This window comes from Balaenoptera borealis (assembly GCF_965194805.1).
Source record: "Balaenoptera borealis genome assembly, chromosome: 3".
NCBI lineage: Eukaryota > Metazoa > Chordata > Mammalia > Artiodactyla > Balaenopteridae > Balaenoptera > Balaenoptera borealis.
In genome coordinates this window covers 182,842,963-182,903,910 of record NC_138866.1, presented here as the reverse complement: position 1 = coordinate 182,903,910, position 60,948 = coordinate 182,842,963, and the positions used below count along the sequence as shown (strand labels likewise).

At 48.5% G+C, this 60,948-nt stretch overlaps 1 protein-coding gene and 2 long non-coding RNA genes across 9 annotated transcripts; 1 reads left to right on the top strand and 2 right to left on the bottom strand.

Moving 5' to 3' along the window:
- Positions 1-2,956: 2,956 nt before the first annotated feature.
- Positions 2,957-13,169, bottom strand: LOC309625888 (uncharacterized protein; the record flags this gene model as incomplete). Its single annotated transcript, XM_082385933.1, has 4 exons — positions 2,957-5,010; positions 6,650-7,465; positions 8,398-8,419; positions 13,075-13,169. The coding sequence occupies 4 exons, from the start codon at positions 13,167-13,169 to the stop codon at positions 4,840-4,842; spliced, it is 1,104 nt and encodes a 367-aa protein (XP_082242059.1). The 3' UTR covers positions 2,957-4,839.
- A 2,549-nt stretch (positions 13,170-15,718) lies between these two features.
- On the bottom strand, positions 15,719-41,485 carry LOC309626748. 3 transcript variants are annotated; one of them, XR_014243388.1, is made up of 8 exons: positions 37,929-38,021; positions 34,176-37,389; positions 34,001-34,072; positions 32,226-33,652; positions 28,665-31,230; positions 26,136-27,907; positions 24,621-25,789; positions 15,719-24,526 (listed from the first exon to the last, which is right to left on the bottom strand). It is a non-coding gene; the product is annotated as an uncharacterized lncRNA (long non-coding RNA). The 3 variants fall into 3 exon arrangements; XR_014243389.1 differs by having other exon boundaries at positions 15,719-25,789; positions 30,946-31,230; XR_014243387.1 differs by lacking the exons at positions 28,665-31,230; positions 32,226-33,652 and having other exon boundaries at positions 15,719-25,789; positions 37,929-41,485.
- LOC309626749 lies at positions 38,512-47,883 on the top strand. Of its 5 annotated transcripts, none has more exons than XR_014243390.1 (3): positions 38,512-38,621; positions 43,364-43,641; positions 45,331-47,883. It is a non-coding gene; the product is annotated as an uncharacterized lncRNA (long non-coding RNA). The 5 variants fall into 5 exon arrangements; XR_014243391.1 differs by having other exon boundaries at positions 43,364-45,457; positions 46,052-47,883; XR_014243392.1 differs by having other exon boundaries at positions 43,364-45,809; positions 46,052-47,883.
- The last annotated feature ends 13,065 nt before the right edge of the window (positions 47,884-60,948 follow it).

Here is a 60,948-nt window from a genome sequence, read left to right as displayed (position 1 = left end):
AACCCCACCACAGCCCTCCCCTCTCCTCGAGTCCCCAAGCCCCACTGCCTGCCCCCTCTCTGGGATCTGCCCACTGCCTTGTGGCATCTTTGATGTTGTTTGGTCGGTATTGTAATTAAACTTTCCACCAGTGCCTTGTTTTCTTGTCTAATTAGTACAGAGCAGGGAAGGAGCAATCTGATTAGATCCACCCCTTGGAATTCCTATCCCAGGATGTCTGCCCAGGACGGCCACCCACTCCAAGTCATCCAGTGCCCCACTGGGCTCGGTTTCTCTGCCATATGGCAGACCAGACACATCCTGGAAGAGTTTCCCACCCCTAGGAGGCAAGAATATGTTCCAGAACCCTCCCTCCCATACCCTGTCGGGGAGATCGTCTCTACTCATAGCAAAATAAACGAAAGCACTCAAAGGTCTTTGATCTCTCGCAAGAGCAAGGAGTTCCTGGCTCTCACAAGGGTGTCCCCTCCTGCCTCACCCCCCTCACGTGCAATGTGGGCAGAAAGCTAGAGCCCTTACTTCAGGATGTGGGCATTTGTGGACTCCATTTGAGCTGTGGCATCTCCCAGTGCCAGAGAGCATCAGAAACTTCCTTCCCCAGAACCAAAGGAGCGCTGTCTTACTGATGATTTCCGGAAAGTGCCCATCTCACTCTGGGCACAGCTTTACCTTCAATATGGCCCAGATTATTCAGCCCACAGGTGGATTCTCCCCAGGCCTGTGGCTGTCTGGGTAGCCTGCTGCAGACTGTATTTGAAGCTGTAAAACCGCCAGCATTGCCTCCTCTGTCGATCTTCCTGGGATCTCTCTGCTTCTTTCCTGTGCCCAAGCTTGCAGAGTCTGGATGCTTTTTTCTCAGGGCAAATTCAGCTCCGTGCAGCTGACTTTGCTGGTAGTTTTGAACACAGGACGGGAAATCTGTGACAGCCCCAGGTCCAGCCAATGGCAACATGCATATTACAATGACCAGAGATGGTCTTTATCTCCCTTCTCCTCCCATGGTGCCTAAGAGAAGGCTTTGCATATAGCAGGTGCTTAATAAACATTTGTGAATGTCTTTATTGGGTCCAGGATAACCAGCACTCTTTCCTTTGCCCCCCCCATGTCACTCCCCACGTTTTCAGTGTGCTCGCTACACTAAAGCTGTGTCCAAATTTGCAGCTCATTTTACACCGATGACATCTGGGGAGAAAACGTCCCTTGGAACAAGCCCCGGGACCCTTCTCTGAGGGGGTCGCTTCTGAGAAGCGTCCCCAGGGTGCTTCCAGCAAGGACTCTAGAGCCCTCCAGACAGACGGTGTGCACTGCTCACAGTCAGAGCGTTCATTCTTCTGCTGAGCTTTCCCACTTTCAAAGGCTTCCCTTACTTAGACTGTTCACCTCCTGTAAGATCTATTGCTGAGAGGCAGGAAAGAGTCCGGCAAGCACAAGGTGAGAGGTGTGTGTTTTGCACAAGCTGAGAGAGGATGGTCCTTTTTGCAAGAATGAAGACAAGAGGCATCCCCCCAGGACCAGAGGTGGGCCCCCGACGGGCTGCCCACAGGCCACTCTCTTGCAGCCCCGGCCTGCCTGGAGGGTGCAGTGACCCCAGCCTTCCCTCACAGCCCTGGGGTACGAGGTTGGGGCAAAGAACGGATTCAGGAGGCGGGGCTTAGTACCAGGGATATGGGCACAGGGGCCACGCTGTGGGGCAGATGAAGAGAGATAAAGCCACGGGATGTAAGTGATGGGATCATGCCAGAAGTCCCAAGGCACTCAAAAGACACGTTTCCAGTTGGAACCAGAGTTTTCCTCCTTCTCCCTGGCCGTGCCCAGGGATCATGCCTAAGCACCTGCTCGTTTCCAGTCTTAGCAGCAGCTGGAAAGGATAGCAGGCAGGGGCCCGAGGTTGCAGCCTCCCCGGCTTTGTGCCTGGAGATTTCTCAGGGAGCCCATCCCCTTCCCGGAAGCTTGAGAAAGGGAGGGGTGAGGGGAGGGGAGGAAGGGACCTTAATGAAAGGAGACTGGATGAAAGAGGAGGGGGAGTTCTTCTGCCCCAGACGCCTCTGCTGCTAGTACACAGCCTGCTTTCCACGCGCGGGGGTGGGCGTGGGAGTGGGGCGGGGGCCACGGGGCGGTCCAGCGGCGGAGCCCGGATCAAGGGCCTCTCAGTGTCTGAGCACCTTCTAAGGCCAGGCCTGTGGGAGACGCTGGGAGGGGGACCGAAAGTGCAAAATGGGACAGTTCACGCCTCTTCAAAGGGACATCAAAATGCTAACTAACAACGATTATATTTGAGTAGAATTTTAGATGATTCTTTCTTCTTTTTATTTTTTGCGGGACAGTGGCACATCCTCATTTTCTCAACTTTTTATAATGAACATAAATTACTTATACGATGAAAAGCTACTTAAACTATTATTTTATAACTATTTTTAATTTTAATTTGTTTGTTTTTTCGTTCAAGACATGATCCCTGCTCCAACGGAGCTTAGTTGGATGACGAAACTAGAGTGAAGCACGTAAGCCCACGTGTGGCCCAGCTCTGAGGGTGCGCTGCACAGCCTGTGCTTCGGGTGTCACAGGGTGGGGCACGGGGTGCCGTCACCGAGGGGTCTTCTCAGGGGACTCCCCGCCCCTCTGACTCCTGGGTCAGTATTCTGTACAGGCAGGTGATGGATAGGTCCCCGCCCAATCGGAATTTGAGTGTGACTAGCTGAAGAGGAGGAGGGCGGACTCCAGCAGGCAGAGGCAGGGTGGGAGCAGTGCTGGGCTGAGGGTTGCAGTGGTACCCGCAGCCCCCCACCCGCCCTGCCCCGCCCCTCGCCCCGCCCCTTGCCCCTTGCCCCGCCCCCGCCCCCGCAGCACCACCCTCGCTCTGCCCCGCCCACCCTCGCCCCGCCCACCCACCCACCCACCCCCTCGCCCCGCCCCGCCATTGCGCCTGGCCGCTTCTTCCCACGTGGGAGGAGGAATCTCAGGGCTGGATTCAGAATGGCTCAAGGGATGCAGCCTTCTTTAAGCCGGGCAAACTACCAACCTCGGGATTCAGAGACTTCCCAAGGGCTGTGCGGGCTCCAGATGGAAGGGAATCAATTTCCAGATTCTCACGTAGGGGAACAAAATTTGCTACTTCAAAATGTCCCTTTGGCATATAGATTACTCTGAGCTGAAAACAACCAAGGCCCAAAAGACTCAGGAAGAACTTCCACCCACTCCCTTAGCCTCCTAAAGAGTGTACACAAGGGGCCTGATCCAGCAAGGGAGCATCGCCAGAGGTAACTACAGTAGAAACCAGGTGTGTAGACAGGGGAGGAACCCAGCGAAGTCTGTTTGTTAAATTCCTCTCTGCGCCCCCTTGTCTCTGCTGGCCCAGGAAACATTTACTTACCAAACATTTGCTTTTCTGTCTCCCTGTCAATTGTCCCCTCCCCTGTGAAATCCCAAACTACTAGCCCAACATCCTCTTTCATCTTTAAGTGAAGATGGTATTTAAGGCGAGGGCTTCAGTCATTTGACGAGTTACTCGGTTTTCCTGGGTCTCTCCCATATACGCATGTTATTAAACTTTTCTTTGATTCTCTCCTGTTGATCTGTCACATGTCCGTTTAATTCTTAGACAAGCAGGAAGAACCTAGAAGGGTAGAGGAACATTTCTTCCTCCCCAACATCAGCCTCCAAATGTATTCCTTTCTAAAATATTTGCAGAACACGCTCCTGGGGGAAACATCAAGCCAGTTCTAATTTTTACCTCCTTTTCACACTCTTTATAAGAGCGGGTCACGTCCTTCCCCATCCCAACTCTTACTACAGGGCTAGTCTGGGGTATATTTGTCATTACTTGTCGCATAAAGTATTACCCCAGACTTAGTGGCTTAACACACACGTATATGATCTCATGCTGTCTGTGGGTCAGGAGTCCCCGTGTGGCTTAGCTAGGTCCTCTGCTCAGGGCTGCACTCAGGTGTCTTCTGGAGCTGGGGTCTCATCGGAGGCTCAGCTGGGGAAGGATCCACTTCCAAGCTCCTGAGGGTTTTGGCAGGTTCGGTTCCTTGCGGGTTGTTGGATTGGGGGCCTCAGAGCCCGGCTGGCTGTCGCCAGCCACGTGTGTTCCCTGCCACGTGGGCTTCATTAAAGCCAGTGAGGGAGGGAGTCTGCTGGGAAGATGGAAGTTGCAAGCTTATGTAACAAAACTGACACCCCAAAACCCTTCCCATATTTCACGGGTTAGGAGCAAGTCGCAGGTCCCACCCACTTTCAGGGAGGGGATTACTCACTGTGTGGACACCAGGAAGTGGGGTAAGTGGAGGCCACCCTAGGGTCTCTCTGCCGTACTGGGTACCAAAGGAAGGGACAGTTAGGAATAGTGGCATCAGCAAGATGTCTTTTAATGAAGGCACTGCGACACCCCTAACCATCTCATCAAAGATACTTTTCCAAAAAGGTTTACTTCTTATATTTAATAATTATTTTAATCGAAGCTTATTACAATGTTATTTGTTTTGATCACATGTAGATTAATGTTAAAATGATAACTAAATCCGGAAGAAATAATTTTTTAATTTCCACTTTTGTTCGTATTTCTGTAACAAAGAAGTATAGTGGGCAATCAATGAAAGATTTTCTTTCTTTTTTAAAATAAATTTATTTATTTATTTATTTTTGGCTGCGTTGGGTCTTCGTTGCTGCGCGCGGTCTTTCTCTAATTGCGGCGAGCGGGGGCTACTCTTCGTTGCGATGCGTGGGTTTCTCAATGCGGTGGCTTCTCTTGTTGTGGAGCACGGGCTCTAGGCGCACGGGCTTCAGTAGTTGTGGCACATGGGCTCAGTAGTTGTGGCTCGTGGGCTCTAGGGCACAGGCTCAGTAGTTGTGGTGCACGGGCTTAGTTGCTCCGTGGCATGTGGGATCTCCCCGGACCAGGGCTCGAACCCGTGTCCCCTGCATTGGCAGGCGGATTCTTAACCACTGTGCCACCAGGGAAATCCCTGAAAGATTTTCAATCATAAAAATATTTTCTCTTGGAATAAGATCCTGTATGGAAGAGGAATGGAAATACAATTTAAAGATAATACATTTCCAACACCTAGAGAAGAGAATTTGATATGTTTTTTAAATGCATGATAGTAGACATCAAATCACTATAGCTTTTCCCTTTCATTAGATATATTTTAAAGAGTGATGAACTGTTTTATTTTAAAATAAATGCCAACATTTGCATTCTGCTGGAAATTCTACGTTTTGCAGCTATTTAAACTTATGAAGAGAGAAATTCAGCTGCCAACTTTAAAATGTGCATAAAGGAACATAGTTTTTTTGAAAAATTTTAGGGTGTAGGTGAGCAAAAAGATAGGAAGACAAGAGAATTTAGGGTTACTGGGGCCAATGTGCTAAAGGATGAAAATCCATCACTGCCATGGTATTGTATTAAGAAAAATCCCAGGATTTTAATATCGAATTAACATCTGTTGCTGCACATTGCACGTGCTTTCCTAAAACAAGATGAACTCCTCGGTTCTGCTCGCTCCCCCCAACTTTTTTTTTTTTCGGAAACCAGTTGAAGTTGTATTGACACCAACTACATTACTCTTCTTAGTAGCCTTATGGGAATGGATAAAGTGGCTTGACCCAAGATAACACTGATTAGACTTAGCAATGTTACTTTTAAATAAAACCAACCCTATTTTCCCCAAGGTGGCTTAGATTTCATAATGGTCACAAACTAATACTACAAATAAAACATTTAAAATTTTGATCCAAGCCTTTTCTATCTTCCCACACTTGAAAGGGACCTGATGAACACCAATTTCCCAATCCTAGCCTCACTAGCTTACAAACCTTAGGGTTAAAAACTCCCTTCTCATTTACCTAATGTTCAATTTCCATCAGCTTCAATATACACTAGTGTAAATACCATGACTATTTTGCATGAAGTTAAGTATTCTACAGATCACAGAGCCATGGGATTGAACCAGGAGCTCACACCTTTTATGTGAACTTCAGTGGTACCATCGAGGACAAGGCAATTTAATTTAGGTTAACCAGGATTTGTTTCAGTTGGTAAGAGAAACATCTTGCAACAGGTTTATTCAATTCTCTTAAAAAATTGTGGCATTCCTTTACTTTTTGCCTTTTGGAAGCAGCAGTTGCATATATGAAATAGCAGATTAAGTCTAAAAATGTGGGCCCTAGTCAACTTTATTTTTCTGCATATGATCATGATAAAGGATCACGACACCCTTCACATTTCCAAGGAAAACCCAACTGAAAGTTTGTCCTTGCCAAACTCCATAAAACAGCCACTTTACAGTAAACCAGCAGAGCATTGCATCACCCTAATAAAGCTGTAGGTTTCATCACATGCACCAACAAATCTACACGGCTAGTTTCTGCACTCCTCTTTTCCAGAATTTTACACCTATTGTACCAAACAGCATTTTAAACACGGACATATCAACTCCCTAATAAAGCAAAAACAAAGGCATTTCCCTTATTAGAAACAAGATACCCCATCACTTAAAGTCTTCAAACATTATTGCACTTTCAGAACTTGACAATGCATTCAATGAAACAATCCGCAGACAGCTAGTTTTAACAGACAGATTAGAAAACACTTTGAAGCAGACACGGATGTCCTAAACTGTTTATTAGGTAAGAATTTTACAGACATTACTTGTGTTAGCGGTAGCGGTGGAGCTGGAGAGTACCGCGCCTTCTCCAGGCTGCGCGGCGAGAACCACCGGTCGTGCGGAGGACCCTGTGGCCCTGGCCGAGGCCGTGGTCCTTCCTGCCTGCAGGCGCCAGCCCTGTGCTTGTGGACTGCTGTGGCGATCCACTGGGTGTCAGGGTTTCTTCTCTTAGCTTTATGGGATGGATCAATGAGGACAACCTCCAAAGATCCGTACGGAGAATCTTCACCAACCCAGTAAGGCTTCAGGACCCTCCGGGCCCCAGAGCGGCGCCCAGCTGGCTCCTTGGCGGCAGAGGGGAGGCTTCGAGCGAACCCGAGCCGGTTGATGCCACGGTGGACAGGCGGGCCGCAGGTGGCGCCACGGTGGACAGGCGGGCCGCAGGTGACGCCACGGTGGACAGGCGGGCCGCAGGTGGCGCCACGGTGGACAGGCGGGCCGCAGGTGACGCCACGGGGGACAGGCGCGCCGCAGGTGGCAGGCACGCTTAGGGACCGGGCGTTTGCGGCCACCGCGGCGCACGCGAGCCGATGCCTGACGTAGCCTTGCTTGGCCTCGCAGCCCAGCCGCGCCTTGTCGGGCCGGCGGGGCGCGGGGCGGCGCAGCGCCGAGAGCTGGGGTGCTGCCCGTGGCGCCCCCTGAGCAGAAGCGCATCGCGTCCGACGGCTGCTTCGGCCCCAGCTCCCGGGTGTACGCGCAGGCGCCCATCGCGGCTCACCGGACGGCCGCCGCCGGACGGAAAGGGAGCCCCCAGCTTTCTGATCTCCTTCTAATGTTTGGGGTGCAGGCCGAAGTGGGCGCTGATAAATTCAACAACAACTGAATATAAATATATGTATATATTTACATATACACACCATACCCCACTGAATATAACATACGCCTATCTATTAAAATATACATGTCTACGTTTATATTTAGAAATTATTTATATTATTTGTATTCTAATTTATTATGATTATAAGTATATAATTAGTATATGTTTTATTACTATAATTTAATTTATTATAAGTCTATAATTATATATTTTATCATTATGCTTTATTATGATTATGACATATTTTATTATTTATTGTTACAATTGTAAATTTATAAATATATTAAAAATAATTATTATATTAAAGACAAGTGTTTGGCTGTCCCCTCTAGAAATATTTATTATAATCTTGGTGACCCTGAAAGGAATCGTGGCAGAGTTTCTACAGTTACCTGGTTTTTCAGGAATTTGGTGGGCTGCTGACACTTAGCGGTGTGTGGTGTAACGTGAGACCAGGGCTGGATGGCCTGCCCATGCCCTGCTTGTGTTCTAAATAAAGTGGGCAAAGGTTTGTAAAAAAAGGAATCTGGAGGCTCTGGTTTCTCCTTGGCCACCACGCCTCGTTCCCAGGATCCCAGTAAAGCAAAGAGACAAGGAGGCCCGAGGGACAGAGCCCAGGCCCTAGGCTGCCCGCTGGCCCTCCAGCTGCACCCTGTTTGCCACCTGAGAGAGGCCACAGCTGCTGGTCCAGGACTTGTCCACACGCACCAAGGGCAGGGGACGCAGCCTTGGTCTGCACTGGGCTCTGATCTGCTCCCAGCACACGGAGTCACAGCCTGATTAATACCCTGTGTACACCAAGGACAATGGAAGGCAAGGCTTTGTCCCTGCGTGGCAAACTGCAACTTCGGGGATCAGAAAATCCCACCCAGTTCTAATCCTTCCGCATCTCACATGCTCATCCTTTTACTATACCGAGTGGCTGGCGGTCAAGTTCCTTGGTACTCATCACCTTTCAATATATTCATCTGCTAGTAGTCCTCAGTAAAGGATGGTGTCAGGCCCACGTTTCTAAGAGAAAGAAGGAAAAGAAAAGGAAATCACGTTATATACCAACCAGGACAAATGCTGGCAAAAATTTCAGTGTATAAACCTAAGAGAATAGAGGTCTCTTCTCCAGAAGACAAACCAACAAAATCCACAGAACCTTGGTTTACTTATCTCTACAATGGGAAGATAATCCCTAACCCCTCAGAGATGAAATCTGTAACAATTTCATAGCTCGGGGATGAATTAGACAGAAATTTGGAAGGTGCAGAGGGTTTAGATGTAGTATTAAGATGTAGTGAAATGGTACCATTAAAATCAATCTTGCACAGAGCTTTCAAAAATCTTGTGCTATGGTGACTCTATTTCGCCTTAAAAGTGGGTAACAGCTTCTCTCAAATTCTCAAATTCTTCTTCCACTCCCAACTACTCTAATGCCCCTCATCATTGCTCCATATCTGGGAGAATAATTCTGGGAACTTATCCACCAAAAACGTGTTTAAATTCTTTCTTTGCCTCCACTCAGCCTCCCAAGAAAGTATGTGTGTAGTACTACCTCCTACCCCAGTGAATCTAATTTTTGGTTCTTCTGTCAACTAAAAAGAAAACAAAACAAAATGCACAACCTAAGAGCTGAGAATTATGTTTTGTTTGGGGACCTTACTGAGAACTATAGCCCAGGAAGGCAGCCTCTCAGATCACTCCGAGGGACTGTTCCAAAGAGGTCAGGGAGGAATCAGGTTGTATAGGAGTTTTTGCTGGGGAAAAAAATGTAGTTGAACATCAAAAGATCACTGCTAATCATAAAAAAGTAGACATCTTAAGTTAAGGATTTTAGTGCTTTTCTGTTTATGGGAAGATGCAAGAGTCTGGGCTCATTGAAATCATTCCTTTGATAAGCATCTTAGCTATCTAAGGCCAGTATCTTGTTTTTCTCCATCCTGAGTTCCCCTCAGGGCGTACCATCAGGGGGGCTGCCATGGCTGATGGCTTGATGGCCTGAAAATCCTTTGTTTACTGAAATGGCAGGTGACATTCTTTGTCCACACTTCCTAAAAGGGTCCTGGTCTCTGTAAAACTGGGGGAGAACATTGCTGGCCGCCACCACTGGCCAGGATTTCTGTGTGTTACATGACGCCTCTCTTCCTGGCCTTTCTTTCACGGGGTTAAGGTGACCTCCTAGGCACTCTCTCCTTTCCCTGACGAAGTCACAGAGCCCCATGGACCTCCATTGGACGAAGGCTTGGACTGTATTTGGACTGAGTAGTTTTCATCTAAGGGGCATTGGCAGGGTTATAAGAGTTTGTCCCATTGTGTTACAGGCAGGTCCTAACCACGAGGAGAGTGGAACACCAAACCCCAAAAGGGATTTTGGTTTGGCTCAGTTGCTCTGCTTAATTGGGAAGGTCTGGTCACCGAAATTTCACAAGAAAAGGAAACCACGTATCATGTTGAATGTATCGTCTTGGGCACATTTATCTTAAACTGGATATAAACCTGATACCTCAGCCAAGTTTTTCTGTACAACCACACTGTTTCATGGGAAGAAAACAAAAGTACATTTTTTGAGTGGGGCACAGGCCTAATAGTATGGTTTCTAATAAAGGTCAAAGGTCTGGGGGAGATTTTGGTGAAATCAGCTAAAGTGCTTTGCTCGGCTTGAACCCAGAGCTAACTGAGGTTTCAGGTTTCATGAAGAAATTTGCCCAGCAACAAGGTTTATAACGTGTCATTTAGTAGCTGGTCTTCATAGCTCGAGGCCTCTTCAGTATGGCTGTGGCTTGAAAATGCTCTAAAAACCACAGGAAACATTTTCCCAATGAATCATAATCCTTCTGGGAAGTCAGAGGAATCAGTCAAATGTGCCTCCATTTTTCCTTGGGCCACTTGGACAATTCAGATAACAGAGCACGGAGACCACAGCCCACGTTTTTTCAGATCTAAAGATGAACTTGTTATTTGAATGGGATTGAGGCAGGGAGTGAATTTCTGTGAAGGTACATGAAAAGGGGGCTGATTGCAGCTAACAGACCTAGGACTCATTTTCTAAGTGATTTTTCCTAAATTTGCTGATCCCATATCCAAATCCTACTCAGTTAAGAAACATCCAAATTCCTTTGCCCCACGGTGCCTGGATTCGTTCTACAAGTGCCAAAGGAAGAGTTTATTAGCCCCAGAGTACCTCTCAGGCTGACAATCTGAACAGCCAGGGGCGAAGAATTGTAACACTGCGAGCGGAAGGCCCATTCTTGAAGCCACATTGTGGCCGGTGGAATTATGTTCCTCACACCTCAACAAAGCCAGACCAACCCTAGCGGCCATTCAGACACAGCCCGGTGTTCACAGAGCCTAACTGGGCTGGTTTCCTTTGGCCCAACCCAAGAAACCGAAACAGTACTTCTGTACTTAGAATTTCCCATGCGGGAAAAGCTACTGTCTTCCAACTGGAGAGAAGTCAGTGCACGGAACCACACTAGTGATAGTTCGGGGTAACAGCTGGACTCAATTCACCTTGCCGCTATGACAGAACGAATTACCAGGCGTGTTCAGAATATGAGCACAATTGGAGGACTAGGTATCCTTTCTTTTTTTTTTTTTTTTAATTTTTAAACTGTATTTTATTTATTTTTATTGAGGTCTAATTGACATATAACATTATTAGTTTCAGGTGTATCACATAATGTTTTGATATTTGTATGTACTGTGAAATCATCACCACAATAAATCTACTTGACATCTTTCTTCACATATAGTTTACAAATCCTTTTTTTTTTTTTCTTGTGATGAGAGCTTTTAAGAACTCCTGCCTTAGCAACTCCAAATATACAAGACAGTATGATGAACTACAGTCATCGTGCTGTATCTTGCATCCGCAGGACTTCTTCATAACTGGAAGTTTGTACCTTTTGACTCTCCGTCACCCATTTTGCTTCCCAGCACCCCACATCCCTTGTCTCTGGCAACCACCAGTCTGTTCTCGGTATCTGTGAGCTTGTTTTCTGTTTATTATTATTATCATCATCATTATTATTATTATTATTATTTTAGAGTCCACATGTAAGTGAGACCGTATGGTATTTGTCTTTCTCTGTCTGACTTATTTCACTTAGCAAAAGGCCCTAAAGGGCCATCCATGTTGCAAATGGCAGGATTTCCTTCTTTTCCATGGCTGAATAAGATTTCATTGCCTATATATACACCACATTTTCTTGCATTCATCTGTTCATTGATGGACGCTTACGATCTTTCTTAAGCTCAGGCATTTTATGTTGCTACTGTTGTTGATGGCAGAGCCGCGTGGCTTGTGGGATCTTAGTTCCCCGACCAGAGACTGAACCTGGGCCCTTGGCAGTGAAAGTGCCGAGTCCTAACCACTGGACCACCAGGGAATTCCCAAGCTTAGGCATTTTTGAAAATAGCTCTGTATGTAGCAAGAAACACTAAAAGAAAAGTGATTCTTCTCCATATGCCCAATAAGGTGGATTTTATTATAACTGTGCCTCCAGGCCAAGGCTGGGGCATTCAAAGAAGGGCCTGGACAGCTAGGAAAGATTTCCTGCAAGAGATTTGAGAGGGGACTAACAATATGTAGTTCTTTCAAATAGACCATCAAACAAAAGGACGTACAATGTACAATAAGTATTAAAATAAGCCAAAGGGTAACTACGGAGAAAAAGGCTGGTAGGAGAAAGATAACACGCTAAAGACATCACATGACCCCGTACTTGTTTGTTAGGGAGATGCAGCAACTAACCACGCTCACTGCAAAGAGGAACCTACAGTCCGTTCCATTAAAGAAGCCAGAAGGAGAAGGAGAGCTCAACAGCGAAGGAAAAGCATAATGATTTGAGAAGCTCTGGGGGCTTCGAAGTGGAGAGCCATCATCCCCATTCGCCTAGGAATAAGGGGCTTCCCACTGTAAGAAATTTGGGCAACTTGTGCAAATTTGCGGAAACTTCATATGGGTAAGACCCATCCCACCATGGCAGGAAGCTCTCTGCCTAACCCGAGCCCTAACCCTGACCCTGACCCTAACCCTGACCCTGACCCTAATCCTACCCTAACCCTAAGCAGGCCCACCTCTGGACCTCACGTTTATTCTCAGACCCACAGCCGCAGGTGAGGGCAGTTCCCACAGGCCCCGACCTTGGCATGCTGGCGAGCTGCTGGCCCATGTTTGTGACACACAGTCAAAAGCAGGGGGTGCAGGAGCCCGAAGGGACGGCAGAGGGAAAGGAGGGTGCTCTCTGGGGAAACCTCAGCAGCGGTGGCGGCCTGACTTTGCTCAGGCTGAAGCTGCAGGAAGAAGCAGTGCGGGCAAACTGTCCGTCAAGAACCTCGTGACACCCGGGCTCAGGTCACCTCCCTCAAATAGGCCCAGTGAAGCAGGCCGACGCCTCCAAGGCGGGGGGTGAGGTGACAACAGCTGGTGTCTCCTCTGCGGGGCAGGAGCCGGGCTTCTGTCCAGGCCGGCCTGCCTTGTCTCCACCGGCCTTGGACCTTCCTGGTTCACTCCCAGGGCAATTCCTCAGACTCATGGCATCCGTGACGGCTGGGGGTGTGGAGCCCCAGACTCAATAAGGCGGCTTCGTGATGGCCTTTTACCTAGTGTTGTAGGTAACAGTGAGCCGTTCCCCGCAGAAGACACTCGCCTCTTTCACAAGCTGCGCTCCGACATAGCTATCCCTGTGCTGGAACATTCCGTCCTGTGCCAGCACACTCCTTCAGCTCAGCACGGTGACTTTTGCTCAATAGAGGGACTTTTGCTGCCCTATTCTAGGAACACGACGTAATTCTACCCGCTCCTACAGCATCATCCGCCTTGGAAGGTTGACAGTCGCTAAGGCTTCCCAGGCAAACGAATGTTGCCTCTGAGTTTGCCCCAGCTTTTGTGGTTTTAGCACAGAAAGACGTTTCTATTTCTGACCCTGGGCGGGGGTCTCCGGTCTTCCTTCCCCCACGTTGCTAAGGAGGCTGAAAGATCATACTCCACTGTGACTTGTCCTTTTTTTCTTGCATCTATCCATCTAAGATAATTTTCTGGGCATCCTTAGAAAAGGTGAAAGACTTCACCACACTGGGTTGCTTCCGTGGTCACGTACCTGAGGTTGTGAGGGAGACTGGGGCGCATCCCTTTTAAAAACAGTCTTTGGGCCTTTTTTATATACAAGCTCTTTATTTTTTTGAAGTACAGTTAGTTTACAATATATAAGCCTTTAAAAACAAAAATGTCGACTTATAGCTGTCTCAGAATAAACCACTTGCCGAATTAAGAAATATATATTTTGGGGTTGTCTTCAAATGTCAGACGGTGTCCCAATCAACATTTCCATGCATATTTCTGAATAAGTAAGTGCTTTCATCTGAATATTTCCACAGTGTGCCCTGGACACAGGAGGTATTCACCGTTTATTAGGCGAAGAAGACAGATGGTCACAGTGACTTTGGTCAGTGCTGTGACAGACCCAGATCAGGGCACAGTCCTGGCTGAGGGCAGAGGGGTACAGTGAGGGAGGCTTCTCAGAAAGTGGAGGCTGGAAACCATCTCGGAGGATGAGTGAAACTGACTATCTGGACCATTTGAGACCGGTGATTTGTGCTTCAGACGACAGGACGTAAGATTGCAAAGGTAGAGCAAGGCCAGATCTTAGAGGGCCCCGTGTGCCAGGTCAAGGAACTTAGGCTTTATCCTGTGCACTTTCCGATTTGTTGTAAAGGATTTCGAACAGGAAAGTAACATGATTGAATTTGCATCTGGAGTCTCTTAAAGAAAGGGGTGGGGAGAGAAGAGTCTAGAGGCAAAAAACCCAGCTAAGAGCCTTGGCAATGGTCCAGAGGAGAGGTGAGGAGGGTTGGAAGTGAGGGGGAGTCACGGGGAGTGGGTAGAGGGAACGCAGTCAAATCCCCTCTACTTCAGAGTTGAAAGTAACAGGATTTCATGAGTATTGGATACTGGAGGTAACAAGGCAGGGACGTCAAGAAGAACATCCTTCTAAGAGAAGGCAGCCTATCCTGAAGGATGCGTCAGACTCTGTCAGGCAGTAACTCCTGGGAGAAGATTTATCTTCTTTTAAGAAATGAGATTTACTTTCTTGCTGCGTGTCTGGAGGATGAGGAAGGCTCTGCTGACATGGTGGAGAGGGGCTGACAGGTAGGTGAGGGCGGGGCTGGGAGCACGGGGCTTGTGCGTTCAGACTGAAATGCCGCTGGGGGTCCTTTGCACATGGGATGAGGAAGTGGATCTGTGGAGGTTCAGGACATACTCAGGTTCAGGGCTTCCCTGGTGGCGCAGTGGTTAAGAATCCACCTGCCAATGCAGGGGACACGGGTTCAAGCCCTGGTCCGGGAAGATCCCACATGCCGCGGAGCAACTAAGCCCGTGAGCTACAACTACTGAGCCTGCACTCTAGAGCCCGCGAGCCACAACTGCTGAGCCCACGCGCCTAGAGCCCATGCTCCACAACGAGAAGCCACTGCAGTGAGAAGCCCGTGCACCACAATGAAGAGTAGCCCCCGCTCGCCGCAACTAGAGAAAGCCCGCGCGCAGAAACGAAGACAAAATAAATAAATAAATTTATTTAAAAAAAAAAAAAAAGAACGTACTCAGGTTCAAACCAAGATAATCCCGGGCTGCCTCTCCACCCAGCTTTGACCAGGAAAGATGCTGGACAAGAAAACTATACTAGCGTCACTCCAGAAAATTCTGTCCCGTCCCAATGGGTTTCCTTCCAAAGAGCAAAGTGAGGAGGTGGGATCTAACAAGTCCAGGGATGGGAGGAGCACGGCGAAGTGTGCTGGTCACAGCTGGGGGTCACCAAGGCCATGTCGCCAACCAACCTGAATGCAAGGAGAGTGGTTGTCCTGCGATCATCAACAACCCTGCCTCACTGGAAAACTTGCTTCATGGAAATGGTTTCATAATAGCCTCATGTGCAGCTTGGGCGATTTGGCAGGAAAGGAATCTCCAGCTGTGTGTCGACTGTTTGCCTGCACACTGGACCAGAAACCCTCCTTCTGCACTCTCTTTTTTCACTACTTCTTTTACGGATTTGCCACTAGAGTGGAAGCCCTCTTTACCAGGCTCCCCCTAAAACGGCTAGATATCCCCTAATCTCCCTTTTTCAGGAAAACACACTGACTAAAGCTCTGAGCACGCAGGATGGTTTGCCTGAGGGCTTCCCAGGCTAACTCCGGGCGGTGGCCCAGGTAGGCGGATCCAGGAAGGAGAGGGCGTCCACCCACCAGGGGACCAGAGAGACAGGACAAGCTGCAGCCCCGTGCGTAGGAGTCAATTAAACACAGCAAACACTGTCGCAAGCCTGTGAGACACATGCCGGTGCCTGGCCAGACTCTGAAGACGACAAGGTGTGAGACTGTCCCTGCCTTGTAGAGGCTGAGCCCAGGGCTTGCAATCCAGACCCTTCTAGAGGCCTGGCAGGGAACGGGCCAAGCCGAGGGGAGCAGGTGCGGTGGTGAGTGTTGGGGTCCCCCCACTCTTTTCAAGTGTCCCTAAGTGACAGGGCTGGCTCACGGGCTAGCCACCAGTACAGATGCCCAGGGCCCTGTGCTCAGAAGGGCCCGACATTTGGGTTTTAATGCCCTTCATATAATGAATTTGATTATTAAATTTTACTTTTGAATGTGTATTTTGTAAATGAAGTCTGATGGGACAACGGAGCAGGCCCCGGGAAGCCTCAGCCCACGGGGGGCTGTCTGTCACCAGCTCCCCAGGACAAGTTCTTTGTTCCAGCTCCCCAGCCCAGGAGAAGAAAGCTGATGTTTTCCCCATTACCAGGTGGCATCTTAGACTCCTAGAAAAGACTCAAGTACAAACTCCATGGCCCTGTGGAAGCCAGGTGAGCTTGAACTCTGGAAACCCTTGTCACCAAAGCTCGTGGGATTAAGCCACATCTTTCCAAATAAACATGGCACCAAGCTGTGAAAATATTTGCTAAATTAAGCTTTATTTAGCCTAGATCGACTGCCTTTGCTCTCTACTCTATTCAGAAACATCAAACACCAAACCAGTCAAACTAACATAACTCCCCCTCCTATCTAAAACAGGTGCTCTAAAGATGATACTTGTGAACAGTGATCCTTTTTACAGTCGTCAGAACAGCCACGCTTTATTGATTCTTTAAGCCACGCATCACATGTTTCATTGCCCTTTCCTCATTAAGTGCTCCAAACGGTCCCAGCTGGCAAGATCCCAATGAGGTGCATTGTTCCTCTTAATCCACTCTAGTTCCTGAAAGGGTGTCCCGGTCACATTCCCATAAAAGGATAACAGTTTCCAAGGGCAACAGCAGTTATACATGGAAAATTAATGAATTTGGTTTCTTTATTCAAATAAGCACTTGTGGAACAATAAAATTTGGCAGCGGGGCTTGAAGCAGAGAGTGGTGGTGACCGGTGGTGAGAACAGAGGATGAAGAGAAGGCAGGTCTACATCCAGAAGGAAGGGGAGCCGTGTCCATGGACCACAGATGCTGTGGGAACCGCCTGGGAGCACAGTCCTGGGCCCCAACCCACCAGGACCCAGGTCACCCTGGGAAGACCAAGGAGACCAGACGGCCGGCCTTTGGAGGGCCGTGAGGCTGTCGCTTTGGCCTTACAATAAATCCCCCCTTTATTCTTTTTTTAAAAATTTATTTTATTAAAGTATAGTTGATTTACAATGTCATGTTAATTCCCCTCTTTGTTCTTGAATAATTTTTTTTAACATCTTTATTGGAGTATAATCGCTTTACATTGTTGTGTTAGTTACTGCTGTATAACAAAGTGAATCAGCTATACATATACATATATCCCCATATCTCTTCCCTCTTGCGTCTCCCTCCCTCCCACCCTCCCTATCCCACCCCTCTAGGTGGTCACAAAGCACTGAGCTGATCTCCCTGTGCTATGCGGCTGCTTCCCACTAGCTATCTATTTTACGTTTGGTAGTGTATACATGTCCATGCCACTCTCTCACTTTGTCCCAGCTTATCCTTCCCCCTCTCTGTGTCCTCACGTCCATTCTCTACGTCTGCATCTTTATTCCTGTCCTGCCCCTAGGTTCTTCAGAACCTTTTTCTTTTTTTTAAGATTCCATATATATGTGTTAGCATACGGTATTTGTTTTTCTCTTTCTGACTTACTTCACTCTGTATGACAGACTCTAGGTCCATCCACCTCACTACAAATAACTCAGTTTCATTTCTTTTTATGGCTGAGTTATATTCCAATGTATAATTTTTTGTAGGCTTTTGGTTCCTTAAAATCAACAGACCTTGACAAAAAGCACCTAAAAATACCATAAAATCAGCATGTATATATATCTGGAGAGAACTCTCAAGATCATCCATTCCGATCTCTTCATTTTAAGAGGATGCCTGAGGCCCAGAGATGGTAAGTGATGTCCCCAGACCACACAGCTGGGGTTCAGCCTAGACTCCTCCCATGTGACACTCTTTCTAAGACACCACACCACCTCTTACTTGGAAAAATGTTGTTCAACACATAGACGGACCAATAGCTATAAAACCGTACCCCAGAATCATGTTTCTAGACTAGAGAATAGAACTCTGTACCTTTATAGTCCATTTGGACTCCAATAATTAGAAATTGATGATCATTTCCCATTGTCCTGAGCTGCATTTTTTAAAATGCCAGCCTGGCTTAGGAAAAACAAATTGGTTTCTACCATTTTGTACCCATTTTTATGTAACTAAGTAACGTGCTCATGGCCTGTAATCCTAGTCTGTTTATCCAAATAGACTCTCTAGTGTACAAATTGTGTTAACAAATATATACTGTTAGGAACTATATGTAAGAAAAAGTAATGAAATTCTAGCCCGAAGATAAGACTTCATGAATGTGTGTGTGTCGGGTATTTTTCGTTTAATTTTTATTGCTGTTGGTTTAATTTTTTGCGATTTCAACTTGGTCTTCCCTTCAGTACATGTAAATAGTAGCCCCAACCTGGAAACACCAGAAGAATGGATAAACAAGCTGAAGCATATTCATGGAAGAGAATACAACTCAGCGATCAAAAGAAAAGAAAAACATAGATGGAGATTACAGTCACCGTGCTGAGAAGCTTTACGTGAAAGTATTGTCTCACTTACATAGATTTCTAGAAGAGAAAACACTAATCTATGGTGGAAAATCAGAAAAGAAGCTCTTCTGGGGGCAGAGTAGGGACAGGAATTGACTGGGAAGGGGCACAGAGCAATGTCCCCATGGCGGGGGAGGTAAAGCTCTCTATCTTGCTAGGGGCTTAGGTTACAAGAGTGTATGCACATCCCCAAAACACAGCCAGTGAACATGGAAGATGTGCACATTTCATCACATGCAAATTTTACATCCAAAGGAAAAACCACAGACATTGAACCCTCAGTAATAACACGCATGCTGAAATATTTAGGGGATGGTGTACTGATGACTGTAATTTACTTGGCAGTGCCTTATTTAAAACGAGGAAGCTTGCTGGGTGGATGACGGAGTTGGACAGATAAGGCATGAAGCAAGTACGGGAAAACGTTAATTGTAGAATCTAGGTGGTAGGCGTCCGTTAAAAATTCTTACTACATTGCTGTATGCTTGAACATTTTCATAATAAAAGGTTGGAGGGAAAAGCCATGTACGAGCAGAGCAGAAGAGAGCAGGCATCTTCATAATTCAGGACCCTTTGGGCATCGGAAAGAAGCAAGGAAGCAGGGCTGGCACTGGGGCGTCCTGTGGACCATGTTATATCCAGGAATATTTCTATGCCAATGACAGACAGAAAGACTGTTGGAAACAAAAGACAATTTCCTGTTCCAGCTTTGGGGAAGACAAAACAAACACCTGAAAAAAAGGCAATGAGAAAAGCACAAATGTACCCCTCACCCCACAAGAGATTAGCCCACGTTATCAGCAGAGACAAGCTGTGTTAAGGAGAGATAGTGGCCGAGCCAGCATCAGAGGCTAATCTCTCCGGGAATTAGAGCTTCATTAACTTGTTTTCGGCATTTTTCAGGAAGAATCCACAGATTCTGAACTATGACCGTTTGCATATTATTTCTTCTTATCACTAAAATAAATAAATAAATAAATAAAAAGAACACGGTTTGCCCACACGGGCAGTGATTGGTGGATAATGAAGACATAATGCTGACTGGTATTTGGAACTTGTCACTTATTGGTAAGCTCATTTTTCACCCCCCTAAAATCTGTCCCTATCGGCGCTTAGGGCAGAAACCCTTTTTTTCTACCCTACTCCACCCACGTTGTTCCCTTTTCTCCTCTTTACTTGCTTTTTGAAGGGATCAGTGGTGAAGGAAGAGATTACTAGGAAGTACCCCGCTTTCTACCCCCCCTATTCTCCTATCTGGGCTTGTTGCCTTCCAGGAACAGGGAGATCACTGCCACCTGCTGAGGCAGGACGGTTCCGGGCGTCACACTTGAAGACGGCATCACAGGAAGGGAAGCAGAGGCCAGAGGGTTCTCAGGGAGCCTCAGAGCCACTCCCAAAGCGAAAGCGAACTTCCTGGACCACGTGTGTGATGTTGTGGGGAGGACTGAGGACAGATAAGGACCTCGGAGAGGCAGGAACCATGCGTCGTCGGGCACTCGCCCCTTCCCCGGCTCTTCCCTCCGGCAAGGTCCCTCCGCCCAGGGTCCTAGCACTGTGGTCTAGTTTGTAATTTTGGAAAACCACCCCTTTCCAACATCCCTCCTCAAGCCTTCAGAAATCGTCTGCAGTTCCACAGTGTGCAGAACGGAAGCAGCATGGAATTCGGAGTTGGGAAAACCTGGGCTCCAGTCTCTGTGTTCCCTTCTGTCTGGGTGTCAAGAGTGCAGAAAGGGAGTGTCTCTGGGGGCGCAGTGTCCCCCAGGCCCCAAGGGCAGGGTGGCTGTCAGGCTCCAGGGGCCTCGTGGTGTGGGAACTCCTGGCGTAGCCTGGTGCCCACAGAACATTTGGGGTCTGGGAAAGGGGGTGATGGTGCAAAATGGAGGAGACTGAAGGCATTTCCCGTTCAAAAGCAGGTATCCCGGGGCAGAAACACTGCTCAGTTACCCATCACTGGTCGAGGGCCGCTGTGTGACAAAGCAGGCTGAGTGCTGCCATGAGGGGAGAGGGTTCGACTCATCCTCTGTGCTGGGTAACAACTCACACAGACAGTGGTTAGAACAACACACAGTTTTCATCTCACAGGGTCTGTGGGTCAGGAGTCCGGACCCGGCAAAGCTGGGGCCTCTGCTCACGGTGTCCCCAGGCTGAAATCAAGGTGTCCACCGGGGGTCCGATCTCATCCGGGTATCAGGGGCCCCTCCGGGGTCACTGGTTGTCAGCAGAATCCGGTTCCTTGCAGGGGTAGGACGAGGTCCCGTTTTCTTTCTATTTATTTGTTTGTTTGTTTTTATTGAAGTACAGTTGATTTACAATGTGTGTTAGTTTCAAATGTACAGCGAAGTGATTCAGTTATACACATATATTCCTTTTCAGATTCTTTTCCCTTTGTAGGTTATTACAAGATCTTGAGCAGAGTTCCCTGTGCTATACAGTAGGTCCTTGTTGGTTATCTATTTTATATATAGTAGCGTGTGTATGTTAACACGCTTGCCCCCTTGGCAACCATAAGTTTGTTTTATGTCTGAGTCTGTTTCTGTTTTGTAAATAAATTCATTTGTGTCATTTTTTTAGGTTCCACCTATAAGTGATATCATATGATATTTGTCTTTCTCTGTCTGGCTTACTTAGTAAGATCATCTCTAGGTCTATTCATGTTGCTGCAAATGGCATTGTTTTGTTCTTTTTTATGGCTGAGTAATATTCCATTGTATAATATATATGTACCACATCTTCTTTAACCATTCCTCTGCTGATGGACATTTAGGTTGTTTCCATGTCTTGGCTATTATAAATAGAGCTGCTATGAACCTTGGTGCATATGAACATATGAACATTGGTGCATGTATCTTTTTGAATAATAGTTTTCTCTGGATATATGCCCAGGAGTGGGATTGCTGGATCATATGGCTTTTTAAGGAATGAGGTCCCGTTTTCTTGTTGACTGTCATTGAGGGTCACCTTCAGCTTCTAGAGGCCCCCCTTGGGTCCTAGCCTCTGACCACCCCCAACAGGGATGGTCAGAGCCAGCAGAATGGCTCTCCCTTCAAATCTCCCTTCAGTCAGCTATGAAGGGCACATAATATGTGATATATAGAATGTGACCTAATCATCCCATCGCTTTGCCAATAGGATGTAACCTTATCCAGGAAGAGGCCAGCCATCCTATTCACAGGTCCCACCTGTACTTCGGGGAGGGGGTTATGTAGCATGTGATCATTAGGGGGCAGAATCTTGCGGTCCATCTTAGAAAACTGGCCTGAGAGAAATGGGCTCAGAGCATCAGGCCGACAGGGAGGGGAAAGGGCCGGACTGCTCACAGTCAGCACAGGCTCTGAGACCTCCCCAGCTTCTAGGAAGTTCCATAGCATGAGAAGGGCCTTGGGTTAAAGCCAGAATAGCCCCAGCCAGGTTTATTTCCTGAGTTTCCTTTAGAATCATGGATGTTTTGGTCATTTTTAAAGAAAGACTATATATTGGGGGAGAGACGCTGCTTTTGCTGCTGCTTCTCAGAATAATGTGGGTCCAGGTCCATTCCTGAGACACGTGGTATCATCAGATAGTGAGGAATCAAGAATTGGATGCAGACAGACATCATGCCAGCCAGCAGAGAAGTTCTCTCTTCTCTGAAGACGTCCTTGGAAAGAGACTCCTGCTGCCCCGAGACCCTATTACCCAGGTTGGTATCTCTAGCCAGCAGGACAGACTCTGTTTGACTGAAGTCCTCATCTTTTTGTAACCTCGGTGAAGGCATAGAAAATGATTCATAGATTCACAGATAAGAGAGAAAGAGACAGAAAGAGACACAGAGGCAGAGAGAGACAATGAATCATCCATCCCTCAGCCTGAGGCTGAGAAAGCCTCGGGTTTGGGGTTGGATGTCTCCAAAGACCAAGATACAAATCAGGTACAATTCTCCCAGCGCCAGGCTGACGCTCACCCCCTCTGAACACCAGTGCGCTCCAGCCCTGGTGGATCTTTGCAATCTTACCTTGGGCTGTTCAAAGTCCTTCCCATCCAGTTTTTGGTAGGATTGCTTGGAGCAAAACCATCCCCTGGGACCTATTTATTGAGTGCTTACAATATGCTGGACTCTGTGGGAAGTCAGTGAAGAGGTCGGGCACAAACCTGTGAAAAATGAAACGGCAGGACCCAATGCAAAGAAGACAAAGGAAGAGATCACAGGGTGCGCGGTGATTAATTGCCAGATGGTCAAGATAAAAACCTCCCAGGAGCTCAAAAGAAGCGGTGATTGCCTCACACCCGGTGCTGAGTCAGAGGCTGACTTGATTAAAAAATTTAGCCTGGATTCAGTCCAAACTATTTTTTTCTCCTTTCACCACCTTCCATTCTCCTCCCCCCCAGATCTTCTGGATGTTTGGAAGTAGAGGTGTTTTCCAAGCAAAGTTCTAAGAAGAGTTGTCAGTCTAAACTTGCTTCCAAAGAACAGCAAGAAAGCCCAACAAAGTAGCAATGTCCTAAAGTAATCCTGCTTTTTCACTTGATGTCATAACTTAGTTTCAGCGCGAGATACAGAAAGTCATAGATTGTACTCTTTAATGACTTTGGTGCAAGTGGAAACAAAATGCTTAATCACACCCTGTTCGATGCAGCTGAGCTTGAGTTGGCAATGCTGCGGGGTCTGAACCAACCTGAGGCTAGGGAACAGTCCTTCCAATAGTACATATTGAGCCTCTACTTAAAACAAGGCAGGCCTGAACTTATCTTCCTAGAACTCACAGTTTATCTGCAAAGAGAGAAGTAACAGGTAATGACAACACAGCATGTTTGGGTTATCTATTGCTGTGTCAAATACCATCCTAAAACTCTGGAGTTTTAAAAAAGATGCTTTTTGTTTCTCACAAGTCTCTGGGTGGACGGGGCTCAGCTGGGCAGTTCTTCTGCTTCACATTCTGGAGCAGCTGCATTCAGCTGGGAGCCTGGGGGTGGGGTGGAGTGCGGGGCTGGAAGGTCCAAGATGGCCCATCATCCCCCAGGGTCTCGCGTCATTCAGTAGACTAGCCTGGGCTACTTGAGGGTGTGGTGACTGCCTTCCAAGAAGGAGGGTTCCAAGGAAACAAGCTCCAGGACAGAGGTCCTAGCAATTATTTGCCTGTGTCACTCTGACTCATGTCCCGACAGCCAAAGCAAGTCAACGACCACGCCCACAGTCAGTGTGGGAGGGGCCACGTAAGGTTATGCAAACCAGGAGGCGTGGTTCTTCTGGGGACTAGCAAATAATCATCCTCCCCTTGATGTAAATACTACGAGAGCAGTAAGGAGCACACTGGAGGGGCAAGGAACCCAGGTTTAAAGGTCAAGGTGACTTCCTGGAGGAACAGACCTTAACCAGACATGAAGGATGGGGAGGCATGTCAGGGACCTCTGTTGTTTTGCCTCGTTATTTCTCGGAAAGCAACTCGTAAGATTTGTGTTAGGTATACTATGTATATAAAGTAATTAATTTTTTTAATTTGTAAGAATTAGTCAACTGTTAGGAGATAGAGCCATAAGCACACTTTTCACATGGCCACAGCTGCCAGCAAGACCGATCGATTTCCACCGTGTCTCCCCTTCTCTCTCTCGTCCTGGTCCCCAGCGATGTGACTCTGACTTTGGATTCTACATGTCAGCGTTTCCTGCTCTCACTTTCCCCTTGGTAGTAGTGGATGCTTCCAAACTGGTAACATTCCTGTGTTGATGGTTAAGCCTTAATTCTTGTAAGATGATCATTTCCTGATTCCCCGACTGATTTTTCTTGGGATTCTGAAAAACATAAATTTCCCAAGAATGGCGGAGAAGGCGTTCTTGCCCAAGGGAACACTTGTATTGTGGCTGAAACAAAGACGATGAGGGGGAGAGACAGTCCGAATGAGGTGGTGGGGGGAGGAGTCACACAAGAGGGAAGGTCTCATGAGCCCTTTTCAGTTAGAGCTTTATCCTTACGGCAAGAGGAGGTCACTGAAAAGTTTTAAGACGGGGAATGACAAGATCAGAATTGCATTGTAGAAAGATCTCCAAGGCAGAGGTGTAGATTGCATGCAGGGAAACCTACCAGAAGGCTGAAGAAATGATGCAATGGTGGTCAGAGATGGTCTGAATTGGGTAGGGGCCACGGGGATGGGAAAGGAAAGAACATGAGACCAGCCTTCGTGATTGATGAGGTGTAGGACTTGTGGCGTCCGGAAGAGTTCTGCAGTCAGCCTCTGCTCTCGTGCCCGATGACCTCCCCAGGAAGATACCCCAGGTTCTGAATGTTTACAGACAGCAGAGATAAGCACCATTTCTACTTGTAGCCACTGCCCCCCGCAAACACTCCCCCAGTTATTTCCTTTTGTGGACACTCACCCTCCCTCCTTATACAGTGTCTGTCTTAATCTTGGAGTTTCCTAAACAAAAGTCATCTTTAAAATGATGATTTTCTACCAGAATACTCAAGCATCTCCCGGAGACAACTCTGTCCCATCACGTCTATGTCAGATTTAAACAGTGCTTTATCTCATTCTCCAGGCAGGAGCAAGCCAAGACAAATTCCAGAATGGAATTCCAAGATGCTGGAAAGCAATAAAGAAGGTGCTTTGTCATAGGACTGCCGCTAGCCTGTATGACTCTTCAGTGTTACTGAAAATGGCACCAGTTCCGCTGGGCTGATGCAGCCCCAGTGGCTTCATTTCTGTGGCTGGCAGCTGAGAGTGGCCCCTGGTTTGACGGGCCAGAGCAGCGCCCAGCGTTTTCGTGAGCTCTGCCCTCTGCAGGGGGACGGCTCTCCGTGGTCTCTCACATCTCTGTACCCCTGCCAGCAGAGGCAACACCTTCTCAAGGATGTTTGTGCTGCAGACAGCTCGGAAAAGAGAGATAGCACCTCCCTTTAGAGAAAAGGGCGGTTTGTACTATCCCGTACAATAAAGATGACTCTCTCCAAGGCCAAGGTCAGGTGTGCTTGCAGACCGTGATAAATGACTGGGGTTCCTTAAGCACAGGGTTCCTGAGCTGTGACGCCAGCCTTGCCTGTGCAGCGTCCACCTGAGCCTGACGGGCGAGGGGAGCTGAGGGACAAGCCTGAAGCTGCTGCTGCCGCCTGAGCTGCTGCGTCTCTGTCTCTGACCCAGGAGTCTCGTGTCTTCTGCCAGCATCCGCTCAGCTGGGACAGGCTAGCCAGTAGCTAGTGAGGAGGGTAAAACCTCAGACCCGTCAGCGTTCTGAACCTCCCACGGAGCTTACGTTCTGATGGAGGAAGAAAAAAACATGTAACCAAGCAAAGTAATCTGAATTGTCAGAGTGACTAGAGAGAAACAGATCAGAGGCTGAAACAGACAGCGTGGCTCGTGGTGGGCGTACCGCGGTGAGGATGGCCTCTCAGGAGCGGGACCATTTCAAGCGCCTAAGGGGAGATTTAGGCAGAAGGGCATTAGGCCCAAAACCCCCGGCAGAGGGAACCGCACGCACACCCTGAGGTCTGTTTGGGGAACAGGAAAAAGATCAACGGGATTCAGGGAGGGTTAAGTGAGAGAGAGCTGTGTCCTGAGATGAAGGGGGAAGCGGGCACGGCAGGAGCAGCACAGATTCTTACGTGCTGTGGGGTTTGGCTGTTTCCTAAGGCTTTCGGGCAGGGAGTGAATTGGCCTGTTGATCTCCTAGAAGGTCACTGTCTGTGTGGAGCTCACAGGGGCCCAGAGAGAGCTGCAGCCAGAGAAACCTGTAGGGAGAAGGTGGAAACAACATGTTCGCGGGGTAAGGTCAATACTGATGCCAGAGATCAGGCCATCAGACAGTGATGATGGGCCAGAAATGCTGAAGCTTTCAGAAATGGGCTTGACTCTTTAGAAGAAGCCCAAGGTTATAGGAAAACATCTGTGGATAGACTTTAGAGAACGAATATTTCCCCACTGACTTATTTTTAGTGATGGCTCTCTCTTCATTGTTTGATTTTCTCTTGGCAATGCTTCCAAACCCTTTCCTCTGGCCACCCTTCCCTTCCTTATCAATCACAGTGACCTATAAAGAAAAACTTAACTACAGTGAAGAGGCTGCTATTTAAAGGAGCTTCTGAAATGAAGCGTTCCTTCTCCTTTGTTTTGTAAGCTTCAACAGCAGTGTTCACGGGGCGACCGCACGTGTGTTAACCAGGGCAAGACTCGCTGCCACCATGACAAATGTAAAGCACGAGTGACACAGGTGGGCGGGCCCTCGGCTCCATGCAGACACTCAGGGCCTGGTGGATGGAGCTGGGGCTCTGGGAGCTGCACTATCTAGAGCACATGCTCCCCAGCAAAGTAGAAGAAAGAGGTGATGAAGCCCCCAATTTTAATCGCCTCAGCTCAGAAAGGGCACCCATCACTTCCACTTCTGGTCCGTGGGCCTCATCCGAGTGGTGAGAAAGGCTGAGAAATGCATTTGAAGAATCCGTTGCTGAGCCCTGTTGCTGCACAGTCTATCTACAAAACATCAAGAAGCAAAAAGGAGAGGAAATCACGTGGAATTTGCTAAGTGCCTTCTCAGCGTCAGGCACGGTGACTTTTGTCCCCATATTCATTTTCTGTTGCTGTGTCACAGGTCATCACAGACTCAGGTGCTTCATACAGCCGCCATTCACAGACTCCCAGCCCTGCAGGGCAAATGTCCCGTGGTGCCCCTGGGCGCTCTGCTCAAGGTCTCCAAGCTGAGATCTAGGTGTTGTTCAGGCGGGCTCTTCTTGGGGCCTCTGGAAAGGATCCACCCTGAGTTCTTTCAGGTCGTTGGCTGGATCCAGGTCCTTGCAGCGGGGCACTGAGGGGTCTCTCAGCTCCTTCGTCTTCAAAACCAACAGCATACGTGGACTCCTCTTCGTGCTTCGAATCTCTGTGACTTCTCCTTCTGCCACCAGCCAGAGAAAACTCTGATTTTACAGAGGACACGTTAGGAGACTATCAGACCCCGGCGGGTCTCAGAAAGCTGGGTGGCGTCCTGCCCCCTGCTTCCCAGGCAGAGCCCTTGGGAGGAGAACAGCGGTCCCTGCAGTGGGTCAACCCTGGGCCTTTGTCATGCTCATCCAGCATGAAGCGGAAGGAGCAACTTGCCTCTGTGACCCCGAGTGCTGTGAACGTAACGCAGCCCCCAGGACGCCGGGGCGCGTGAAGGGGAACACAGGATCTCACCGCACTACCTGCGTGGACCAAGGGCAAAGGCCGAGATGAGATGCTGAACATCCTGGGGGGTGCTGATGTGAGCAGATGACAGTTCGGCCAGATGCTACCCGCCACCTGGCTCCTTGGTGGAATGTCAGCCCCCTGGGACTTGGGTGAAAGAAGCCACAGCCCCAGGGAGAAGAAAGGGGGAGTTTCCATCGTCCCAGCAGGATGTGATCTGGAAAGAGAAACCAAGGTGATATGTAGACAAATGGAAAGCACTGTACTTCTGCACACCTTGATGTTTGCAAGGTCTGCACGAGCTCCATCGCTGGGGAGTCACCGCCCACCCTGGAGGCAAGGAGTTCCCAAGGTCGTCCCGAAACAAAGCAGGACCCTACAGTCTTTCCCCCACGTCCTCTGCCTGCCTTTTGTCTGTGGACAAATTTTGGCCAAAGAATAAGTTTAATCAGAGAAGGGAGAAGATGCAGAAACAAAGGAAAGCACTCAAATGAGACCAAATAATAATAGTTTAGTCATTAAGCAGAGTCAAGGACCTTTAGTTCCTTCTCAAGGAGGAACCATATATTCTGAGCCACGTCCTGGGAGCCGTCCTGTAGGTACTGAAGCCCCACCAGGTGGGAGAAGTTAACCGCATGATGACCAGACTGTAGCCATGACAGAAGCTGCCACAATTCCAAGAGCTGGCCTCCAAGAAATGGGAGCAAAGCAACCCTGGAACTAAAGACTAACTGTACTTAAACCATCAAGATGACTCTGGTCAGATCACCACGTGACCAATGTCAAGATGACCGTCAGAGCTGACTGTGCTGTTTCTGCACGGAGCCCCCTCTCTCTGTCTATAAAAGCTCTTGCTCCCTGATTGTCAGGGGGATGTGGAGGGGAGTTGGCCTTTGGACAGGGGTCCACCCCTGTCCCCTCCCGCTGCCCAGTTACCGGCCTCCAAAATAAAGCAAACTTTCCTTTTCACCAACCTTGCTTCTTTATTGGCTGTTGAGCGGTGAGCGCCCGGACCCACTTTCGGTCACAATCCCAGTCCGCAGGTCAGTCCTTCCAACAACGCTGGCCTTCTGCATCCATCACAGAGAGAAATGGGCTTTTAACTTAAAAGGACGCATTCTTATTCAACAACTGTTTACGCATCTGCTAGCCGCCATCCTGGGCCCTGGAGGTGCTGCGAGGAACCAACCAGACGCGGAGCTTAGAATCTAACGGGGAAAAGACTCACGATAAATAAGGAAGAGGCAGAGGTGTTCGGTGCGGGAAGTGCTGCAGAGGAGCTGGGGCTGCGGGAGCCTGAGTGAGAGTTCAGACAGGCGGCCGGGGCGCCACTGAGAAGCGGACCTTTGAACATGACCTGAGGGAGTGGAGGGGGAAGCCGTGCGGACATCTGGGCTTGGGGGCTCCCAGGAGCGGACACAGCAAGCGCACAGGCCCTGGGATGACGCACGCCTGCCATTCGGGCATGGCAGGGACCCAGGGTCTAGAGTGGGGGGCCCACGGGGGTCCTTGTGGATGTGCTCAGAGGTGCTCCAGGACAGTGCTTTGCGGCCCTTAGGAGGGCTTCGGCGTTTACTCTGAGCGATAACAGGAGCTCCATTAGACTCCATCTCTGGAAATGCAAGAGGTAGACGCTGGGAGAAAACAAGAAGAATTAGGAATGTAACCCTCCGACGCATCCTGAGATTCTCGGAGACTTACGGGAGCATTTAAGACTCTGTTCCTAAGACAGCTATTTCAGTGTTCTGCAGTATCTTACCGTTTACCCTGCAGGAGATGATGTGATGACCAGAAACCTCACCGCCCGTCCGCCCTCAGGCAACGCCCCCTGCTGGCCGTCAGCGGTAACGCAGGCCAGGCGTTTCTCTTGAGCCCCCAGCCCGGAGGGGTACCCCGCTCCGCAGCGTGGGAGGGGGCAGGACTCTATTTCTTTCCATCTGATTCCTTCCCCCCAAGGGCAGCAGCTCTGCGGGGCGAGGCCAGGTGACTGTCTTTGACCACAGGCTCCAGGCAGCGCCTCTCGCTGGCTTCTCCTCGGATCCCCGACGGCGGCGGGGCGCGGAGCTGACCTCCAGGCTCCCCTCCCGCATGGGGAGGGCGCGAGGCAGGCTTCCCCGGGCGCCCCCGGGACCCGCAGAGCTGGTGCCTTCAGGGATGGGGGTGCCCACGTTGCCTTGGCGGGGGGCCCAGACCTGCGGCTGGCGGAAGGCGTCGCCTCCCTCAGGGTTTCGGCTGCCCGTTCAGGACACTCGGAGCCCTCGGGAGGCGGCAGGGGCGAGGTCCAGGGTTGGCTCGGCCTGGCTCTGCTCCTCTCTGTTCCCGCTCCGTCCAGCCCGGGAACATCTGCTCCACACCCAACCTCCAGGCCATTCAGGGTTCCGGTTAAAGGGCAAAGGTGCCCTTTCTGGGTCCTGCCCAGTGCTGGCGTCCCCGGACGTCCTACCACGTGTGCCCCCCGCTGGTCGCCTCAGCCTGTGTTAAGTGCCCGTGTGCCTCAGCCGTGGTGTGCTAGGGCCTCCATGGGAGCGTGCCCACATTCACGCAGGGGCAAGGGGCATCTGTGGGCTGTGCTGTGTCCACGTGTGAGCTCAGGACCACCCCTGCCTGGACTGGATAGTGTTCCCCCCGAATTCCTATGCCGAAGCCCTAATCTCCAGTGTGACTGTGTGTGGACGTAGGACCTTTAAGGCAGTGATGAAGGTTGAATGAGGTCATAAGGGTGGGCTGGTGTTCTCGTGAGAAGAGGCACGGACGCCGGGGGGACACCTGCACAGGGAAAAGGCCGTGAGAGACACAGCGAGAAGGCAGCCGTCTGCAAGCCCGGGAGGGGGCCTGCTGCAGACGCCAACCTGCCGACACTTGACCTTGGATTTCCAGCCTGCGGTAACTGACAAAAGAAATGTCCGCGGTTCAAGCCTCCCAGTCCGGGGTGTTTTGTCCCGGCAGCCCGAACAGACTAACACAATTCCCCTGTGCTTTTCTGATGGGATGTCTAACAATGGGAAGCGAGAGAGACGGTCTATTCTAAGACATTCTCACTCAGAGTGAGGCAGAGAGGCTGGGATGGGAGGGAAAGGCAGGAAATAGGACAGGAGCAAAGGCTGACTGCTGTTGTCAAGACCCCCCAGGACCTCTGTCCTATGGGTTGCATCCTGCTTCCTTTTCCTAATTGTCATCAGGAGCCTGCAGCGGGGCCCAGTGACCCACCGTGGCCTCCCATTTGCCAAGAGAAGACTCCCCCAGGTCGGAGCTTACGCAGCTAACTCCCCTGCAGCTGGAGCTCTCCCCCGGCCCAGGCAAGCATTTGTGGGTGAGCACGTGCTTTCCCTTTGGAGTTGAAAACGCTGGCATCCCAGGCAGGCCTGTGTTAAGCCGGGGCTGGGCACAAATAGCTCCCTGCGTTGTTCAGCCACTGCAGAGATCCATGTGCCCTTTAAAAATAGCAGCGCCGTGCTAGAAATGTTCAAGAGAAGACACGTTGGGTGTGTGTGTGTCTGCCACGCCCTCTTCTATCTTCGTTCTGAGATACAAAATTAGAGCCTTGCGGAAGGGAAAGGGGAAAGAAGATGATTAACACACAGCCGTGCCCACGCTTACCCCACCACCTCTTTTCAGACTGATACCCCACACACCCTGCCTAGAGACAGTGCTTAGCAAGAACGTGCCTTCTCCAAACCACTAGGAGGCACCCATAAAGGAATCTGTCTGAAAATAAATGAGTAGACTTAAAACTCAGCCTTCCTGGTTGAGATCAGTTGAAAAAAGCTACACTGGGTCTGAGGGAGAAAGAGGGAGAGAGTGGAGAGATTTCACTAATGGACAGGAAATGCTTTTCAAGGCAAAATCTCTCTCCTCCAAGCTGCCTTGAAGCCACGAAGCTACCTTCTTGGATGGGAACAGAGCAGGGTGGGGGGAACGCTGGGGCCTGGAGCTGGGGCAACACCCTCACCCCAACACACACACACACACACACACACACACACACACACACACACACACACACACACACACACTGCTCTGCAGGCCTGACTCAGCCCAGGGCCACTGTGTAACCAGCACAAGGGCGTGGACTCAACATGAAAGAGGTCCCCAGGCACTCGGACCCTTGTCAGCAAAAATAGTGGTGCTTGGAAGCGACAGCTGGGATGGTTGGAATTGTAACGAGAAATTCCAAGAGGGCTGGACTCTTCTAGGGGAGGCTGTGAGTTGAGATGGGGACAGATGTACCATCGAGGGAGAGAAAAATGTTTAAAGAACCCTGTCATTCCCAACCATCAGCTCCAAGTTCTAAACTGAGAAAACTGCTATTTGCCTCAGAGAAAGAAAGGAGACGTGCAGCCACGAACACTGTATGTAGGCGGCGGCAGGCATCTCCCCTACGAGGGCCTTGAGACCTTTGTACAAATCAAGCGCCCTCGTTCCTACTGCTGTAGGCGGCGCTGCCCCTGCTCTCAGAAGCGGTTTTCCCGATGCCCCCGGTGGCTCCAAAAGCAAGCTGTTTCTGCTTGCATCCCTCATGCAAACAGACACTATACCTAAGGCTCGAGGTTAAGGGTCACTTCCTGCATTTGTTCTGCTGATATTTTTGCCGTTTCCTCGCCACCATTCGCTGCTTCCTGCCTCTTTCTCTCTTCTGCTCTCTAAGCGAAGAGTCCGTTACTGGGCACTTATTGCAACCGTCGACGAGATCCTAGGCTAGGAAGTGTGCAGAGGCTCTCATCCGATCTTCACAATCACCCTCCAGAAGGAGAGACTCTGAGCTTCAGTTTACAGAGGAGTAAATGTGGGCCCAGAGAGGTGCCTACCTTGACCGAGGCTGCACAGCTAATGCGCGTTAAGGCCAAGATTGCAGCCCTGTGCCCCTCTAAGCCGGCTCCCGCAGCCTCTCCAGGCCTGCCCGGGGCCCCAGGACGGAGCGGGAGTGGCTCTGGCAGAGAGTCCTGAAGGGGCACCGTGAGTCCCAGCAGGGCTGCGCTGCTAGATTTCCTGGATTTCCGAGCCAGCTCGTGCCGATCTGCCCTGGGGTGTGGGAACCCACGGCAGCCCCAGGACCCTGCTTTCCTGGGCACTTAACACTCAACACCACCATCAACGGTGAGATTCTGGTGAATCGAACAGTAACCCCTCCTACAGAAAGATCAGGGGCCCAAACCCAGTCACAAAGGTGAAAGCGGCCCCAGAGAGAAGGGGATGGCAACTTCTAACAAGATCAGACAGAAAGACAACTCTGTATATTTTTTTAAAAACTCAGCGGAAACTGCCAGCTCCCAGGTGGGAAGAAACGGTCTGGAGCCAGCCCGAGTCTGGGACACACTCATCGCGACCTCGCCGGCCCCTCCATCCACACCCTGGTCCCTCCAGCCACTGGAGGGTCACAGTTCCCGAGTGCAGAGTCCAGCAGCCGCCCAGGCCAGCGAGGGCTCGTTAGCCAAGGCCGTGCTCCTGTGATAGTGGTCAGAGCCCAGGGCCAAATAGGAGAAGGAATCCAGGTCAAGGTTGGGCTTTGAGCAGAGCTGACGGATTAATCTTTGTAGCAAGCGCTGAGTCTCAAATGCACCCAAATTCTTTAACATTCAGCTCCCAAAGCACACGATCTCCCCCAAACAAAGGTCGATTTGTAGACTTCCTTTGCCCTCAGCTTATTCCCCAATTTTGCCCACCATCTTCTAAAAATCGGTGAAAACTAATTTGGGTGACTTCCCTGAGTAGCTTGGAGAGGAGATAAGCCCAGGAGGGAGTCCAGGGAACCGTGGGATTCGTGTCACAATTAGGTCCCGTGGAGACACATTGATTTCTGCGATCGGGTTGCAGGTTAGGACTTGATGCAGCCACAGGCTCGGAGAGTTAGGGGTTCAAACCACAAGCCATGCATGGACCGGCACAGGCCGCTCAGCTCCGGGGGGGATCAAGCTTGGAAAAGATAGTGACAGTTTCAAGACCTGGAGCTGGCACCCTCAAGCTTCTGGAGGAGGAAAGGGAAAAGCGAGAAGTGTGTGTGGGGTGAGAAGGGGAGAGGAGGAGAGAGGCTGGGAGGGGGTCAAGGGGTGGGAAGTGGGGGGAGGAGAGAGGAGGGGAGGAGGGGGAGGAGGAGGAGGAGGAGAAGGAGGAGAAGGGGGAGAGGGAGAAGGGGGAGGGGGAGGGGGGGAGAAGGGGAGGAGGGAGGGGGTGGGGGAGGGAGACAGGGGAGGAGGGAGGGGAAGGGAGGAGGGGGAGAAGGGGGAGGGGAGGAGGGGAGAAGGGGGAGGGGAGGGGGAGGAGGAGGAGGAGGTGGAGAGAAGGGAAGGGGGCAGGAGAGGAAGGACAGGCTGACTTGTGTTCTTGAACCCAGGGCTTCCACGTTCCAATAGGAGTGCGTTCCCAGACCAGCAGGAGACCGCTGAAGCTGTGAAGCAGGAGGGCACTGTCTGCAGGACCAGCACCTGCGTGCTGCTTGTGCAGGTGACCCACCACCTCCCCCAGCCCGTGCCCAGGTCACGTGTGCTTACCAGCTGGCTGGAGGATTTGCTCCGTGAAAAGGGGCAGCTGGTCCTTCTTGGACTTGAGCATCTTTCTGGCTCCCCAGGAATGGAAGACATGCTTGTGGGTGAGGAGGAAGCCGATCATAGCAAATAAACCCATTTCTTGAGGACAAGCGTCGCCGTGGGATGGGCCTCTGTCCAGGGGAGGAGCAAGCCGCTTCCTGAACCTGTCTGTGACCCGGGGACATGGCGGGGTCTCGGCGGCTGTGGCTGATTCAGGTGCTTTGGCTGACCCGGCCCAGCTGGTTTGCTGCACTGTGGTGGCCTGGTTCAAGCAGCACTAAGACTGCCTTTTCTGGGGCCTCCATCAGTGGTGCTGACATTTCATACGCATGCTGGAATATATGCACAGGAATTTAAAATGTTCTGGGTAATAAAAGAAAGCCTCAAGAACACTAGCACTGTAAAACAGTGGCGTGAACATTGATATCACAATGATATTAAGGGAAAAATATCAAGAGCTTCACTGCTTCCTTTCCGAGCCTTTACTAAGACCAGAAGTGAAAAAGACTCCCTGTGACTTTAGCCTCCAGAGTGTAAACTTGGCCAATCTGTCAAGCAAATAACACGCAGTGACTGTGTGACTTTGGGTGGTGTTACTGGGCAAATATCAGAGAAATACGTCACTTGTTCCCAGGACGCAGGGCCTTTGGCACTTAAACCAGGACAGTCCAGGCAAACCGAGACTTGGTGTAACACACATCCAGGCCCAACCCAGGCTACATAATGAATTCCTGCCTGCTTGTCAAGGCTGGGATCTCCCCTCTGAGAAGGCCTGTGGCGCTGTGATCCATCCAAATGCTCTTCTGGTTTGTGGCACTCGTGACATGCTGTTCTTTTGTGCTCAGCTGTTCCAGATACGTCCACGAACTATAGCGCTAGCGTTGCCTGGGAACTTGTCAGAAATGCAGGATCCCAGCTTCAACCCTTAAATCTGCACATTTCACAAGGTCCCCAGGAGGTTGGTACAAAATTTGCAATGCCGTCCTAATTCTCCATTTGGTTTGAGAGGTGGACTTGTTTCTCCCAACCAGGGGTACAAACAGCCCCACAGAATGAGGGTCCCCTCCTGCCATGCTGGGTACAACGTGGGCACTCGGGCACCTTAACTGCTGGGACTGCATGGGGGACCCCAAAACGTGCTTGGGGGTCACCTCAGCCTCTCCCCTCACATCCTGTTCCCAGTTGCTTCTGAAGGAGTCTCATAGACCAAAGAACACGGGCATATATCGCAGTGAGTGCTGCTTATCTGCTTAAGGAGTCTGGACATTGTCACTCTTCTTGGCGACTTTGCGTCTGAACCCCTCCCTGTGGGAAGCGAGGTTCCCCAACCCTGAGTCTTGGTGGGAGACAAGCGATGCCAGATTTACATTTTCCTCCACGGCCCAAACTGTGAGTAGTGAGACCCCCCGAGAACGGCGTGTGCTCAAGTGCCAACTGAGAGTGTGGGCCTGTGACCTTGGCCTCACCCTTCAGACACTCCCCACACTGGACCAGGCAACCAGTCTCGCTGGAGCGGGGGGGCCACTGAGCAAGGTTCCAGGGGCAGAGAAGTGATCACAGTTCCAGCCAGGAGGGCGGAGCAAGTGGAGACCCCAGACCCACAGAGGAGATGGTGGGTCTCACCCTGGGCTGGTCCACGATGAGACGTTTCTGGGTGGCAATGACGTCTCTCAACCTGATTCTCAGATTTTCCAATTCTTTCAGCTTCTCAGTATACTTTCGGTAAATTTCTGCTTATGCAGTCAGTTCCTTTTAGGAGCACTGACTTGCAGGACATCGATGTTCACTTGTGAAGGTCAGGGCCTCCCTTTCTAAAGATCCTACTGGTAACGAGGAGGCAGGAGAAACCATGGGCTTCACGGAGACTAATTAGCGCCTGAGAGTCGAATCGAAACATTCTATCTTCTGCTTTCCTACCACATCCTGTAAGCGTGAACAAATCAGGGATCTGATTACGCTGGAAGACGTTCAGGCCAGTCCCAGGGACCTACGGAATATTGTACACATTGTACTCTTTCACACAGGAAAAGAGAGAGCCATCGTTATTTCTTTTTCACTTTGGAAACGGCTGGATCTGGCACACAGAACTCAGTCAATCCATCACAAATATGTACCAAACACCAACCATATGCAGACTTGGCTAAAACTTGACCCAGTCTGCTTGGCGGAGAACATGTGAACCTAGACTCATCAGCCCACAACTGGAATCAGTTAGACTGATTTGTGGTCTGCTTTAGAAAATTCTGAAAAATTGGATATCTTCGTAAACCTTCCATTCACCCTGCAGGGGTTTTTTTCCCCCTTCTTTTTGGGGGAAGTGAGAAAGAGAAGGAAAGAAATAGTGTCCTCTAAAGGGCTTATTCATCATGACCAGAGCTTCCTTGTTAAAAACAAAACAAAAACCTCAGAGAAAAAACTTATCCCTTACTGTCCAGGAATCAGCCACAATGAGCTTTTCTGGTGGAAACCTGCCCCTCATGGGCTAGGGGCATCGCACTGGTAAAGCCCATAGCAGCAGTAATCCCCTCCAGGAGCAGTGAATGGTGTTGCTTCTGAGCTTGGCTTCCAGGTAATGATAACGTAATGCCCAGGGTGACAGGTTTCTCACTCGAGGACCTTAAAAAGTGATTAGGGCGACAGAGAACAGAGACGCTCGCAGGGGACAAAGGTGGCGTCAGGAGAAATCAGCAAAGGCTACATGTAAAAAAGTATGTTTGAGGGAGGTACTGAGGGATGGGCAAGGGATTTGACTGGTGGTGGGAAGCATGGGGTAAAAGCATATTAAGAGGGTATCCTGTGAGGAGAGGGATGGAGGTGGAGAGAGTCTTGGGGGGCAGAAACGGGTCCAGTTTAACTGAGATACAGAGTGTGGAAAGGGACATCTTGGGGGAGCAAGCAGGAAGGGCAGATCTGCATCAAGGGTCCTTCAATGCCGTGTCAAGAGGTTTCAAAGAGAGTTTCAAAGTAACGGGGATCCTTTGAAGCCTTTGGGAGGGTTGCATCAGTCAGGATGGACTCAGCGCTGCTGCTGTAATAAACGACCACTAAACCCCGATGGCTTAAGACCGCAAGCTGGACTCGCCATGCATGTTACATTCAGCTGCAGGCTGCATCGCACACCGTCCTCACCCCAGGACTCAGGCCGGTGGGGTTGCTGCCGTCTGGGGCACGCCGGTCACTGTGGGAGAAGGAAAAGAAAAGCTCTGGAGGGTCTCACCCCAGCGCTTGAGTGTTCTGCCCAGACGTGACACTGCCCCTTCCAACAATACTTCTGAGAAGCTGGCCTTGACCCTGTTGCTGAGAAGCAGTGGCTGGGAGTGCCTTATGAGAGGCGCTGATGGTCAGGGTGTGGGTCCCAGCCGGATTCTCGGATGAACACCTGCTGGTAGGATGTAGGACTGAATGGATTTAAAGGATAATGGGGCACAGCTGCCTTCTGAAAGGCTGTTGCAACCATCCGGGTAGAAAAGAATTACCTGCTTATGTAGGAATGAAGAGAAGGGGACGAATGGACAAAATGTTACAGAAAAGGGTTTGTAGACTGGGCTGACCATCTGGACGAGGTGTTGAGGGCCAGGGAAGACTTGAAGACGCCCCCGATTTCCAGTCTGGAAGGCTCAGGACGGCAGTGCCAGGAGTTGGAACAGGGAATGGGGAGGGAGGACCCGTTCTCTGCGATGAAGTTGAGTTACCAATGGAGGAAAAAATGGTGCTTACCTGTTGTATTGCACAAAACGAAAGCAAAGCAGAACCCATTCAATTGGCAATCAACCCACGAGCACCTTGCCCTCGCCTTGCACAGCAGATCCGATGATTCATTGTGAAACGCTGCTGGGAAATCAGCCGTCCACAGCCTCCTCCGCAAGCAAGTTTTCTTTCTTTTTTTTCAGATGACTCAAACTTTTGCTCATTTCGACTGTTTTGAATGGAAAATGTCCGAGCTGTGTGTAGAGTGCCCGACTTATTGCCAGCTCCATTTAAAACAAGTGTCACATTCATCTCTGTCATCCCCACGTCATTCCTGATATTTTGGTTATGGAAGGTACTTGGACCGAATGAAGGAATTCAGCCTTTCATACCAACCCGGGGACACTCTTACGACATTGACTGCGTCCTCTTGATGCTTTAAGATGTGGCCCAGCGTGCGCAGTGCGTCCTGTAGACACATGTCTGCGTTGCGGGCCCCGCCCTCCCCTGCCGGCCTCTTGGCAATCGTGTACGGTTCCTGGAGACTCTCCCTGTGTTAACGTCCTTGCCCGAGGACCCAACGCCCAGCAAGCGAGGTGAGCAAAACTCTCATCTGAGTCCAGGCAGCACACGGAGTGAGAACAGAAGAACTTGTCTTGTGAGAAAAGCCACGAGCTTCAGTACCAGGAGGTAACGCGAGCAGCGGGCAGCTCCTCGGAGCAGGTAACACAGGCTGAGCGCTCCCCACCGAGGTCACACACGAGAGGCTTTGAGAGCATTTCTGTCTGGTCCCCCCGGGCCGCGCCTGGGCGGGTGAGGAGGAGATGGGCTTAGTGAGTCCCCACAGCTAACAGGTGACAGAATCAGGAGGCCAGCCTAGATTGCTGCACTCCAAAACCCGCACTTTGCAATGTGGTCTTACTGATTTCCTGGAGGCCTTTCTGCTTTCTCATTTTTCTCCCTTCCTCCTCTCCTCCTCTTTTTCTTTCCTCTCTCTCTCCTTCTCTTTCATTTTCAGTTATTTTGACACTCAAGGTTTTATTCTGGAGATGCAAATCTGCCAGAAACCTGAACTTCAGATATGTTATTTCTATGTGGTTTTATATTTGCCCTCAGGTCTAAAATTTGGCTGAGGACTTGGGGCGTGAGATACACTGTGAGAACTAGAAGAGATAATTCCTAACTCAGTGACCAATCACATGTAATGAAATGTTCGTAAGTCTTTAATTCCCAGCACCATCGGTGCATTCTCATTGCCCATCATATTAGCCTTTGGCACCAGTATCCTGTCTCGATCGGTTTCCAGATTGTACCCTTTGTACTGTTCCTGGAATGCCCCTCCCTCATGACCCCTCCATCAGAAATTATATTTAGTCTTCAAGACACAATTCAGGTGACAGCTTCTTCGAGATGTCTTTTCAAGCTCAAGCTACAATTAGTAGCCTCCTTCTGGGTCCCTTTTCTACTTGATGGGATCTCTCCACATGGATCTTTTATTTGTTCTTCTTCTAGAAGTTTGTGGTGGTGTGTTTTTCTCCCACAAAATTATGCCTGAGAGTCAAGAACAAGACCCCAAACCTTTCCTGGTTCTAGAAGGGTGTTAGGCCTCCTGTTGCTGTTAGCTGAAGTCTTCCTACGGGAAAAGACTATGTCTTTTAGCAAAATCATGTATAAAGTCCAACTCAGACAATGCCGCCTTGAAGAATTCTGTTCACTGTTGCTCTCTGATGCCACTGCCAGTAGGAAATTACTCCTCACAACATAAGCCTTGGGATGTGCTAAATGAAGCTGGAATTTCCTTGTCCTGTTCATGCTACAGCAGGCCAACATGGCATGGCATTTTGATTCGTCTCAGTAAGCTTCAAGATGTTTTACAATTCAAATTAATAAGCCTTCAAAATTCATTTCACTGGGACTTTATGAAGCCTGCTTTACTCTAATACAATAGTCAATGCAAGTGACTCTTTAGCTTATTTGCTTGAGAATATGACCTACACCAAAAATTACAGGAAAGATCAGCAAATTAAATTGGTAGCTGCACTTAAAGGTGTGTGGGACGTTGCCCACAAAACCTCAGCAGTAATGGCGCCAATATTTTTATGGCTCCCCAGTCAGTATAGGAAAGGTCAGCAAGCAGATCTTTTGAAAATAATCTTCAATTTTTCTTTTCACAAATGACCGATTCAACAATATGGACTGGAAATATACCTCGATAAAAACTTTCAAGGTTTGATGTGTGTTATTTACTTAATGAATTCAAATATTTATCGAATGCTTACTACGTACCAGACACAGTTCTAGGCACTTGGGACATAGTAGTATATAAACCAGGCAAAAATGCCTGCGTAGTGGAGCCTTTTGGACAGATCACCTACGCACTGGTAGGCCTGTTCGCATTCCTGGAACGTGGATTTTATTGTGCTCATTTTATTGATGATAGACTGAAGCTCCAGCAGAATAGGAAGCTTGATCAAGATCAAAATAGCCAGTCAACAGACAAGTCTGAATACACATCAGCTCTTTTGGTTGCAAGTCTTGCCTCTGCTGGATTTACATTTCCCAAAATTGTGTTCTTGAATGTTCCCCAGGGGGTAGGTGTTTCATGCAAATTAAGATTCCATATTCCAATATGTTTGGGAAATTCTTTTTGGTCACAGGTTGGGTTCTAGAAGCAGCTGCTGAGGTGCACTTTTGCACAGAAGAAGATTCTGAGGGCATGCTCTTAGGATCGACGCCTGCGGAAGAGAAGGGACGGGCTGGAAGCAGGATCAGACGGGGAGGGCGAGGGGCAGTGCAGTCTTATTGGTGGCCTCAGATGGGGCTGCAGGGATTGTGAAGATGAGGTGAGCCTGCAAAGCTGTCCTCAGTGTGGGGAAGCAGCCAGGCCTTTACACCCTCAGGCCAATCATTGTTTGGCTGTGGCCCATCCCCGGAAGGAAGCAAGACCTTGGACAAGGTAGCTCAGTTCAGCAGAGCCAATCACCAAAGCTGGCCAGCAGCTGAGGGGTGCCCCCAAGGGCACTGCCAGAAGCTGGGCAGTGAGTCCTCCTCCAAGGGGACATCTGGGGGGCACAACACAGCATCCAACAGACTGTGGTATCTGTAAGCACGAGATGAACTGAAACACAACAGTTTCTTCTACTGTTGTCTGCTTCAAGCCTTCAGAGGGCAAGTACATACCGTGCATCTCGAAGAGCGGAATTTACTGTGCAAACTTTTCCAAGTTTATTTAAGCTCAGAGTCCTTTTGGGGATCCATATTTTTTAACATTCTCAAAAAAATATACCTAGGATGCTTGTGTACCAGAAATCATCGTGCAATTGGACAAGCACAAAAAGAGAGAGAGGCAAGATGCAGTAGGGTGCAAAACTGACTCAAAACGGATCATAGACCTAAAACTCTAAACCTCTTAGAAGAAAGCATCATAAATGTAAATCTTTGTGATCTTGGTTTAGGCAATGGTTTTTTTTAGATATAATACCATAAGCACAAGTGACAAAAGATAAATAAATTGGACTTCATCAAAATTTTTAAATTTTGTCCTTCATAGAACACAATAAGGAAAGTAAAACAGTAACCTACCTAATAGGAGACTTGTATCCAGAATACGTGAGGAACAATTACAAGCCAACAATAAAAAGGCAAATAACTCAATTTTAAAATGGACAAAGAATTAAACATTTTTCAAGAAAAGGTTTACAAGTGGCCAATAAGCACATGAAAATATTCCCTCATGGAAATGTAAATCAAAACCACAGTGAGATACCACTTCATACCCAATAGGATGACAAAGTCAAAAAGACAGATAATAATAAGAGTTGGTGAGGATGTGGAGAAATGTGAACCCTCACACACTGCTGGTGGGATGTAAAATGGTGCAGCCACTTTGGAAAACAGCTTGGCAGTTCTTCAAAAGCTTAAACATAGAGTTACCATGTGACTCAGCAATTTGACTCCTCGATGGATACCCAAGAGAACTGAAACATATGTCCACACTAAAACATCTGCACAAATATTCATAGCAGCATTTTTAATAATAGCCTCAAAGTGGAGACACCCCAAATGTCTATCAACTGATAAATAGATAACCAAAATGGGGACTATTACTTGGCTATAAAAAAGAATGATGTAATGATACATGGGAGGGCCACGGACTTTGTCCACTGACACAAAGGAAGCTTGTCAGAGCTCTCTCGCAAGTGAAAAAAATCTCAAACTACGTTAAGAAACTTTTTAGAGGAGGGGCAGGAGAAATGTATCGGCTAGTGTAACTGGGAAACTGAGAGCTGGAGTTTGCTTCAAGCTCTCATCCGAGGAGACAAAATGGTACCCAGCAACCACAGAGTCTCCCCCTGCAATGCTTAGGAGTCCTGGCAGAAAGGCAGATGCTCTCTTCCAACATCTTTACAGCCACCAAAGGGAAGAATTTGATTAGTGCTGCTTGGGACACAGAGTTACTCCTGAACCAATCACGGGGTGCAAGAGAGCTGGGGTATTCTAACTGGCTGTCCTAATCATGTGCCTGTCCCTGTGGGGTGGGTATGTGGCGGAAGCCTTAGTGATTTGTAGTCTCCCAGGGGAGCTTGATGTAAAGGAGGAATGAGTGTGCAGATGAAAAAGAATATAGAAAAAAATGCAAAGAAAGAGACTTAGTAGAAGGATTAGTATGGCACCCTTTTTTTATCTGTAGTATTTTTTTTTAATTTATTTATTTTTTTATTTTTGGCTGTGTTGGGTCTTCGTTTCTGTGCGAGGGCTTTCTCTAGTTGTGGCAAGCGGGGGCCACTCTTCATCGCGGTGTGCGGGCCTCTCACTATCACGGCCTCTCTTGTTGCGGAGCACAGGCTCCAGACGCGCAGGCTCAGTAGTTGTGGCTCACGGGCCCAGTTGCTCCGCGGCATGTGGGATCCTCCCAGACCAGGGCTCGAACCCGTGTCCCCTGCATTGGCAGGCGGATTCTCAACCACTGCGCCACCAGGGAAGCCCTAGTTTTTAATGTCATTTCCTCCTACTACCAGATAGGATTAATCGTTACGCGCTCACAATAATCTAACTGTACTACCGTAATTTTATCTTCTACGGTGAAGATTAAGCAACCACGTTCCAATGGGCAATTACTGGTATAAAGAATTAATACAGACTCCAGTTTAAGGTTTAAGCCTTACTCAGAATTTCCTCCCTTCTGGATATTTTGGTTCATCTAACCTAGTCTAACCCATTCCACGATATCTTTTCACTGCCTTTCTTCCATAAACGCCCTCCTTGGCCATCAAAGAAATAGGTGCCTTTTCCCCACAGATCTGCTCTTTTGCATCTCAGTGGGCAGAATTACAGTTCTCCCAGTTGCCCAAGGCAGAAACTTGAAATCACCTTTAACCCCTCCCTGGACACCCAATCTATCATCTGTTACTGGAGGGATTGCCTCTGAACTGCTTTGACCATTGCCTTCTCCTCTCCATTCCCAGCGCCAGGGCAGTGATTTACCTCTTCATGATTTCTCAGCTGGATTACCGTAATAACCTCTCCTGGGTCTCCAACCTCCATCCCCTCAATCCACCCTTCAAACTGTGGCCACAGTGAACTTTCAAAAATGCAAGTAGGTCCACTCTGCCTTAATATCCTGCCCTCAAGAGATAACCGAGTGCCAGTTCCCTCGGACGTATACTCGCAAGTCTTCTGTACTAATGAAGTCACCCTGACCTCTAGAATATAGATAAAAGCGCTTCCAGCCCTCATCTCACAGGTATGGAAATGCAGTGCCCTCATTTCTCTTCTTCTTTATCTTAGAAACCGGACTCAGCTCTGGATCCAACTTCACCTTGATTTACCTGTTTCTTGCTTGGTCAGAATACCTTCAGTCTAACTGTATAGTATATGAAATTGGAAGTTCTGACTGACTCACCAAGATCCAATAAGTACCAGTTTCCAAGTGGGAACTTGTAAAAAGGATTAACCAAAAACTGGTTAAACTCTCAAGTCCCAGCCCTCACTTTGAGGCTCTAAAATAAGTCAAAAGTCGATTCGAAGAAGGAGGATATGTGAGAACAATTTCTTTGGAGAAAGCTGTACTAGGAGGCCTCCCCCCAAAGCAGGAAAGGTGGGGGGATGTGCCCCCATCACCTGCAGAGAACAGGTGGCTCCAGCTTTTCCCCAGAGACTTCAGGAGTGTCCCTGGATTTGGGGGTGGGTGACACAGTAGGCTAGGCTGTTGTCTGACTGTCCACTGAGAAATCTAAACGGGTGAGAAGACAGGCTAGCTAGCTGCTGACGGGCAGATCAGAACAGAGGTGGAGGCTCTGGGATCAGCCTGCGTGTGCAGAGTTTGTTGGGACAGATGGAATGAGAGGCTTTCCGTGGACCTGATGTGGGCAAGACCAAAAGCAGCCCAATGATGTCAGCTTAGGACAAGTTATCAAACTTTAACTAAAGCAGAGAAGGATCCACCCAGGTACGAGATCTCTGGAGTGGGCATTGGGGGGGCGAGAAACAGGGTCTCCAAACAACCCTCAAAAGTGCCCCACAAGATAAAGAGCTTTCAACAGCTGCCAACTTTCAGAAAGCCCAGAGCCATGTCATGACCGTGTCAGTTAAGTAAAAACTCTCTTTACTCCCATGACCCGTCCTCCACACTCCCCACTCCCTGCGAGCCTGCACCAGCCCCAGAAAGACAAAAGCTGGGGGACAAAGACTGAAGAAACCATTTCCCAAGAGGCAGGCCACCAGCAGGAAAGGAATTGCAACTTGGCATGACGTTGGACACTTTTATTGTTACATGGGATTAGCCATCAAGAATGGGAACTGTATTTTACAACTTAAAATGATGGGCAGAATTTTATTATTTAAGAAAAATTTTTTAAACAGTCACAAGACAGCTCAAATTTTAATCCAGCAACAGGAGAATAACTTCTCCCACTGAATAAATCTTAAAACACAATTGTGTTGTGGTTACATATCATAATCCTACTTGGTTAATGTACAAGTTACGTAATATGCCAGTTATATAACACTTCTCATAGGACTCTCCCCTTAGACCAGGGATTGGCAACTTTTCCTCTGTGGAAGGTCAGATAGGAAATATCTTAGCTTTTTTGAGCCCTAAAGTCTCTGTTGCAACTACTTAACTGCTGTTAAGGCTGCAAAAGCAGCCACAGATAATCCTTCAGTGAATGGGTGTGGCTGGTTCTAATAAAACTTTATTTGCAAACACAGGTGGAGGGCCAAATTGAGCTCCCGGGTCACGGCTTGGGGCATCCCTGCCCCAGACTGTAGGCTTCTTGAAGGCGGGAGCTCTGTTTGGCTCTTATTGTATCTGAAAGGCCCTGCACATCGTAGATGATAACAACCGGATGAAAAAATAGCAGTAGCTTCTCCATTAACTATAAGGCAGATCAGATTCAACTTAACCAATCCCTTTTGTTATCTTTTCATAAAGTCCCAAGAGAAAAGAGCTGGTGGTGTCCTTAGGGAGAAGAAGTGGAACTCAAAGAGATTTGACTGCAGTCAGAAGAAACTCTTTCTTTGAGGGCGACCCCGTGGTACCTCAGAGCAGCTCAGAGCAGGTAAGCTTATATAGGTTACAAAGAAGCCATAAGCTAGTACATCAAATTCTCTGCATAGGCTTATAACTCTATCACTAAGATTTAAGCTTCCCGTTGGACCTGCCTTATCTTCCTTATCTTTTTAAGATCGACCTGGCATGGTGTCCTGTACATAGGGGACAAAGATAAGTGGAACATAAATAAAGGTCAACTCTATTTATAAATAGCCAAACGGGTACTCAGAAATGCATATATCATCCAAGACAGCTTTTTACTGAGAAAGTGCTGTTCATTAGGAGGTGTGGTAGGAGAAGAAGGGATACAGAAGTTGGGATCCAGCGAACAGAAGGAAGCACCACCTGATGCCCAAGAGGTAGTTTTATCATTTGAAGGTTTTTTGTGAATTTATTTTAGCCCAGGTGTGACAGCATGGCATTTTGTTAATAATGTATATTTTTATTAAGATATTTTTCTTCGACTATGTTCATGGAACAAATAGGACTGGTATTTAGCTGCTGAGGTCTCTGCACTGTATAGAAATGATAGGTTTGTGCTTGAATTGTTCAGATCCAATTAAAATTAATTGAATACTCTCTATATTTGACATTGTATTAGATACGTCCACGCATGCAGTCTGGGCATGGAACATGGCCCAGTGTCTGGGTACACAGTCCTGAAGCTAGATGGCCGGGATTTGACCATGGGTTCCATCACTTACTAGCTGTGAGACCTTGAGTGAGTAACTTGCCCTCTCTGTGCTTCAGTCTTACAGATAGGGGTCTGTAAGATGGTGAAGAAAAATAGTTTCTGCATCGGAGGTTGTCGTGAGGATTCAATGATAGAATATGTGTTAAGTCCTTAACTTATTTGTTAAGTCCTTACATAGGTGCCTGGCACATAGTAAGCTCTCAAAAAATATTAGCTATTCTTGTCCTCCTATTTAATTGATCCTCCCAGCATTGCAGTGAGTTTGGTGTGATGACCCCATCTCACCAAAGAGGAAGCTGAGACTCAAGCGGTGACTTTCCCCTTGGTGACAAGGAGCCAGGAGTCAAGGACAACCGAGTTAAGTTCATTACACCAGGAGACCTCAAGGAGGATGGGGTCAAATACCGTAATACCTGCATCTCTAGCTTTGGTTCCAAATTTGCTTTAGAAAGAAATCTGTTCCCTGCACTGTGCCATTCCCATCTCCTCTAAAAGTTAAAATTATGTTTACGAGAACCTCCAAGTAGAGGTTCCATAGAAGTGTTAGATTTTCCTCAATAACAAAAGAATTTATTTTTCAAAAATAGCATTGCTTTGTTAGGAAGTGTGATAATAGTCATCTTTTTGGGTAGTGTCCCTGGCTACTATTCAAAGCCAAGCCCACTATCCTTTCATTGTTTTTTATTTTAGATCAGGAAAGACCTGAAATTTGGCTCTGAAAATTTCCTTAATTTGTAAGAAGAAATATTCCCCTGGAAGTCCACTTGTTAAGAGCAAAGAGGAAAAACAAAGCTCTAACAAGAAATGAACAGCCTTGAAACCACGGGGTTTTCAGAATTAAATTGCTGAATTTGCATGTCACATCCTTTCTTGGCCATTCTCTAGCTATATCTGCCAAAAGTAACAAAAATTTTTGCTCCAAGCAAAAATCTTCCTAGGTAGTGACACTGATAATACTTCCCCAAGCAGAGCCTCAGGGAGGCATCTGGGCCGAGCTTAAAGGCAGGGGTGAGCTGAATCATCTCCCCAGGGAGGGAGGGTTCTTTAAAGCAGTTTCAGACAGAGGAATAGTCACCTTCTGACCTCTGAACAGATTTCTCTGGAAATTTCCAGAATGTCTGCTTCCAGAAACATTTCTTCCTTTGTTTCATCGCCATCGAAAAGTACTTACACGACACGCGTTCACCTCTGGGGAAGCAGTAAAGATGCAGGGAGAGAAATCATACATATGGTCCCTATAGCCTTGGAACTTACAGTCTAAGATGCAAACATATGGAAAAAAGATACATGGACAGGAAGAGATCGTATGTCAATACATGGCCAGACATAAATTACAGTATTTCTATCATGTCTACCTAAACCTTTTCTCTTTCAGCTTCAGTTTCTCTTTATAACCGAGGGAAGGCAGGCCTTGCACTGAGCTCTAACATTCTATGAGCTGAGGATGAGTGAGCTTGGAAATTAGTGCAAGCTATGTAAACCCCAGTATAGCCGGCCCTGGCAGATAAAGGAAATCTACAACCTTCATAGATTATGGAAAAGACAAGCCTGCCTAAACTGTCAGAACGATGGGGAAAGAGATGGCTTCTGAACCTGAAGGAAGAAGCAACCCAAAAGTCCACGGACAGTTGGATGGATAAACAAAGCATGGTCTAGCCATACAACGGAATATTATTCAGTCTTAAAGAGGAAGTAAATTCTGACACATGCTTCGGCATGAATAAACCTTGAGGACATTATGCTAAGTGAAATAAGCCAGTCACAAAAGTCCAAAGATTGTATGATACCACTTATATGAGGCACCTAGGGTAGTCAAATTCACAAGCACAGAAAGTAGGATGGTGGGTGCCAGTGGCTGGGATGGGGGTGGTAACAGTTATTGTTTAACGGGTCCAGAACGTCTGTCTGGGATGATGAAAAAGCTCTGAAGATGGATGGTAGTGATGGTTGCACAACATTGTGAATGTACTTGATGCCATGGAATTGTACACTTAAAATGGTTAGCATGGTAATTTTGTTATGTATATTTTACCACGAAAAAGAAGAGTTCCCCCATACAGACATCAAATGATAAAATATTAAAAACAATTTCAATAATCCTTAAAAAAACCCACACAATTAAGTTTCCTTCATCTGTTCATTCAGTTCCCTTAACTAATTCTTGTACCACTGGCTCATGGGTCAGCAAGCTGCTTTTGCAAAGTTATTTGCTTTTGGACTGGAGAGAGCTGAGAAACGTGACTCTTGTCTGATACAAGCTGTCAGAGTTGTGTAAGTGATGCCACCTTAATTAAACTCCCAAACCTGTATGCATGAGTGTATTTTTCCAAGTATCAATAGTTTAGCGTACCTGCTATAAGCCTTTCCACTAATGCTTTGAGACTATCCTTTGTTAAAGATCCAATTGCTAACCTGGATATTATAGAAAATTCCGGCAAATACGAGGGGAAAGCAAAAACCACCTGTTGAGAAAAACTCTGAATAGTGATGGTTAATTTATTACAGTTACTAAGTGTAATAACCTCACTGGTCCACAGGGCTCTGGTTCGTGGCTACCTTCAGCGGAGGGATGTATTATAGGCAGTGAGAGTACTGACAGACCTGCAGGAGTTCCTGTCAAATGTCAAATCTCTGAAATATATTTATATTAATAACATACTACCTGTGAAAGATTAACCTGGGCAACCTGAGCTCTCTTTTGACAATCTTCCTGTGTAGCTCTTGTTATAGTGTTGACCTATTTACCAAATAGACAACATACAAACAAACCCAATTATTTCTATCATCCCTCTGTAAATAATATGAAAGAATGAATCTTTGTAATTGCCCAGGGACCTTCTGGGAAATAACGTATATAGTTTAGGTATAAAATCTATTTTGAAATTAAAAAATATTAAATAGTGCGGGGGGCAAAATTTAGTTTTTCATTTAAGTTTTAAAGTTATTAGAGGGGATTTTGAAAGGATCATAGTTACCTAGGAAAAATGTGATTTTAGCTTGACTACTTATTAATCAAAATGCCAATATGATATTTCGAAATACACTGAGAAGATAACACAACCGTTAGGGATCTTAGTTCTTTCAGATGTGAGGAACTTTGAAATTTTAAAAATAATCAAGATAAAAGTCAGCACAAATAACAAATATAAGTCAGCACAAATAACAAAAATAACAAAAAGTTATTCCTAACATATGGCATCTCGCTTGCCTAGGAAAATTATGATAAAGGTAAAGAAAGATCTTTTGCTACTGCTTATTATGAGCAGATAAAATATTCTAAGACCTATAGTCATTTTAACAGAAAGGAAACCAAATTCTAGTTTTACATGGGTCTATTACCAGGAAGGGAGTCACAGAACTTTTAATAAAATTATCTTATGGATAAACCCATGAGAACTGAGTAGACTTTGGCAAATTCAAACACACTCTTACACTTTTTTAGATTTGTTATATAATCCAAGGCAAATCAATCACCTCCACCCACACCTTCCACAGATGCTGCAGCCACTAGCATTCTACCCTTTACTAAACTCCTCCACATTCTGGAGCCACCTGACACTTTAATGCAAAGCTATCCTCTTTCTCCCTTGAAAAGCAAAAACACATTTTATTACTTTGCACATACAGTTGTGTTTCTTTGCCATTATTATTCCTCATACAGTCTCAGATAAACATATTATATTGATTATATATTCATATAAACTATAACTTGAACCAGAGAGAAAACTTAGAGGTAAGTAATTGAAAATTCTCTGTCCTACACAAGTATTTCAGCAGATTCGCAAATCTCACAAACACACGTACTAGGATCCCCTACAGCTACCTACATCCTTACACGTTTTTATAAAATGGTAGAAAATGAACATGTTTGATAAATAAAACCCAAAGGAACAGCTTATATATATTGTTATATATAACAATAACAAGCAAAGATATGAATACATATATGTGTATGTACACACATACATACACGCACATGCACACAAATACATACAGAACTGATTATATAATTTGCAGAACTCAGTCCAAAATGAAAATACAGGCTCCTTGTTAAAAAAATTTTATATATATCTATATAGAAATTATGTAGATATATGTACATACATATCTGATAAAATAAAAATTTTTAATGGTGACATTCCAGGCATGACCTTGGTTGCACAATTACTTTGCCTCATTTATCCTGGTTAAAAGGAGGCCGTATATTCTAAACTACAGTTGGACCAGCGTTTCAACAGTCTATCTTATTTAAAAAATTGTTCAGGCATCCAAAAACTGTCCATTAATTACCTTGATTTAATATTAATTCAAGGTTTTAGGTTAACGAAGGATTTTGAGAATTATATTTTAAGCTGACACACTATAGAATATACTAAAAGTTGATATAAAAATTGTCAGAACTAGAATTCAAATTAGTTGAACATGTAATTTTATACTTTTCTTAACTTAAACATTATATAGAAGTAATGTTAGTTTCCTGACCAGTAATGTTAGTTTCCTGACCAGGAAGCCAGTAAAAAAAAAAAACAAAAAATCTCAGGAAGTTTACATTATAAGTAGTCTCTTCCTGAGAAAACAAATCCAAATCTTTAAGTAAAATGTATCCTTGTATTATAGTCCAAGCTTATAAAATCGAGAAGAAGTCATGCAGCTGGTTTTTAAACCAAAATTATTAAACCAGTTTGATTTATTTAACAATTCACCTTGCTTATGTGAACTGAGATTCTTAATTAAAAGATTTCTGAGCTAGCAGTTTCTGTAAGAGGGCCTTTTTTTTTTCCTCAAAAGACCAGCACATCTAAAGTACTAGAAGTTCAGTTTCTTTATTTTCTAGAAATTCAGGGAATATTAGATATAGGTAAGTGTTTACAATTCTCTATAAACCAATCTGAATAGAACTTCTTTTAGAAAATACATCATCAAATTTATATCCTCACATTTATTAATATTCTCCAGAATATATTTCACACGAACACAACGAGAAACAGAGGTTGTTCTCAATGACAGATGTACAGACCCACCGAGAACTTGCAGCTGTAGTTCTATACTCTGAGCTGCAGGTCAAAGGTAAACACAGAAATAGTGAAACTCACCCGTCCAGTTCTCAAAGAGCCGTTCTCCTTTCCAGTGGGCGTGAAATATTTTCTTAATCGATTTGATTCCTAGTAGATAAACAAACAATAAAAAATTAACAAACTAGATTCTCCCATCATCCACCCAACCCAACAGACCATACTGGGTCACCAAGAGGTCAGCCCATAAAGCCAGATTTCCAATCCCTGCTTTCACCAAGGGGGCTTAACTTAGCAGCTGTGCACAGACCAAATCCACAAATACACAAGGTGCTCTCTCCCTGTGCAGTGGAGACCAGCCGAGTGGTCAGACACCCACCAGTCTTGAAGACAGTGTGGCCCGGACCCAGAGTTTCCTGACGCATGAGGGGAATGTCAAGGCCAACTAGTGACCCAAGATAAAAACTGGTTTCACTGGAACCAGCAGTGGAAAGAGACTGTAAGTTATGCAGACCAGAAACAAAAGCAGAAACATAGAATCAGAATTTGAAACAGTGAAACCAAAAATCCAAGAAACCCCAGAAAACCAGAGAGTCACCAGAGATGGCGTTCTCTTGCTCCTGGAGACTGACTTTGGGACCCAGGAAAGCTCATGCCTGGGACCAAGCAGAACATGGCACTCTCCTGGGGGTGACACAGTTTAATGGGCTTCAACAAGGAAGCCCATTTGGGCCTTTCTATGAAACAATCTCTAAAAGTGTCAAATTTCCCAAATGTTAGAAACACAAATGCATAAAAACAGAATACACCTGTGTCAAAGATTTATTTAACTCGTTAATGAGGAAACAAACAGACGAGCTGATTTAAAGAGTGTTTGAAGTACAGTATTTACAGCCACTGAAGAAAGCGTGTGGAATTAGACACCAGGTTAGAGTTTTCTAAACTGATTTATGTCCATATAGCCATACCGTTTGGGGTTGTCTTTTCTATCCGACGGAAATAATTTGCATCACTATCTGGCATAAATCTCCAAGTAACTTCAGTGAATTGAGGTCCTGATCTGTAGCAAAGGGTTAGCCCAGCAAAGGCATGGGTTTTGAATCATCCTTGGAAGGGCCTTTGGATCAGGCTCCAGCATGACACTGAGAGGACACGCATCTCTACTTTGCCTTATTTTCACCTTGTGGATCACTTTTCGTTTCCAGGCAGGCAGGTACAATCAGAAGGGGATTTGGGGCAGGTGAGCCTGGTATGGGAAGCAAGGCAGCTGAGAAGGTACAGACACAGTAGGGATGCCCTCGTAAGGGAGTTCCCGCTGGAAGGGGGTCTGCACGGTTTCCCGGAGGAGAAGTTGGGCCATCAGGGCTGATAAGCAGGAGGTTGTGGGCTGACCCGGGAGCTGATGGGTGCAGAGCTCCCCAGGCAGGACCCTCGGAATCACCCACAAGAGTTTTCCTTCTCTGGCCTGAGGAGTGGGTGCGGGTCGACATCAAGTGGACCGGGTGTTCTAGAAAATGCATTCACGACACCTTGCCCCATCGTTCCTGGTGACGGGAGGCCAAACTGTTGCCCCCTTGGCCGTGACCCATGAGCCTTCCCTGGCCAGGGGTGCTGCCCACCAGCACGGTGCCCAAGAGGGGCTCCCCGAGGCTCCCACTCCATCGCCCCTACCATGCCCTCGGCCTGCTTGTCTCACTCGTTCTGTCTCATCTCAGCCCACAGGCCTCACCTCGCTGGTCCTCTCCTCCTGAGCACACTCAGCTGTCTCCCCACCCCAGGCACTTCTCGGCTCTGGGTCCCTCCCCTCCAGCTGAGCCCCTCTCAGCGCAATCCCACCCCCGCCGGGCTGCTTCCCATTGTCCCGACGTGCTCTGCTTTCAGCCCCTCTGTGTTCTGGATCTTCCCCCCGTGAGCCTTGAGGCTTGCCCCTCGCTCTGCTCTGTGACCCCATCCCTCACTCACAGCATCTGAACATGCACCAGGTGGCCTGTGGATCAGCCCTATTGTTCCCTGCGGGTGATTCACGACTTCGGATCATCTCCAGATGGTCTTTGCAGCTACAGCTTTCCCACGTTGGCTTCAAGATCCACACATGACTCAAGGCTGGGGTGGGATTAAACGTGGACCCCTCCCTTTGCCCTGGGTCCACCTGCAGCTCAGGGCCCTGGGGCTGAATACCTGGAATCAGCTCGTCCCCTTAGGGTCTCAGAACCCCAGAACAACCCTATAAGACAGTTTGAAAATGGATCCAGGCTTCTTCACTCTGCCTTGCCAATTTTGGGAGAAGCCTGATATATAATTAGGGCAGATGTTTGTGCCTTTCCTCCAAAGCTAGAAAACCCTACACAGGCCGGAGCCCTGTTCACTGCTTCTTCTGGCTGAGCAGGGACCAAAGAGGTAAATGTGAGGGAAAAGAACTGTCTTTCTGGCCTCGCACCCTGGCCATCCCCAACTTTAGGGGAACCTCTACGGGGCACAGTCTCCTCCCACCTCTGTGCCTTAGGCTCTGGGCAACATGGCAGCTCAAGCGCCAAGGACCCTGGCAGGCTTTCCTCTGATCCCCCCCAAAGGGATCCCGGGGCCCTGGCCCCCTCCTGCTGGTCGTCCCCCAAGAAGGGCAGCCAGAGGGCCACAGAACTGCTGGCTCCACCCAAAGAAAGGACCAGAAACTTTGAGCCCAGGGCTTGAGTCCAAGCTCCAGCATCTATTGCTTAAGTGAATGTCAGCAACTTACTCAACTTATCTCATCCCAAGAGTGAATAACGTTAAGGACCATCATTCATCTCACAGAGTTTTTCTGTGGATCCAAGGAGATTTAAATAACCTTGCAAACAATAAAGCTTCAGATAAACGTTAGTATCACCACTCATGGTAATAATACAGTAAATAATCATAGTCATATTTTAGGTGTATCATTAGCACCCCTCATCCTAATAACACACACCCTGGGAACACCTGTCATCCTAATAGATCTTTTTCAGCAGGTTCTCAGTCTCCCCATGGGCTCCCTTTTCTTGACCTCACAGAGTGGGACCCTGTTTCCCCCATATCTCTTGCCCAAGCAAGATATGCATTACTTCCTGAGGGTTTTGTAATTTTTTACCCTCTCTGCCCCACCTTTTCCCCAAGGTGCCCCTACAGACTCCTGCCTTCGACTGCAGGGCAGAGCCCTGACCCCCAAGGCTCAGTGAGTGTTCTGCACACCCCACCCCGTCCCTCCATCCGGCCAAAGGCACACAGAGCCACCCTCCCGCTCAGCCGGTCCCTTCCCCAGCCTCGATTCAGCTCCAGTGTCGCCCGCGGCATGTCCGTGGTGTGACCCGAACAAGGGTGCCGTGACCAGCACATTTGGGAAACGCTGGCAGAGTGAACGTTGTCTGGTTTTGCTTATTCCGCTGTAAGACTTTTCCGACGTTAATGCACTCCACACACGACAGATGTCCCAGCAGGCGATGGCGTCTGCCGCTCCCCAAGCCCACTTGACCCTCTTTCCCGGCGCAGTGGCTCTTTGCGTCAGTGTCCCGGGGAACACCCTTCTTCACCCATCGCTTGGGCTCGGCACACAGTGACGCCCTCCCTCGTCCAGCCTGTGGACAGAGGTTAGCCCCGCCTGAAGCCTTTGCTGTCGACAACGCCTCCACCCCCATGTCCAGGCTCCCCCCCATCGTCCCAATTTCTACCAGACGAAATCTGACCCTGCACGAGGTTTCCTTCCACGCACTGACTTCTGGCTCGAGGCCCTGTCACCTCATAGGCTGAGGCAGAGACCTTCATCTCTCCGTCTCCCACAGAGGAAAGCACTTGGTCCAGGCACCATCTCGAGGAAGAGCAGGAAGGGGTCTCCTGGTCCAAACTCAGCAGGAGAGCCAAGGGTGAGGGGCTGGAAGCTGAGGGGCGACAGCTGGGTTACGTCTGCAAGCCTCTCCGGCGCCACCTTCTCTGGAGAGAAAAATGCCCACGTGCCGGGAAGTCCAGGCCTAAGGGCTCCTTGGTGGCCCTGGACACCACCCAGGAGAACCCCTCTCCTTGACAGACAGGGAGAGGTTTATCGTCCCACCGCAGGCAAGGCAGGAACACACTTGTCTCGTAGGCCCAGGAAGGGAATTGCCCCTCACCTCCGAGCCCTGTCTGGGAATTTCACCCTCACCTGGGGATCTGGGTTTTTTCCTTCAATTTAATTCTTCACTTCAGCATCCGTTCAGCCATGAGCTGGCTCTGTGCCGGCACTCGGTCAGGCCCCGGGAGAGGCAGGGGTGCAAGAAACTTGTCCCCTGGGCAGCATGATGTGCACTTGGAGGACGTGGGACGCGCGCCTTCTTGGCTTTATTTTCTGAAACAGAGACTCTAGGAGCTGCCTCAGTTGCTGGGGGAACCCCAGCCTGTTCAGGCCACCAAGGGCCATTGTCACCGTGTTCTGTGACTCCATGACCAGAGGGTGAGTTTGCAGTGAGTAACCTAACTGCCCTTTGCTGATAACCACTGCAGGGGACAGAGATAATCTACTGTGAAGTTAGAAGCGCTTAAGCTTCAGAGTCTCTGCCATGTACAAGTGCCTTCCAAGGCCCTGCCCCTGATTCTGCACTGACGATGTGGTACTATTTTCCTTATTTCTGAATTGAATGAGCGTTGGTCCCACAAATCCTGGACCTACGCTTAGTGGCTGAGAGGTACATGCCTCTCCATTTATGTCCCATTCCTTGAAAACTTGCTGGACCAGAAGATGCTCCTGAACTTGATGGAAATAAGCTGGTCCTGAACTTGATGGAAATAAGCTGGTCCTGAACTTGATGGAAATAAGCTGGTCCTGAACTTGACGGAACGCGATAGGCGTGTTATGTCCCGCTCTCAGGCTTGGTGCGTTTGCAGAGAAGACTGTTTCCTGGGCGGATACTGGAGTTCCTGGATCTGAATCTCTGAGACGCCCTAGGACCGCCACGTGCTCTGTAGGACATCTGAAAACCCTGCTGCTGGTGGCCTTGACGATGCCCAGAGCCCAGCTGGCCAGTGAGCCAAGCCCGGGGACAGGCCACTCTTTTCCCACCCAACCTCATTTTCAGGAAAACTCTAGTGAACATTACGAGTCCTCCAGCCTTCCCAGCTTGTCACTATCCGGTATATTTCCCCCCCAGACTTTTTTTCTTGACGTCAGTGCAACTCATCATGGGGCCTCCACATGGAGGCAAGTAGTAGACGGAGACATAAGTAATGAGCTGTCTTCCCAGTGCCAGGGCTTCCCAGCCAAGTAGCAGGAGTGTCGGACCAGCCTGGGGCTCCTGTCCTTCGGCCAGGACACTCCCACCAGCGTCAGCTTCCTGGGGTTCAGCCCCGCTTAGTGACCTGAAACTTCAAAGCGAAATGCTTCCTCGTCTCAGGAATGTCAGAACTCTCTAGATTCCCTTTAAATTTCTCTAGAACCTCATTCCCCTGTTTACTGCTTCTTAGATGAAACACAGTCTCCCATCCACGTGAAGCGTACTGGACAAGAAAATCCGACTGAAGGCTTCGTGGCTGTAATTCATTTGTGCTTCGTCCCAGCCCCTTGGGAATAAAAAGGGGCATCTCTTAGCACTCCACAGGACAACCTCACCAAGAGCAGGGCATGCGCTTTGTGGGTGGAAGAACGGGCCAGGGCGGAGCAGCTGCCCTGTAAAATAGCAGGGAGCCCCAGTAATAAGGCAGCCTTTGGAAAAGGGCCCCCGGGGCTGGGCCATTCGGTGGGAAACAGACGTGCCTGTGGCCTGAGGAAGGGATCTGCGTCTCTCCCCGGCCCCTGCACGGTCCAGCTGCGCAGTCCCAGGCTGGCCACGGCCATGGCCAGCCCGTCATGAAGCCGGATCCTCGGGCTTGCTGGGAAGAGAGTTGCTCTTTCAGCTTTCAGATACAGTGAGCGATCAGAAATTCCCCATGCTTGCAACGCTAAGTGTTCCCAATTGAAACATCAAGTCTAAACAGGGAGCACAAAAGGGGCCTTGGATCTAGTCCCCGAGGGAACAGTTAGGAGAAACTCTTTAAGAGGTGTCATCTTCTGCCTGAGGAAAAGGAAGTGATTCTTTTCACTTTTTACCATTAGAGTCCTCGCTCTACGGAAAAGTGAAAAGGTTTCACGCAGGATTCTCCCCTCACCCATCTGCCTCCCAGCCCCTCCTCAGCTGGACGGATGGTTACACAGGGCCCTCGCCCACCCTCAGGCCGCGGAGCGGTGCTGGCTTCCTCCCAAGCCTGACCTCTCACACCACAAGCCCCGGGGTCACCACACAGGCCGGCCAACGCTCATCCCTCCTGGCAGCTGGGTCCACGCGGAAAGGCTTCATTCTGGTTCGTGTTGTCTTTACGACAGATGATTGTTTTGATAAAAATGTTGACGTTCTCCTGATTTTGAGTTGGAGGCACGCTCGCGATCCCGTCCCAAATCCCTTAGACAATCTTTGTGCTGACTCAGTTCAAGCCTGACCTGGAGTGTAGGTCTGGTTGATGGCGGCCAACTAGCTGGTTCAATGCTCACAGCCGACCTCCATCAGAGGAGGAGGCGCTCTGAGCCCGGAGAGGGGCCAGCATCTAAGCCAAGTCTCTCCCACTCTAGAGGCAAAGCTCTAACCACTACCCAATACTGCCGCCGGCTCAGCTATCCCCATCTCCCAGCCCGGCAGAGGGAATAGCGTTACTGGGAGACAACCGTAAAGCATCAGTGCTGGCAGTGACCTCTGTGCTGCCAGACCAGTGCCATCCTCATTATACAACTGGAAAGAGTGAGCACCAAATGGGCTCGTTCAAGGTCAGTCAACTTAATTGACGGAAGACAGAAAGACAATGTGGAAATCAGACAATTTTGTCCTTTTTGTGATGGCTCTGGGCAAAGATTTTATGAGGAAGATGTTGGCAACCAGGACTAAAACTTGGGACTGAGCTTTGTACGTGGATTGAATTTCTCCAGGCTTCTCCCTTCGCCCACATGGTGGGAATACTGAGAGCTGTGTCTGAATTTCCCCTAAAAATACGGGATTCCTGCACAGAAGGCGACTAAGGTGGGATGCTTCTGTCATCTAGGCTGGTGGCTCTTCATATATTGTCGCCTGTAACCCTCCTTCACCTGTCCCACCTGTGACAGCTCAGGTGAAGTCGGTCCATCTTAACTTGAGGCTCAGATGGTAATTCATGATATCTGGCCTCATCACTGATATCTGGGTTACCCCAGAGCACGGGGTAAGTGTGGCCAGAAATCAAAGCCATGTGGTGTGACCAGGAAAAGCCTGGACCTTCCCCTGTCCCCTTTCTGCTGTCCTCTGATGGGGCCCTCGGGCCTGTCTTCTGCAAAGCTGACACCTCACAGCGGGCCTGCCTGGAGGGAAAGATGCTTTTTCTCTGCATTGCGTCTACAAGCAGGTTGAGTCACCTCCCTAACCTTGGATACAGTGTCTGGGGAAGAACCCAGCCTCCTCTCCTCCCTCTACTGATCTCAGGCTGTTCATTCCTGAAGGCCAAACCCAAGGCCATCCTATCCTTGCTCCTGGACCCTCTGCTGGTAAAACATCCACGGTGTGTGTCCCCTTCCATCTCCTGCAACTCTCTCTGAACTGCTCTGGTGTTCAGCCTGAGCTAGCCAGAAACTTTATTTTATTTATTTTGTTGTTGTTATTTTATTTTCTCTTTGGCAGCTCCCATCACCCCTCCTAATTTGGAGCTCCTTGAAGACCAGAACCCGGCACATCTCATACCTGTCATGTCTCATCCCTGGCACAGGCCAGAGAAGTCCTTGGGGGCCATTCATCAGTGACAACAAAGCCATCTGTGCCACGGTTCCTGTGTCTTGAAAGAGGAAGCCGGCTACACAGGTTTATAATGAGTCTGTCTGTCACTAGAAGGTTGGCACTTTCGGGGCAAAGAATGCTTTTTATAGATGCAGCTGTACTGCTTGGGGGCTGACAAATGAGGATCTGGCCAAGTGCGGAATAGGAAATGCTTCTTCTCTGCCTCAACTGCGTGTCTTGCAATTGTTCTTGTCACTCCTGCCTGTGGGGAGGGGAAGGGCCTCTACTGCCTGGCCAGAAGCTTCTCCCAGTGGCTTCTGGTTAGAACATGCAGGCCGAGCGGGCCTAGAGCAGCGGGTCTGCCGGGTAGGGCTCCGGTTCCTTTGATGAACAGTGCGGTGAATCTCAAATCTGCCGGCATTTCTCGAGAAGACATTTCATAAAGGGCCCCAGTTGGGAAGGAATGCTGGCTGGAATCAAGCCACTTCTAAAAGCACAGGCAGCTGCACAAAATCCCTGAGCACTCCTGTCCTGAGACCCACGAGGATGTCAGGCTAGGGCGGGAGGTGCTGCATGAAGGGGGTGGGCGGGGCATGAGGTGGCCTCGGGCAGAGAAGGAGTGAAGGAATCGGGGATGTTCCCCGTTCAGTGGACGGAGTCACTGGGGCTTGTTGGTCTGCAATGAGCTCAGCACGATGTTAGGTGACACTTGGAACCACTAATCTACTGACGGCTGCAGAATGAGCATTTAAGAGGCAGGGCTCCTTCGAGAATTCATATGGGGAGAGGCAGTTATGACCAAGCATGGTCAAGAAGGCTGAGGGAATTTGTGTGAAGTCTACAAGGATAGAAAACGAAGTATAGGTGTGTGTGTGTGTGTGTGTGTGTGTGTATGGGGGGTGCATCCCAGGACCAGGGCATGGCATGAAATGCACAAGAGAAAATAAACACCCTGTGTTTGGGGGTATCGGTGCTGTAAGAAGGTTTAACCAGCTGCGGACAGAGGTGAGACGAATAGCAGAGAGGACTCAAAGAACAGAACATTTTCCATTGTGGAGCCTTGAATGCCAAGCAAGGGAGTTTGTTTTTTCTCCAACAACCAGGGGAGAACCACGAGGGGCTTTGGCACATGGATGGAACGACAAGATGGGAGTTCTGTCGAGCTGACCTGGATGGGGGGACCAGAGTCTGAGGGCAGAGGGTTAGGGGGCGGCTGCCATGCTTCATGCAGGATGCTGGGACCACACCACACTGCTGGCCAAGAGAATGCCCAGCAGGGCTCAGAGAGTGGGTGTTTTGGAGGGAGAATCAGTCTCACAGTGGCCCTTCCTGCCTGGACAATGTGTTCGTTCCCCTGCCCAGCCAGCTACACCACCACCACTGAATGAATTGTAAGAAGAAGAGTTTTGACAAAGCGTCGCTTTGGTCCTGCTACTCTTCCATCCAACTCTCATCAGCTTCCCCAGTGCTGAACATAGAAAGCTCAAACTTCTCAGCTCGCCTTCAAGGCCCACACTGGTGATTTTCTCACTTTTTTATATGAAGCAGCAAGACTCTTCCTTCAAAGGTGATCTTAGAAAACCAAGAGGTAAAACAAAAGCAGAGCAGCTTGGCTCAAATCTGCACAAGTCTAGCACATTCTCCCACTCTAGTCAGCCCACACCTGTATATTTTAGTGCCTAATCCTTCAGCCACCCTACCCTGTCCCTGTCCCTGTCCCCACCCACAGAGTCTCTGAGACCCTCCAAGAAAACCCCAGGGCCTTGAGGAACACGGCTGGCGCCCACTTCCCTACTGAGTCCGTTTGGTTCTGCCTTTTCTCCAGTTGCTTTTCATGCCCGTCAGAGTTCTCGATCTTCTGCCCTGAATGTACCTTGGACCTTGGCAAGCTGCTGCAGTTGCTTGCCCACGCCCTAACATGATGTCCTTCCTCACAGCATTTCACTTGCTTCCAAACCTCACCAGGCGCAGCTTATGCCTCTCCCCTGCCACCGTCATCACCACCATCATCACCACCTTCATCATCAGTATTATCCTCATCATCACC